We start from the raw sequence: 72089 nt of genomic DNA on the forward strand, positions 1-72089 counted from the left end.
TTCTCTCTTCATTACAGAGTCAAGAGATCCATGTTAGCAAGATACCAAGATATCTCATGACAAAATCTTTTGGCAATCTTGGTTCCTAATGCAGGAGTATGTGTAAACAGAGATATGATTAGAAATCTATCACCCACCATTGGTCAAATAGTTGAGGAAACTGAAAAAAAGCATTGCAGCATAACAGACATCCCTAAATTCCTTAGCCCATATAATATTAGATAACAGAATTGCCTCATATTTTTGTTGTTAAACAAGGAACCATTTATGTTATTGCTCACACTACTTGCTGCACTTATATCAACAGCTCTGGAGAAGTAGAGGCACACACACACACAATTTCCCAAAAGAGTGAAATGGCTACAAGATCAGACATTTTTTTCCCGTTTTGCTTACAAATGATTATCATTGTCATAGTATGTATTGTTATTCTTTTCCTGGCTATGAAGCTACTCAGGACATGTATCACTACTTGCTTTAGGCCTACTGTTTACAGCAGGTGTAACATAGCCAGGTCATTGGAAGCAACCTAAATGCCCATCGACAGACAAATGGATAAAGAAGATGTGGTACATATATACAATGGAATATTACTCAGCCATAGAAAGGAATGAAATTGGGTGATTTTTTGAGACGTGGATGGATCTAGAGACTGTCATACAGAGTGAAGTAAGTCAGAAAGAGAAAAACAAATATCGTATATTAACACACATATGTGGAACTTAGAAAAATGGTACAGATGAACCGGTTTGCAGGGCAGAAATTGAGACACAGACGTAGAGAACAAACGTATGGACACAAGGGGGGAAAGCGGCAGGGGTGGGGGTGTGATGAATTGGGTGATTGGGATTGACATGTATACACTGATGTGTATAACACTGATGACTAATAAGAACCTGCTGTATAAAAATATAAACAAAATAAAATTTTAAGAAAAGCAGGTGTAACAATGTTTATGTGACAATTCAACATAATTGATAAAATGTGTAGCCTATAAAATGTTTCCCCATTAGCATACGTCTGTGCTTGTTCACTATGTCTGATTAGACACCCCCTCCCTCCCACCCCCCAAGTGGATAACTAGGCAAATCTCTTCTTTTTTTTTTTTTCTCATGAATGAAAAAAATGTCAAATTTTGGTCACAGCTCTAAGGCAGACGTTACATTTTTCACAAGGATGGAAATGGAGACACCTAACGCTGGGTGTTAAGGAGGTGGGTTCATACGGCTCTCACAGCACTATGGCCTGGATGATGATCTCTGGGTTCTTGATGTCCTTCCTGCTCTGGACAGTCCTCAGCTACAGCTGGGCTGGGCTGGGCTTCAGTCCTTCCACAGCCTTGGCTTTTGCACACTTGATGGTCTGCTGCAGAACATGGTGCATGGCCGACACAGTATTTTCACAGGCCACCTTGAGACTGTTGGGTTGCTTGTGCATCCATGCCAAGAGCACGGCAGTGAAGAGGTCCCCGGTGCCTATGGAGACTGTGTCCACCTTGCACATCTCCATGAGGATGCTCTGCATCATCACGGTGCCGTCAGGGGTCTGGGTCATCTGGCTCCCTGGCATGATCAGGTAGTTAATGCTCCTTGGGGATGGCAGGTCTAAGCTGGTGATGACCACTGTGTTGAGGCCCATTAAGTGCAGCACAGCCATCACTCACTGCTAAGTCTTCTTCTTGGCTGTGAATCTTTCTGCCGCTCAGCAACTCAGTCTCAAATTGGTTGGGGGTTATGATGTCTGCAACTGGCATGTCCTTCTCTCTGTAAACCAGAAGAAGGTCCTCAGGGAGGTAGATGGAAACTTCTCTGTTCCACTTGTCTCCCATCACGGGGACGCACATGACCAAGAGCCTGGAGTTCTGCTGCTTCAGCTCCTTCCTGGTGTCCACCACCATGGCCAGGAAGAACTTATCTTTCATGTAACCTGTGAGCACATAGTTATATTTGTTCATGTTGTTCAGCTCCAGCCCGTCATACAGCTTGTGGAGCTCATCTGAGTTCAGCACTTGGCCATTCCAGTGTGAGTAGCCTATGTGGTTTAAAAACTGGACAGAGTTCACTACATCAATCTTGAACCCCAAAACATGTAGTGGGAGTGTGACTGCCTGATTTCCCATGTAGCCACAGATGACATGGCTCTGAATGGAGAGCACCTGACAATCTTCCTCCTTGCCAGGTCTGCCTCAGGGGCAGGGCTGGGCAGGGTCATTGTCTCCGCCGCATGCTGGGGCTGTGCTCCACTTGGTTCCAGCTGCACTCAGGCTCTGCTCCGCTGCAGCCCTGCTCAGTGAAGGCACTCTTCTTGAACGATGGGCCACCTCCCTCTTAGGCAAATCTCTTTACATGTATAAACAACAAAAACGGAAGCCTAACACTGAGGGACATGATGGACCCAGGGCAGGCAGCAACTACCCTGGCATTGAGGGACAAATATTTTGATCAGCAGTGCTTTCTATTGAAAGATTTGCAATCAGAAGGGAGAAATAATGGAAGGAAATTTTCACATATTGAGGTATGGGAACGTCTGGTTTCTGGATTATACATGATTTGACTTAAATTTTATGTTAACCTAAACAGCCTTTTTGTGGTCTATCAAACATACATTGTACATCTGCTTTAATCATTAAAGAAAAGAGTACATTGACTAGAAGTAAAGAATGTCCACATTAACAATAAAGATTAAATGCCTCTCTTCCTGTGATGCCAATGCTGGTATTCCTTCAGTGATAAGACTGCCTTCCTAGGTGTCAAGGACATACTGACTTGCTGTGTATGTGCTGATCTGTTTATTTTTGAAACCTTGAAAGGATGGTGTCCCTGACTTGTTTGATGTTCTTTGTTCTGACAAGATGTACAACTGTGCTGAAAACCATGCTTCTCCAGAGCAGCTCCTCAGATTAATCTGAGAGGCTGTCTCCCTGACCATAGTCCTTAATTTGGGTCAAATAAAACTCTTTTATTTTCCTATTATAGATTTTTTATTGATTATTTTTGAAGACATCTGTGTGAGAGCTGAAACAAGAAGGCAGACTACTGCCTTGCTCTACCTCACCTGGGCAAAAGCATGTTAGAGATGACTCAAATTTTTTGTTGTCTACCACAAAAGCACCTTGAGTATTAATTTTGGAGTTACAAATAAATTTTAGCTAGTAGAAAAATTCACAAATATGGACCCATCGAGTAGTGAGGCTTCACTGTATAGAGATATGGACTTGACACCCAGGAGAAAGAGCTAAAAGAATTAGAAATAGTTGTCTCTGGGAACAGGACACTGGATGGCAAGGAGTGAGTTATGGGACTGTTGCTTTTAATCAAGTATAAATTTTAATTTGTTAACAAATTTAAAATGAATAATTTTTCAAAAATATTTTAAACCACTCCTTCTTCCATGACTTCTTCTCCCCTTCGTCCAGGCTGGTGGAAAATGTAATCCATCATTATTGGGTTTCACTTCCCTGACCTCTAGCATCTCAAGAATATCCTGAGATTATTTTAGAAAAGGCAGAGCTTTCTGGAAGGGCTCTCTGGACTCCAGTCTAACTGGTCTCTAAAAATTTGTCTTCTCTAAGTACTTACTTGAAAGAAATGTCTCTCTTTTTCTGAGCCCAGTTTGAGACTGGGTCTTGCCCTGTGGCTTCCAGGGCCACAGTGAATACCTCTCTTGCATTTTTCTGGGAAGAGGATGGTTCTTGGGAAGGGGGCAGGGGCAGATGGCAACCTCAACTTCTCAGTAGGAATTGCAAATGACAGTTGTTTCCAATCCTTGACCACTGGGAAGGGTAAGTTCAAGCTTGCAGTTTCCTGAGTCATGAAGGCAATATTTAGCCTTTTGTTGAGCACTATCTGTGTCCCAGGCACAGTGTCTAGTTCTTTGTATGCATTACGTTACTTAATCCTCACAACCTAAGGGGACATTTTACAGATGAGGAAACTGAAGCTTAGGGAGCTTAAGCAATTTGCTCAAGGTCATCCAGCTACTAAGTGGCAAACTTGGGATTTGAACTTACACCTGGTTAACTCTCAAACCAATGCTCTCAACAGCTCACAATACTATTGGCACACACATGCAGTATTCCTTTTGCAAATTTCAAATTCTACTTAGTTTTGATAGGTTGAATTTCTGGCAGCTTCTGAGAGTTTATTGCCATTTATGAGGACTTTATCTTGGCAGGATGGTTTCCTTAGAGTCCACCAAGGAAGGTGTGCTTTTGTTGCTTCTCACTTTGTTTAGACTGTTCCTTCCATCTGTACTGCCTTCCCTGACCCTTTCTTTGTGTATAATTCCTAGCCATCCTTTAAGAACTAGCACTGTAGGTGGTGAAGCTGTGGGAAGCACAGGTGGAGGAAGGAGAAATTTTAACCTTGAATGAAGATTGACATTTAAATTTTTACTTGGAACTGGACTATCTCTTACCAAAGTGAGATTTTTTTTTTAAAAGGACCACTGATGTTGGGAGCACTTTTCATGATCTAAGAGGGTCCAAGTGTTTTATAAAAGTTGCCCTGATTTTCATCCAAGGAGCGAAATATAAATACCTTTTCTCACGTCAACAGGCAGAATGGGAAACAAATAAAATAGTTTTTAAAAATTATGCTGCATGAGTCTTGCTTAGTTATTGTATTAATTATACATATATTTGTACAATACTTAACGTGATTGCAAGCTTTCTACTGTTTGGATAAACATAATTTATTTTAAACCATTAAATCTACTGTTTCAAATTTTCTCCATTTTCCCCCAATTTAAGACTATGCTGGACATCTTGTTAAATTTTTTTTCATGTATGTAAAAATGTAAAGGGTTTTGGTATGATTGTAAATATTTTTTGCCAGAATATTCTCTCTAGAAATATATCAGAGCTCCTCTAAGATTATTATGCATTGTTACTATCACTGTCCTGTATGAAATATTGTGCTTTACTAGGCCCTTGGGATAGCTGCCTTTGACACTCAACTGAAACAGCAAGGGACATATGGCAACACTATAATAATGACAATGTATGTGTTTATTATTTTACAGTTTCATTTACCTTAATAAATGAACAGTTTCATGTACCTTTCATATTCAATGCTTCTCAAACTATACTGTGCAGATAAATCATTTGGGTATCTTTTTTTTTTTAACATCTTTATTGGGGTATAATTGCTTTATAATGGTGTGTTAGTTTCTGCTTTATAACAAAGTGGATCAGTTATACATATACATATGTTCCCATATCACTTCCTTCTTGCATCTTCCTCCCTCCCACCCGCCCTATCCCACACCTCAAGGTGGTCACAAAGCACCGAGCTGATATCCGTGCTATGCGGCTGCTTCCGACTAGCTATCTACCTTACGTTTTGTAGTGTATATATGTTCATGCCTCTCTCTCGCTTTGTCACAGCTCACCCTTCCCCCTCCCCATATCCTCAAGTCCGTTCTTCAGTAGGTCTGTGTCTTTATTCCTGTCTTACCCCTAGGTTCTTCATGACATTTTTTTTTCTTAAATTCCATATATATGTGTTAGCATACGGTATTTGTCTTTCTCTTTCTGACTTACTTCACTCTGTATGACAGACTCTAGGTCTATCCACCTCATTAAAATAGCTCAATTTCATTCCTTTTTATGGCGAGAAATATTCCATTGTATATATGTGCCACATCTTCTTTATCCATTCATCCAATGATGGGCACTTAGGTTGTTTCCATCTCCGGGCTATTGTAAATAGAGCTGCAAGGAACATTTTGGTACATGACTCTTTTTGAATTATGGTTTTCTCAGGGTATACGCCCAGTAGTGGAACTGCTGGGTCATATGGGAGTTCTATTTGTAGTTTTTAAGGAACCTCCATACTGTTCTCCATAGTGGCTGTACCAATTCACATTCCCACCAGCAGTGCAGAAGTGTTCCCTTTTCTCCATACCCTCTCCAGCATTTATTGTTTCTAGATTTTTTGATGATGGCCATTCTGACTGGTGTGAGATGATATCTCATTGTAGTTTTGATTTGCATTTCCCTAATGATTAATGATGTTGACCATTCTTTCATGTATTTGTTGGCAGTCTGTATATCTTCTTTGGAGAAATGTCTATTTAGGTCTTCTGCCCATTTTTGGATTGGGTTGTTTGTTTTTTTGTTATTGAGCTGCTTGTAAATTTTGGAGATTAACCCTTTGTCAGTTGCTTCATTTGCAAATATTTTCTCCCATTCTGAGGGTTGTCTTTTGGTCTTGTTTATGGTTTCCTTTGCTGTGCAAAAGCTTGAAGTTTCATTAGGTCGCATTTGTTTATTTCTATTTCCATTTCTCTAGGAGGTGGGTAAAAAAGGGTCTTGCTGTGATTTATGTCATAGAGTGTTCTGCCTATGTTTTCCTCTAAGAGTTTGATAGTTTCATTTAGGTCTTTAATCCATTTTGAACTTATTTTTGTGTATGGTGTTAGGGAGTGATCTAATCTCATACTTTTACATGTACGTGTCCAGTTTTCCCAGCACCACTTATTAAAGAGGCTGTCCTTTCTCTACTGTACATTCCTGTGTCCTTTATCAAAGATAAGGTGGCCATATGTGCATGGGTTTATCTCTGGGCTTTCTATCCTGTTCCATTGATCTATCTTTCTTTTTTTCTGCAAGTACCATACTGTCTTGATTACTGTAGCTTTGTAGTATAGTCTGAAGTCAGGGAGCCTGATTCCTCCAGCTCCGTTTTTCGTTCTCAAGATTAATTTGGCTATTCGGGGTCTTTTGTGTTTCCATACAAATTGTGAAAATTTTTGTTCTAGTTCTGTGAAAAATGCCAGTGGTAGTTTGATAGGGATTGCATTGAATCTATAGATTGCTTTGGGTAGTAGAGTCATTTTCACCATGTTGATTCTTCCAATCCAAGAACATGGTATATCTCTCCATCTATTTGTATCATCTTTAATTTCTTTCATCAGTGTCTTATAATTTTCTGCATACAGGTCTTTTGTCTCCTTAGGTAGGTTTATTCCTAGATATTTTATTCTTTTTGTTGCAGTGGTAAATGGGAGTGTTTTCTTGATTTCACTTTCAGATTTTTCATCATTAGTGTATAGGAATGCCAGAGATTTCTGTGCATTAATTTTGTGTCCTGCAACTTTACCAAATTCATTGATTAGCTCTAGTAGTTTTCTGGTAACATCTTTAGTATTCTCTATGTATAGTATCATGTCATCTGCAAACAGTGACAGCTTTACTTCTTCTTTTCCGATTTGGAATCCTTTTATTTCCTTTTCTTCTCTGATTTCTGTGGCTAGTACTTCTAAAACTGTATTGAATAAGAGAAGTGAGAGTGGGCAACCTTGTCTTGTTCCTGATCTTAGTGGAAATGCTTTCAGTTTTTCACCATTGAGGATGATGTTGGCTGTGGGTTTGTCATATATGGCCTTTATTATGTTGAGGAAAGTTCCCTCTATGCCTACTTTCTGCAGGGTTTTTATCATAAATTGGTGTTGAATTTTGTCAAAAGCTTTCTCTGCATCTTTTGAGATGATCATATGGTTTTTCTCTTTCAATTTGTTAATATGGATTATTACATTGATTGATTTGCGTATATTGAAGAATCCTTGCATTTCTGGAATAAACCCCACTTGATCATGGTGTATGATCCTTTTAATGTGCTGTTGGATTCTGTTTGCTAGTATTTTCTTGAGGATTTTTGCATCTATGTTCATCAGTGATATTGGCCTGTAGTTTTCTTTCTTTGTGACATCCTTGTCTAGTTTTGGTATCAAGGTGATGGTGGCCTTGTAGAATGAATTTGGGAGTGTTCCTCCCTCTGCTATATTTTGGAAGAGTTTGAGAAGGATAGGTGTTAGCTATTCTCTAAATGTTTGATAGAATTCGCCTGTGAAGCCATCTGGTCCTGGGCTTTTGTTTGTTGGAAGATTTTTAATCACAGTTTCAATTTCAGTGCTTGTGATTGGTCTGTTCATATTTTCTATTTCTTCTGGATTCAGTGTTGGCACGTTGTGCATTTCTAAGTATTTGTCCATTTCGTCTGGGTTGTCCATTTTATTGGCATAGACTTGCTTGTAGTAATCTCTCATGATCTTTTGTATTTCTGCAGTGTCTCTTGTTACTTCTCCTTTTTCATTTCTAATTCTATTGATTTGAGTCTTCTCCCTTTTTTCTTGATGAGTCTGGCTAATGGTTTGTCTATTTTGTTTATCTTCTCAAAGAACCAGCTTTTAGTTTTATTGATCTTTGCTATTGTTTCCTTCATTTCTTTTTCATTTATTTCTGATCTGATTTTTACGATTTCTTTCCTTTTGCTAACTTTGGGTTTTTTTTGTTCTTCTTTCTCTAATTGCTTTAGGTGCAAGGTGAGGTTGTTTATTTGAGATGTTTCCTGTTTCTTAAGGTGGGCTTGTATTGCTATAAACTTCCCTCTTAGAACTGTTTTTGCTGCATCCCATAGGTTATGGGTCATCGTGTCTCCATTGTCATTTGTTTCTAGGTATTTTTTTATTTCCTCTTTGATTTCTTCTGTGATCACTTCGTTATTAAGTAGTGTATTGTTTAGCCTCCATGTGTTTGTATTTTTTACAGTTCTTTTCCTGTAATTGATATCTAGTCTTATGGCGTTGTTGTCAGAAAAGATAATTGATACAATTTCAATTTTTTAAAATTTTCCAGGGCTTGATTTGTGACCCAAGATATGATCTATCCTGGAGAATGTTCCATGAGCACTTGAGAAAAATATGTATTCTGTTGTTTTAGGATAGAATGTCCTATAGATATCGATTAAGTCCATCTTGTTTAATGTACCATTTAAAGCTTGTGTTTTCTTATTTATTTTCATTTTGGATCATCTGTCCATTGGTGAAAGTGGGGTGTTAAAGTCCCCTACTATGAATGTGTTACTGCTGATTTCCCCTTTTATGGCTGTTAGTATTTGCCTTATGTATTGAGGTGCTCCTATGTTGGGTGCATAAATATTTACAATTGTTATATCTTCTTCTTGGATCGATCCCTTGATCATTATGTACTGTCGTTCTTTGTCTCTTGTAATAGTCTTTATTTTAAAGTCTACTTTGTCTGATATGAGAATTACTACTCCAGCTTTCTTTTGGTTTCCATTTGCATGGAATATCTTTTTCCATCCCCTTACTTTCAGTCTGTATGTGTCTTTAGGTCTGAAGTGGGTCTCTTGTAGACAGCATATATATGGGTCTTGTTTTTGTATCCATTCAGCCAATCTGGGTCTTTTGGTGGGAGCATTTAGTCTATTTACATTTAAGGTAATTATCGATATGTATGTTCCTATTCCCATTTTCTACATTGTTTTGAGTTCGTTATTGTAGATCTTTTCCTTCTCTTGTGTTTCTTGCCTGGAGAAGTTCCTTTAGCATTTGTTGTAAAGGTGGTTTGGTGGTGCTGAACTCTCTCAGCTTTTGCTTGTCTGTAAAGGTTTTAATTTCTCCATCAAATCTGAATGAGATCCTTGCTGGGTAGAGTAATCTTGGTTGCAGGTTTTTCTCCTTCCTCACTTTCAGTATGTCCTGCCAGTTCCTTCTGGCTTGCAGAGTTTCTGCTGAGAGATCAGTTGTTAACCTTATGGGGATTCCCTTGTGTGTTATTTGTTGTTTTTCCCTTGCTGCCTTTAAGATGCTTTCTTTGTATTTAATTTTTGACAGTTTGATTACTATGTGTCTTGGCATATTTCTCCTTGGATTTATCCTGTATGGGACTCTCTGTGCTTCCTGAACTTGATTAACTATTTCTTTTCCCATATTAGGGGAGTTTTCAACTATAATCTCTTCAAATATTTTCTCAGTCCCTTTCTTTTTCTCTTCTTCTTCTGGAACGCTTATAATTCGAATGTTGGTGCATTTAATGTTCCCCCAGAGGTCTCTGAGAGTGTCCTCTGTTCTTTTCATTCTTTTTTCTTTATTCTGCTCTGCAGTAGTTATTTCCACTATTTTATCTTCCAGGTCACTTATCCGTTCTTCTGCCTCAGTTATTCTGCTATTGATCCCATCTAGAGTATTTTTCATTTCATTTATTGTGTTGTTCATCGCTGTTTGTTTCATCTTTAGTTCTTCTAGGTCCTTGTTAAATGTTTCTTGCAATTTGTCTATTCTATTTCCAAGATTTTGGATCCTCTTTACTTTGATTATTCTGAATTCTTTTTCAGGTAGACTGCCTATTTCCTCTTCATTTGTTAGGTCTGGTGTGTTTTTGTCTTGCTCCTTCATCTGCTGTGTGTTTTTCTGTCTTCTCATTTTGCTTATCTTACTGTGTTTGGGGTTTCCTTTTTGCAGGCTGCACGTTCGTAGTTTCCGTTGTTCTTGATATCTGTCCCCAGTGGCTAAGGTTGGTTCAGTGGGTTGTGTAGGCTTCCTGGTGGAGGGGACTAGTGTCTGTGTTCTGGTGGATGAGGCTTGATCTTGTCTTTCTGGTGGGCAGGTCCACGTCTGGGGGTGTGTTTTGAGGTGTCTGTGGACTTATCATGATTTTATGCAGCCTCTCTGCTAATGGGTGGGCTTGTGTTCCTGTCTTGCTAGTTGTTTGGCATAAGGTGTCCAGCACTGTAGCTTGCTGGTCGTTGAGTGAAGCTGGGTGCTGGTGTTGAGATGGAGATATCTGGGAGATTTTCACCTTTTGATATTATGTGGAGCTGGGAGGTCTCTTGTTGACCAGTGTCCTGAAGTTGACTCTCCCACCTCAGAGGCACAGCACTGACTCCTGGCTGCAGCCCCAAGAGACTTTCATCCACATGGCTCAGAATAAAATGGAGAAAAAGTAGAGAGAAAGAATTAGTAGAAGTAGGAAGAAAGAATGAAAGAAAGAAAGAAAGGAGGGAAGGAAGGAAGGAAGGAAGAAAGAAAGAAACAAAGAAGAAAAGAAGGAAAGAAGGAAAGAAGGAAAGAAAGAAAGGAGGGAGGGAGGGAGGGAGGGATGGTGGGAGGAAGGAAGGAAGGAAGGAAGAAGGGAAGGAAGGAAAAAAGAAAGAATTTAAAATAAAATAAATTAAAATATAATAAGGTTATTAAATTAAAAAATAATTATTAAGAAAAAAAATTAAAAAAAACCTGGACAGATAGAACCTTAGGACAAATGGTGGAAGCAAAACTATACAGACAAAATCTCACACAGAAGCATACACATACACACTCAGAAAAAGAGGAAAAGGGGAAAAAATCATAAATCTTGCTCTCAAAGTCCACCTCCTCAATTTGGGATGATTCGTTGTCTAAAGGAGGGAAGGAAGGAAAGAAAGAAAGAAGATAAAGTAAAATAAAATAAAGTTATTAAAATTAACAATTAAGAAAAAAATTTAAAAAAAAAACGGACGGATAGAACCCTAGGACAAATGGTGGAAGCAAAGCTATAAAATCTCACACAGAAGCATACACATACACACTCACAAAAAGAGGAAAAGGGGAAAAAATCATAAATCTTGCTTCCAAAGTCCACCTCCTCAATTTGGGATGATTCATTGTCTATTCATGTCTATTCATGTATCCACAGATGCAGGGTACATCAAGTTGATTGTGGAGATTTAATCCGCTGCTTCTGAGGCTGCTGGGAGAGATTTCCCTTTCTCTTCTTTGTTCTCAGAGCTCCCAGGGGCTCAGCTTTGAATTTGGCCCCGCCTCTGCGTGTAGGTCGCTGGAGGGCGTCTGTTTTTTGCTCAGACATGAAGGGGTTACAGGAGCCGCTGATTTGGGGGCTCTGGCTCACTCAGGCCGGGGGGAGGGAGGGGCGCGGATTGAGGGTCAAGCCTGTGGCGGCAGAGGCCGGCATGACATTGCACCAGCCCGAGGCCCGCCGTGTGTTCTCCCAGGTAAGTTGTCCCTGGATCCCAGGAACCTGGCAGTGGCTGGCTGCACAGGCTCCCGGGAAGAGGGGTGTGGATAGTGACCTGTGCTCGCACACAGGCCTCTTGGTGGCAGCAGCAGCAGCCTTGGCGTCTCCCGCCCGTCTCTGAGGTCCGCGCTTTTTGCCGCGGCTCACGCCCATCTCTGGGGTTCGTGCTTTTAGCCGCGGCTTGCGCCCGTTTCTGGCGTTCCTTTAAGCAGCGCCCTTAATCCCCTCTCCTCGCGCACCAGGAAACAAAGAGGGACGAAAAAGTCTCTTGCCTCTTCGGCAGCTCCAGACCTTTTCCCGGACTCCCTCCCGGCTAGCCGTGGTGCAGTAACCCTTTCAGGCTGTGTTCACGCAGCCAACCCCAGTCCTCTCCCTGCGCTCCGACCAAAGCCCGAGCCTCAGCTCGCAGATCCGCCTGCCCTGGCGGGAGAGCAGACAAGCCTCTCGGGCTGGTGAGTGCCGGTCGGCACCGATCCTCTGTGAGGGAATCTCCCCGCTTTGCCCTTCGCAACCCTGTTGCTGTGCTCTCCTCCGCGGCTCCGAAGTTTCCCCCTCCGCCACCCGCAGTCTCCGCCTGCGAAGGGGCTTCCTAGTGTGTGGAAACTTTTCCTCCTTCACAGCTCCCTCCCACTGGTGCAGGTCCCAGCCCTATTCTTTTGTCTCTGTTTTTTCTTTTGCCCTACCCAGGTATGTGGGGAGTTTCTTGCCTTTTGGTAGGTCTGAGGTCTTCTGCCAGCATTCAGTAGGTGTTCTGTAGGAGTTGTTCCACGTGTAGACGTATTTCTGGTGTATCTGTGGGGAGGAAGGTGATCTCCGCGTCTTACTCTTCCGCCATCTTCAGAACACCCCTCCCCCATTTGGGTATCTTGTTAAGATGCAAATTCTGACCCAGTGGGTCTGAGTTGGGGCCTGAGAACCTGCATTCCAGCAAACTCCCAGATGTTGCTGATGCCATTGGTCTCAAAACTACATTGTGAATAACTAGTCTTTGTTTATCTTAATTCCTGTGATAATCTAACAAATAACAAAAACCTCAAGTTAAGTGATTTGTCTTCAGTCCTGACAATGCAGCTTCTTTCAGTCATTCATTTGTTCACTCACTCACTCCTTCAGGCACTGTGGAGACTGAAGCCAGTGAAACCAAACCCCACCTTTGTGGGACTTGTCTTCTAGTGGAGAAGACCGACTATAGGTGAGTAAATAAATAAATACAAATAAAACAATTTCAGGTAATAAAAGTGTTTACAAAGGAAAATAAAGCAGGGCAAGAGATTGACTATTAACAGGGGTCTTCTGGATCTAAAGTTTACTCTCTATACTCGTCGATTAAAGATATGGCCTTCACTATTGCATAACACTTCGTAGGTCAAGTTTTGCTATCAAATCTCTTCCCCCTACTTAGTTTTCACAATATCCCTGTGATAAGTTTAGGCAAGGATTCCACATAATCCAGCTGGTGAACCATTCAAACTTCTTGAACTAAAATACAGAGGGAGAGAGGCACCCTCCTTAAATAAAAGGTCTTTTGTTTTCATTTGAGTTGACAAAGGAACTTTGGCCTCTTCTTGCCAATCTCACTCATTGAGGTTGAAGGGGAAGGGAGATGGGAGAGATGACTGATTGTGTGTGTGTGTGTGTAGGTGTGTGTGTGTGTACCACACTCAATCCATTTGTCTTGGAAGACTACATCTAGCTGTTAGGATACTTTGGTTGTAGGCAATATAAACCAATTCTGTCTTAAAAGGGTAAACAAATAAAATTGAAAGATATGGTTAGGTACGTATAGTTCACAGAATCAGGAAAAAGCTCCCCATTAGACTTCGGAAAGCACAGAAACCATGGCAGATCATGGATCTAGGGAGTCCCTTTAGGCTTCTCTCTTCAGACGAATGGGCTCCATATAGTTTCAGGCTTTGTGTCTGTTAGGGGTTGAATTGTATCCCGCCAAAATATATGTTGAAGTCCTAGCACCCAATACCTGCAAATGTGATCTTATTGGGAAGTAGGGTCTTTGCAGATGTACTCAAGTTAAGACGAAGTCATACTGGAGTAGTGTGGCCAATCCAATATGTCTGGTCCCCTTATTAGAGGAGAAGTGACAGAGACATGTGGGGAGAAGATGGCCATTGACAATGGAGGTAGAGATTGGAGTGACACATCTAAAACCCAAGGAATGCCAAGGATTGCCAGCAAACACCAGAAGATAGAAGAGGCAAGGATGGATCCTCCCCTACAGATTTCAGAGAGAGCATGGCCCTGTCAACAACTTGATTTCAAAATTCTACCCTCCAGAATTGTGAGACAAAAAATTTCTGTTGTTTTAAGCCATTCAGTTTGTGGTACTTTGTTATGGCAGCCTTAGGAAACAAATACACTGTTTTTCTGCTCCAGGTTCAAACTCCAAGGAGCAAATATCTGAGTAGCCCAGCTTATGTAATGTGCACACTCATGAGATCATATTTGGGGGGGTGGGCGGTTCTTCAATGAGTAAATAGATGCTGTTGCCAGCAGTAGGGAGAATGGGTAAGGGCAGCAAAATAAGGATATGTACCTGGTATGAACCCATGTGTGCTGCTGGAGCCTCATGACCTGGGGTGGGGGTGGAGGAGTGATTTAGGAATGTTCAGGCCACTTCCTTGGGTTGCTCCAAACCCTGGTGGTGTTTCTGTGAGTTCTTCCTGACTGGAGCAAATTCAAACTTCTTTACAAGTTGAACATTATCACAAGGATCTTGATAACTATACTGAAATTTTCCATTTTTAAAATCACCCACCCACATATGCACCAACCAATAAACAATTTATCTGTTTACCCACCCATCCATCCACTCCTTGACCTATGCACCCTTCTCATCACTGTTAACTGATCTATATGTTTATCCACTCATCTACTCTACCACCTGTTCACCTAACTATCCATAAATGAGCACCTACGTTTGTCAGGCAATATTCTTTTTTTTTCTTTTTTTCATTTTTTGGTCACACTGCACACCTTGTGGGAGCTTAGTTCCCTGGCCAGGGAGTGAACCCAGGTCCATGGCAGTGAAGGCACCGAGTCTTAACCACTGGACTGCCAGGGAATTCCCCGTTAGGCAATGTTCTTCAGTTTGTTCATTTATTCAGTCATTCATTCAATAAATCAATCAGTATTTGTTGAGTGCCTCCTCCATTTCAGTTCTAGGTGGTGGAGATAAAGCAATGAATAAGAAGATATGGTCTCTGCCCTCATGGAGTTTGCAATATTGTTGTAAAGGTAGATGTTAAACCAATAACTAAGAAGACAATATGTGAGGCAACTTCTCCTTTTGTCATAATTCCTTTTCCTCTTGTACCTCTCTCTGTTTAGTGTGTATGGAAAACTTTGATTTTGGAAAATTTACAGAGCATATAGCATAGGCAGATGACTGGATTGGAGAAAAGGAACATCACTTCCTGAGGTGAGTGAGATTGAAGTCCACTAGACTCTAAGCTCCTGGAGGGCAAGAAGAGTGTATATTTTAATTCATCACTTTTTCCCAGGACTTGTCACAGAGAAGGCACCAAACAAATATGTGCTAAATGATAAAAAGTTTGACCCTGAGTTTTGACCCTTTGAAATATTTTTTTTTCTGATTCCGGCACTTTCAAGATCATAGTTTATTTATTACTTCAGATAAAAAGATAGTATACATATTAGGGAATCCCTTAAAATTCAACTCTAGCATTATACAGCATCTATAACTTTTGCACTGAATGTTAACCAAAAAAAGCTCTAAACACCTGAAAGCCCCACTAGTAACATGAACTATGGTAATAAAAAATTTGACATTTAATTTGCTCAATATATAGTATTTACATTACGAAACCAATGGTGATATGATAAACAGTGATAAAGAAATAGTAAAACTAAACTTTACAAAGCAGTTTTATATTCTTACAATATGCTAATTATCATAATTGTATATAAAAATTAAAACATAGCAGAGCTTTCTGTTACAGAATTCTTAATTATCTGAGTTGTAGTCATTACTTGCTAACGATTTACATGCAACATTTGCTAGTACTGACATTTGATTTTTTTCCCCCAAGAAAGTGTAAGTAGATATTTATTTAAGAGCAGACATTAATTTACTTGTGGACAGAAAAAGATAAAACTGTACTCAAGATTCGTACTGGTCACAAGCCTCTTCTCTATAGAAATGATAAAAATAGTAAGACTGAAAAAAATTCCTGAAAGGAGATGCATAGGCAAAGAGTACCATGAATGGCACAGCTCAAAAAATCTTGGGACCAATTAGACACACATCTTTTCTCTCTCCTTCAATGATGAGAGGTCTATTTTGCCATCAAATTATAATAACTGCAGCAAGTAAAGGGTACCATCAAATTATAATAACTGTAGCAAGTAAAGGGTACCATCAAATTATAATAACTGTAGCAAGTAAAGGGTACCGGGTATACAACTAATTAAACCTTGCAAAATACTAAGATGGGCAGGGGTGGCCGGAAGAAGGAACAATTTCCATGTAATTCAAACTATATACAGCATAACTAGAATGGGAGCTCATCCCAAACTGGCTATATGAAACAATTGGACTTTTATGATTTAATAGTTAAAATTATAACAAGTGTAATAATACAATAGAGTTACATGGGAAGCAAGAGCCAAGGGGCACTTTATATTATTTACTGTGTATTTCAGTTTAAAAATAATTTTGCTAAGTATACATCTCAACTGAGGTCTATGTATAAAATGTACTAACAGATACAGATATTTACCTTTGGTGACTTAAAGGCCTTTTTGTGACTTCTGTCTGAATTGCAGGCAGAATGCTAGATGTACATGCACATGTGGAAAAACTCAACCTGAGGTAATCCAAAAGATGTGCATGTGAGGAGCCTGGAGGTACTCTGACAGTCAAAGCACACCAGAACCCAAACAGGCAACAGTGAGGATGGCCACAAGGAATGGAATGCCAGTATGGCAGAAAGAGGAAGGCCAGCAGAATCCTGCATACATACACAAAAGAAAAAGCCACCCACCATTTCATAAAACAAAAGCCAGTTATAGTGTGGGAAGTGCAAACTGCAGAAAATCAGAAGTCCACAGAAGAAAAACGACTGGCTCCTGTGAGAGAAAGGAGGACGCTTCGTTCTGAGCAGGGTCACTTGGTGAAGGCTGTCATGGTCACCCAGAGCACCTTGTTGGTGCTGGCCTTCAGACACTCCACCTCAGAGACCCTTTGAAATATTTAAGGACAATACTTAAAAAAAATAAAGACAATACTTAAACAAAAAGAAATTAGGGACGACCTTAAGTAATATTTTTACAGATTTCTGTAGCTGTTCTATCTCCATTGTAGAGATAAAAAAAACCATCCCAGGAAACTGAGAGGAAATATAGACAAAAGAATTCAGAATAGACAATTCAAAGATGATTGCACTTTAAGGACTCCCAAAGAGCAAAAATAAATGCTAGGAAAATCATTCTCAGCATTGTGAAGCTTGGCAGGACTCAGACAAAAAACTTATTTCAGTATATTTTCAACATACGTTATAATGCTTTTTAAAATGCATTTTTCTCAATTCTAAGATGCACATCAGTGGTAGAAGATGTAGAATGGAGAGCCCCACGGGGAACCTCACTCTCTCCTCCTCAAAGGATCACCTGAGTTCTTCCACACTCTTTTTGGGAGAGTTCCTGAATGAAAGCCAAGCTGTTCCTATGTTCCTCTGACAGTCCTTTACTGAGGAGACACCAAAGGGCAATAAGAGGGAATTTTATGGCACCGCTGGTAAGTGGTGCCTTCAGTCCAGCTGCTTGGGACCCAGCTGGGAGAACTTGAGACAGATGGCCACACCAGGGACATTAACAAGTGGAGATTCTGGGTTTGAGAAGGTTCCCTCCATCTATTTGCCATTGAGGTGATCAGGTAGCAGTGGGGAGGATGGAAGTGAGAGAACATAGCACATCACACCTGCCAGCTGCTGAGTCTTTGGAAGTCTCTTTATAATTTCATTTATTTATTTTTACTAAAGTATAGTTGATTTACAATATTATGTTAGTTTCAGGTGTACAGCACAGTGATTCAGTTTTTAGAGGTTACACTCCATTTATAGTTATTATAAAATAATGGCTATATTCTTTGTGATGTATAATACATCCTGGTAGCTTATTTATTTTATACATAGTAGTTTGTACTTAATCCCCTACTCCAATCTTGCTCCTCTCCCCACTGGTAAACACTAGTTTGTTCTCTATATCTGTCAGTCTGTTATATTCATCCATTAAATTTTTTTTAGATTCCACATATTAGTGAAAACATACAGTATATTTGTCTTTCTCTGTCTGACATTTTTCACTTAGCATAATACTGTCCAGGTCCATCCATGTTGCTGCAAATGAATTTTTTTATGGTTGAGTAGTATTCCACTGTGTATTTATACCACATCTTCTTTATGCATCATCTGTTGATGGGCACTTAGGTTGCTTCCATACGTTAGTTATTATAAATAATGCTGCTATGAACATTGGGGTGCATATAACTCTGGAAGTCTATTAGTTAAAATCCCAGAAACACACAAAATGTTATCCATAAGCCACTATCCAGAAATGATAAACTTGTTAATATTTGGATGTAAGTTTCTTTAGTCATTTTTTTCTGTCTCTATATAGAAAAATATACAGAAAAATATTTTTGTTAATAATAAGGTTCATATATATAGTTTTATAAACTGCCTCTACCATCTAAAGGATTAATGTATAATACATTACATATTAATGTATTTTTTCCCATTAAATATTATTAGTCAATGGATATTTGTTTACTACCTGGCCCTACTATGCTACTTGCCGAGGGACTTTTAAAAACAATAAATTTATTTATGTATTTTTGGCTGCATTGTGTCTTTGTTGCTGTTCATGGGCTTTCTCTAGTTGCGGTGAGTGGGGGCTTCTCTTCAGTGCAGTCCACAGGCTTCTCATGGCGGTGGCTTCTCTTGTTGCGGAGCAGAGGCTCTAGGCTCATGGGCTTCAGTAGATCTGGCATGGAGGCTCAGTAGTTGTGGAGCAGGGGCTGAGTTGCTCCACGGCATGTGGGATCTTCTGGGACCAGGGCTCGAACCCATGTCCCCTGCATTGGCAGTAGGATTCTTTTACACACACACACACACACACACACACACACACACACACACACATGTATATATATATATATATACATATATATATATGTATATATATATATATATTTAGGTCCATATTTTTTAATTTATTTTTTTATACAGCAGGTTCTTATTAGTCATCAGTTTTATACACATCAGTGTAAACATGTCAATACCAATGTCCCAATTCATCACACCCCCTCCCCCCTCCCCCATGCCGCTTCCCCCTCTTGGTGTCCATATGTTTGTTCTCTACATCTGTGTCTTCATTTCTGCCCTGAAAACCAGTTCATCTGTAACATTTTTCTAGGTTCCACACATATGCGTTAATATACGATATTTGTTTTTCTCTTTCTGACTTACTTCATTCTGTATGACAACCTCTAGATCCATCTACTTTTCTACAAATGACCCAATTTCATCCCTTTTTTATGGCTGAGTAATACTCCATTGTATATATGTACCACATCTTCTTTATCCATTTGTCTGTCGATGGGCATTTAGGTTGCTTCCATGACCTGGCTGTTATAAACAGTGCTGCAATGAACATTGGGGTGCATGTGTCTTTTTGAATTATGGTTTTGTCTGGGTATATGCCCAGTAGTGGGATTGCTGGGTCATATGGTAATTCTATTTTTAGTTTTTTAAGGAACCTTCATACTGTTCTCCAGAGTGGCTGTATCAATTTACATTCCCACCAACAGTGCAAGAGGCTTCCCTTATCTCTACACCCTCTCCAGCATTTGCTGTTTGTAGATTTTCCGATGATGCCCATTCTAACTGGTGTGAGGTGATACCTCAATTGTAGTTTTGATTTGCATTTCTCTAATAATTAGTGATGTTGATCAGCTTTTCATGTGCCTCTTGGCCATCTGTATGTCTTCCTTGGTGAAATGTCTATTTAGGTCTTCAGCCCAGTTTTGGATTGGGTTGTTTGTTTAATATTGAGCTACATGAAATGTTTATATATTTTGGAGATTAATCCTTTGTCCATTGATTCATTTGCAAATATTTTCTCCCATTCTGAGGGTTGCCTTTTCATCTTTTTTATGGTTTCCTTTGTTTTGTAAAAGCTTTTAAGTTTCATTAGGTGCCATTTGTTTATTTTTGTGTTTTTATTTCCATTACTCTAGCAGGTGGATCAAAAAAGGTCTTGCTGTGATTTATGTCAAAGAGTGTTCTTCCTATGTTTTCCTCTAAGAGTTTTGCAGTGTCTGGTTTTACATTTAGGTCTCTAATCCATTTTGAGTTTATTTTTGTGTATGATGTTAGGGAGTGTTCTAATTTTATCCTTTTACATGTAGCTGTCCAGTTTTCCCAGCACCACTATTGAAGAGATTGTCTTTTCTCCATTGTATATCCGTGCCTCCTTTGTCATAGATTAGTTGACCATAGGTGTGTGGGTTTATCTCTGGGCTTTCTATATGTTCCATCTATCTATGTTTCTGTTTTTGTGCCAGTGCCATATTATCTTGGTTACTATAGCTCTGTAGTATAGTCTGAAGTCAGGGAGTCTAATTCCTCCAGCTCCGTTCTTTTCCCCTCAAGACTGCTTTGGCTATTCAGGGTCTTTTGTGTCTCCATACAAGTTTTAAGATTTTTTGTTCTAGTTCTGTAAAAAATGCCATTGGTAATTTGATAGGGATTGCATTGAATCTGTAGATTGCTTTGGGTAGTATAGTCATTTTCACAATATTGATTCTTCCAATCCAAGAACATGGTATATCTCTCCATTTGTTGGTATAATCTTTAATTTCTTTCATCAGTGTCTTATAGTTTTCTGCATACAGTTGTTTTGTCTCCCTAGGTAGGTTTATTCCTAGGTATTTTATTCTTTTTGTTGCAGTGTAAATGGGAGTGTGTCCTTAATTTCTCTTTCAGATTTTTCATCATTAGTGTATAGGAATGCAAGAGATTTCTGTCCATTAATTTTGTATCCTACTACTTTACCAAATTCATTGATTAGCTCTAGTAGTTTCCTGGTGGCATCTTTAGGATTCTCAATGTATGGTATCATGTCATCTGCAAACAGTGACAGTTTTACTTCTTCTTTTCCAATTTGTATTCCTTTTATTTGTTTTTCTTCTCTGATTTCCGTGGCTAGGACTTCCAAAACTATGTTGAATAATAGTGGTGAGAGTGGACATCCTTGTCTTGTTCCTGATCTTGGAGGAAATGGCTTCAGTTTTTCACTATTGAGAATGATCTTTGCTCTGGGTTTGTAATATATGGCCTTTATTATGTTGAGGTAGGTTCCCTCTATGCCCACTTTCTGGAGAGTCTTTATCATAAATGGGTGTTGAATTTTGTCAAAAGCTATTTCTGCTTCTATTGAGATGATCATATGGTTTTTCTTCTTCAATATGTTAATATGGTGTGTCACATTGATTGATTTGAATATATTGAAGAATCCTTGCATCCCTGGGATAAATCCCACTTGATCATGATTCTTTTAATGTTTTGATTCTTTTAATATGTTGTTGGATTCAGTTTGCTAGTATTTTGTTGAGGATTTTTGTATCTATATTCATCAGTGATATTGGTCTGTAATTTTCTTTTTTTGTGGTATCTTTGTCTGGTTTTGGTATCAGGGTGAATGTGGCCTCATTGAATGAGTTTGGGAGTGTCCCTTCCTCTGCAATTTTTTGGAAGAGTTTGAGAAGGATGGGTGTTAGCTCTTCTCTAAATGTTTGATAGAATTCACCTGTGCATCTATCTGGTCCTGGACTTTTGTTTGTTGGAAGACTTTTAATCACAGTTTCAATTTCAGGGCTTGTGATTGGTCTATTCATATTTTCTATTTCTTCCTTGTTCAGTCTTTGAAGGTTATACCTTTCTAAGAATTTGTCCATTTCTTCCAGGTTGTCCAATTTATTGGCATAGAGTTGCTTGTAGTAGTCTCTTATGATGCTTTGTATTTCTGCGGTGTCTGTTGTAACCTCTCCTTTTTCATTTCTAATTTTATTGATTTGAGTCCTTTCTCTCTTTTTCTTGATGAGTCTGGCTAATGGTTTATCAATTTTGTTTATCTTCTCAAAGAACCAGCTTTTACTTTTATTGATGTTTGCTATTGTTTTCTTTGTTTCTATTTAATTTATTTCTGCTCTGATATTTATGATTCCTTCCTTCTGGTAACTTTGGGTTTTGTTTGTTCTTCTTTCTCTAGTTGTTTTAGATGTAAGGTTAGATTGTTTATTTGAGGTTTTTCTTGTTTCTTGGTAGAGGTAGGCTTGTATAGCTATAAACTTCCCTCTTAGAACTGCTTTTGCTGCATCCCATATGTTTTGGATTGTCATGTTTTCATTGTCATTTGTTTCTAGGTATTTTTTGATTTCCTCTTTGATTTCTTCAATGATCTCTTGGTTGTTTAGTAAGGTATTGTTTAGCCTCCATGTGTTTGTGTTTTTTATGACTTATCCCCTGTAATTGATTTCTAATATCATAGCCTTGTGGTCAGAAGAGATGCTTGATATGATTTCAATTTTCTTAAATTTACTGAGGCTTGATTTGTGACCCAAGATGTGATCTAGCCTGGAGAATGTTCCATGCGCACTTGAAAAGAAGATGCAATCTGCTGTTTTCAGATGGAATGTTCTATATATATATCAATTAAATATCTCTGGTCTATTGTGTTTAAAGCTTGTGTTTCCTTATTAATTTTCTGCTTGGATCATCTGTCCATTGGTATAAGTTGGGTGTTAAAGTCCCCCAGTATTATTGTGTTACTGTCAATTTCCTCTTTTATAGCTGTTAGCAGTTGCCTTATGTATTGAGGTGCTCCTATGTTGGGTGCTTATATATTTATAATTGTTATATCTTCTTCTTGGATTGATCTCTTCATCATTCTGTAGTGTTCTTCCTTGTCTCTTGTAACATTCTTTATTTTAAAGTCTATTTTATCTGATATGAGTATTGCTACTGCAGCTTTCTTTTGATTTCCATTTGCATGGCATATCTTTTTCCATCCCCTCACTTTCAGTCTGTATGTGTCCCTAGATCTGAAGTGGGTCTCTTGTAGACAGCATATATATGGGTCTTGTTTTTGTATCCATTCAGCAAGTCTGCGTCTTTTGGTGGGAGCATTTAATCCATTTAAGTTTAAGGTAATTATCAATATGTATGTTCCTATGACCATTTTCTTAATTGTTATGTTGTTTTTTTTTTTTCCCAGTACACAGGCCTCTCACTGTTGTGGCCTCTCCCATTGTGGAGCACAGGCTCCAGACGCGCAGGCTCAGTGGCCATTGCTCACAGGCCTAGCCGCTCCGTGGCATGTGGGATCTTCCCGGACCGGGGCATGAACCTGTGTCCCCTGCATCGGCAGGCAGACTCTCAACCACTGCACCACCAGGGAAGCCCTATGGGTTTGTTTATGTAGGTCCTTTTCTTCTCTTGTTTTTCCCACTTAGAGAAGTTCCTTTAGCATTTGTTGTAGAGCTGGTTTTGTGGTGCTGAATTCTCTTAGCTTTTGCTTGTCTGTAAAGCTTTTGATTTCCCCATAGAATCTGAATGAGATCCTTGCCGGGTAGAGTGATCTTGGTTGTAGGTTCTTCCCTTTCATCACTTTAAGTATATCATGCCACTCCCTTCTGGCTTGTAGAGTTTCTGCTGAGAAATCAGCTGTTAACCTTATGGGAGTTCCCTTGTATGCTATTTGTCGTTTTTCCCTTGCTGCTTTCAATAATTGTTCTTTGTCTTTAATTTTTGCCAATTTGATTACTATGTGTCTTGGCATGTTTCTCCTTGGGTTTATGCTGTATGGGACTCGCTGTGCTTCCTGGACTTGGGTGGCTATTTCCTTTCCCATATTAGGGAAGTTTTCAAGTATACTCTGTTCAAATATTTTCTCTGGCCCTTTCTCTCTCTCTTCTCCTTCTGGGACCCCTATAATGTGAACGTTGTTGCATTTAATGTTGTCCCAGAGGTCTCTTAGGCTGTCTTCATTTCTTTTCATTCTTTTTTCTTTAGTCTATTCCACAGTAGTAAATTCCACCATTCTGTCTTCCAGGTCACTTATCCATCCTTCTGCCTCAGTTATTCTGCTATTGATTCCTTCTAGTGTAGTTTTCATTTCAGTTATTGTATTGTTCATCTCTGTTTGTTTGTTCTTTAATTCTTCTAGGTCTTTGTTAAACATTTCTTGCATCTTCTCGATCTTTGCCTCCATTCTTTTTCTGAGGCCCTGGATCATCTTCACTATCATTATTCTGAATTCTTTTTTGGAAGGTTGCCTATCTCCACTTCATTTAGTTGTTTTTCCGGGGTTTTATCTTGTTCCTTCATCCAATATATAGCCCTCTGCCTTTTCATCTTGTCTGTCTTTCTGTGAATGTGGTTTCTGTTCCACAGGCTGCAGGATTGTAGTTCTTCTTGCTTCTGGTGTCTGCCCTCTGGTGGATGAGGCTATCTAAGAGGCTTGATGGGAGGGACTGGTGGTGGGTAGAACTGACTGTTGCTCTGGTGGGCAGAGCTCAGTAAAACTTTAATCCACTTGACTGTTGATGAGTGGGACTGGGTTCCTGCCCTGTTGGTTGTTTGGCCTGAGGCAACCCAACACTGGAGCCTACCTGGGCTCTTTGGTGGGGCTAATGACAGACTCTGGGAGGGCTCATGCCAAGGAGTACTTCCCAGAACTTCTGCTTCCAGTGTCCTTGTCCCCACGGTGAACACCTCTGCAGGAGAACCTCCAACACTAGCAGGTAGGTCTGTTTCAGTCTCCCCCGGGGTTACTGCTCCTTCCCTTGGGGCCTGATACGCACACTACTTTGTGTGTGCCCTCCAAGAGTGGAGTCTCTGTCTCCCCCAGTCTTGTCAAAGTCCTTCAATCAAATCCTGCTAGGCTTCAAAGTCTGATTCTCTAGGAATTCCTCCTTCCGTTGCCGGACCCCCAGGTTGGGAAGCCTGACATGGGGCTCAGAACCTTCACTCCAGTAGGTGGACTTCTGTGGTATAAGTGTTCGCCAGTCTGTGAGTCACCCACCTACCAGTTATGGGAGTTGATTTTACTGTGATTGCGCCCCTCCTACCATCTCATTGTGGCTTCTCCTTTGTCTTTGGATGTGGGGTATCTTTTCTGGTGAGTTCCAGTGTCTTCCTGTCGATGATCGTTCAGAAGTTAGTTGTGATTCTGGTGTTCTCACAAGAGGGAGTGAGAGCACATCCTTCTACTCTGCCATCTTGAACCAATCAGCAGGAGTATTCTTAACCACTGCACCACCAGGGACATCCCTTGTTGAGGGATTTTAAAGGTGTATTAATTAGAGTTTCTAGCACCAAGGAGATTACAATTAGGCTAATAAGAAGACATAGAATACGTATAGTAATAAAATAGCTAAATAATATGACAGCATTAGAAGAGTCCACACATTACAGTTTGGGGAAGATTGTTGATGGGGATATAGAATCAGAAGATTTGAAATTATCTCAACAATATTGTTCACTAAATGAATTTGCCACACAATCATTTTCAGTCTCCTCATCTATAAAATGGGAATAAGGATAAAAACAGTACTAACTACTCTGAGAGGTTGTTTTGGGATAAAATAACAACAATAACTTTAGTAATAGTAATAGAAGGCACTTATACAGATATTACCATGTGCTGAGTACTATTCTAAGAATTTAACATACATTAGCCAACCAAACATCATGGCAGCCTTAAGTAAAGAACTGTAATTATCCCCATTTTATAGATGAGGAAATGGAAGCACAAAGAAGCTGAATAACTGGCCCAACATCATACAGTTTAGAAGGGGCAAAGTGGGCTTTGAACCCAGGCAGTTTATCTTTGTGTTGACTATGTATCTGAAAGAGGCTTTGCAACTGGAAAATGCTTTATAAATGGGATTATAAATTTTACTGTAAATAAAAAGTTCTAAATGAGAGGCCCTTGGCTGTTAGAACTGTGGGTTTCTTTTTATTTTTTGACCACACTGCATGGCTTGTGGGATCTCAGTTCCCCGAACTCAGGCTGTGGCAGCGAAAGCCTGGAATCCTAATGACTAGGCTACCAGGGAACTCTCAGAACTGTGGGTTTCAATGCAGGAGGTTTCCCTGGTGGCACAGTGGTTAAGGATCTGCCTGTCAATGCAGGGGACATGGGTTTGAGCCCTGGTCCGGGAAGATCCCACATGCCGCAGAGCAACGAATCCCATGCACCACAATTACTGAGCCTGCGCTCTAGAGTCCGTGAGCCACAACTACTGAAGCCCGTGTGCCACAACTACTGAAACCCATGCACCTAGAGCCTGTGCTCCGCAACAAGAGAAGCCACTGCAATGAGAAGCCCGCGCACTGCAACAGAGTAGCCCCTGCTCTTAACAACTAGAGAAACCCGCATGCAGCAATAAAGACCAACACAGCCAAAAATTTAAAAAATGAATAAATAACTAAATTTTTTTTAAAAAAAGAGGGGTTGGGGAAGGCTTCTGGAAGGCATGGCCTTTGAAATGGGAGCAATGTCTCTGTTTTGAAATCAGCTGCTGTCTGTATCTTTCACTAGTCTCAAGAGTGAAATCAGGAAGTGAAGAGACCATCTGAAACTAGTTCAAGGACAAAAGGAGTATGTTGGTCATAACTGAGATGTTGAGAGGCATGGCTGGACCTGGGATTTCATCAGAGCCCTGTCTGTTTCTCACCTTGTCTTGGCTCTGTTTTCTTCTGCAATGGTGTTATTCTCAGGCTGACTCAACTTGGTGAAAAGGATGACCTTCACTATGCCCATTCCACAGTTGGAAATGCTGAAAAGTTCTGACAATGTCCTGGGAAGGCTTCCCATCAGTCTGGTGGGAGCAGGTGCCCACTCTTGGGAGGGTGGAACCAGCCTCAAGTGAATCACATGGACTGAGGAGGATTCTTATGGAATGGGAGTGGGATGGGTTCTCCAAAATAATGAGATGCTGGGCAGAAAAAAATTATGTCTGCTCTCGACTTGCTACTTTGTGTGGTCCACAGATAAGCAGCATCAGCATCACCTGGGAGTTGCTAGAAATGCAGTTTCTTGCTTCCCACCGCAGAGCCATGGAATCAGAATCTGCATTCTAACAAGATCCCAGGTGATTCCTGTGTCCAGTGAAGTATAAGTGCTGTACCATAGAGTGCTGTTAGAGAGATGTGGTTGATCTCTCTCACTTCTCTTCCATGTGGACTCTGTGAATGTCTAGAGTTGCTACAGTCATGAAAACATCACAATCAGAAAATGCAGGAGAAGGGAGGACAGGTAAGGGCAGTGATACCCTTAACTCTTGGCAAGAACCCTCTCCTGTCCCTCAGCTCTCCTCTGGCCTTGTCCATCCCACTGGCTGAGAAGTCCATGGGGCTTAGAGGAGTGCCCCCTGCAGACCACTTCTAGATCCTTTTAGGGCTTCCACTGGGTACCTGAGACTCAGGAATTCTGTGTACAACTGGTCCCAAGCATGTTTCTGCCTGGGCTTATTCTCAGCCATTGCACTCTGATCACCCAGGTCCCAGTGCCTCTCCAACCTGCCCTGAGCAGTGCCTCGGGCTGCCCTTCTTTGCAGGGTGGATCCACAAGTGCGTGCTCCTCTAGGTCTGAGCAGTGGCTCCGGGACCTCACTTTCTTTCAAATGCTGTCCATCTTACTTCTTCTTCTTCCCTTCTTCTCCTACCTCTGAGGCACTTTGGGTTTGTTGGAGGAAGGCAAGAGGAATGATCCAAGGGGGAGAGAACATGGAAGTAGTTTGTGGGGAATTGAATGACTCCACCCCAGGTCTCCAATATTATAACCTACTTCAGTGCACACGTTTTTCTTTGTTTTCATGGACAAATATCCCTTGCCTGCGTTTGGTCATCTCATATCTGCCTGACTTTTTACTTTGGCACTAAATTTTCAATCAGCCAGTCTGTGAAAGGGAAGAGTAGTTCCTGTATCTGGGACTTGGCTTAAGTGTGTACCCATGAGGCCATTACTGTGTGGGACGGAGCCAGGGGAGGGAAAAGTGCATGAGTGGGCTGTTGGCCTGGGCCTAAGGAGATATTAGTCTATAATAGGTGCTCAATAAATGTTTAATGATTGTGTCTTTCTGTGCTTGTTTCTATCTGCAGCGTTTCTTGGTAGGTAGTCGAAGTGCTTTACCACATAGCTCCCACTAGATGTCACTGTTGTCCTGTTTGCAAATAATATCTACTACTTTTCCTCCTGCCCCGCCCCCATCTTGGTTTGATTTCATTAGATCTAGAGCACAAATATTCCCAGTTTTAAGTTAGAGGGCAGATTTTCCTTTAACAATTATCAGAATCCTTGCTTTACTTACATGTTGTCACTGACTTCCTATTACTTTTGTTGTTTTACTTGCTCACACTGGGCATTTGAAGGTCTCTGTAGGTACTTAAAATTTGAATTGAATTGAAAAGAGGGAGTTTCTAGGGATTTGAGGAGGATAGTGTCCTCCCACTTTAACTTACTACAGTACTATTTGTTTCTAAAAATTAAGTAAATGCCTTGATTCTACCAGAATTTTTTTTTTAAATATTTATTTATTTATTTATTTTGGCTGCACCTGCTCGTAGTTGCAACATACAGGATCTTCATTGCAGTATGTGGAATCTTTAGTTGTGGCATGTGGGATCTTTTAGTTGCGGCATATGGGCTTCTTAGTTGCGGCACGCATGTGGGATCTAGTTCCCTGACCAGAGATCAAACGTGGGCCTGCTGCATTGGGAACACGGAGCCTTACCCACTGGACCACCAAGGAAGTCCTCCTATCAGGGTTTTAAACCAGATCTTAAGCCAAATTCAGTGTGAATTTGAAAAGGAAGAAAAAAAATCACTAACCTCTAACACAAAAGTAGCATTTCCTTTGATTATAAATATAGACAACAAACCACAGTAGTAGTTCCTGGAACTATGCCACAAGTAAAGTTGCAATTTTTTATATCACACTTGTTGCCTCAGGGCCTTTGCATTTGCTGTTCCTCCTGCCTGGAATGCTTTTACCCCAGATATGTAGGTCTAAAATGTCACTCTGTCAGAATGGCATTCTCCAAACATCTTGTATAATGTCATCCCTCCTTCTCATTATTACTTTGATTTATTTTAGCTATAGGACTTACCTGACATATTATGTCATCTGACACATTAGGCATTCACTTGTTTATTGTCTGCATCCACTAGAATGTGAGCTCCCAGGGGCCATGGAGTTTGTGTCTTTTTTTTTAAAGTCTCTAGAGCCAAGAACAGTGTCCAGCACAGAGAAGCTCTCAATAAATATTTATTGCATTAATAAATGAGATAATGAGAACCAGCTTTGCATTCATATCTGTACTAGTTTCTTATTGCTGCTGTAACAAATTACTGACAAAAATTTGTTATCCGAAAGTTATGGAAGTTAGAAGTCTGAAGTGGGTCTCATGGGACTTAAATCAAGGTGTTGGCAGGACTGTGTTCCTACTGGAGGCTCTAAGGAGAATCCACTTCCTCTTTTTTTCCACTTTGTAGGGGTTGCCCACATTCCTTGTCTTGTGACCTCTTATTATTTCTATCATTATGTCTCCTTCTGTGACTTGAACCCACTAGCCTCCCTTCCATTCGGACCCTTGTAATTACATTAAGCCCACCCAGATAATCCAGGATAATCTCTCCATTTCAAGGTCCTTAACTAATCACATTTGCAAAGTCCCATTTGCAGTTTAAGATAAAGTATTCACATGTCTTGGGGATTAGGATGTGGACATCTTTGGGAGCCATTATTCTGCCTACCACATTATCTGTGTTATTTAAAAAATGAACTGGTTTGGATGATTTTTTTCTTTAGAAGGTCTACGTGGTGGTATAATGATGGGAGGCATGGGGCTAGATTATGAAGCAAACCCTATGTGTGTTGATTCTTTTTTTTTTTTTTTTTTTTTTTTTTTTTTTTTTGCGGTACGCGGGCCTCTCACTGTTGTGGCCTCTCCCGTTGCGGATCACAGGCTCCAGACGCGCAGGCTCAGTAGCCATGGCTCACGGGCCCAGCCGCTCCGCGGCATGTGGGATCTTCCCGGACCGGGGCACGAACCCATGTCCCCTGCATCGGCAGGCGGACTCTCAACCACTGCGCCACCAGGGAAACCCTGATTCTTTTTTTTGTGTGTGGGGCATGACAGTATTCACTGCCTTGTCCCCTTCTCCACTCCTTCCCCACCCACTCTGTTAGGGATCTATCTGAGCCCAGTCCCAGTACCACCTTTGGCCACCTGTGATAATTTCTCCTCCTCTCCTAAACTGACCTGAGGAAAGTCAACAGAGAAAGTGGATTTGATGAGGGAAGGAACAGTAGTAAGGATCCAATAAAAACTGGAACTGTGCCACTGTAGAAAACAAGAAAGACTCTGTCTTCATTTCTCCTCCCTTGAGTTGAGATCCCATCCATAGTAGACTTACATACTCACAACTTTACCCACCACCTACACTGTCCTCACCTCTCCAGCCTTCACTGGCTGCTAAGAAGCCAAATACCCTGATCACCTACCGGAGCTTATCTCCTGCTACCCTCCCACAAGTTTGCTCTGATCCAGCCAACCTGGCGTCCTTGCTTTTCCTTGAGCACACCAACTTTGCCCTTGATTGTGGGTCTTGCCTTGGCTGTTCCCTCCGCCCGGAATGCTCTTCCCTAGTCTCAGTCTGACTGCCCCTATGGACGTTTTTTATCTTTACCTGTAAAAGACCTGCCAGATCTCAAAAGGTTTTTCCAGTTCCTAGGATTTTGGACATCTAGCTGGTCATGGAACTTCTAGGGCACAAATGGTAAAAGAGGGGTCTTATCTTATTGTTGTGATTGTATTTCACAAATTTAATTACTAAGAAATACATTGGTAAGTAGCTTTTTATATGTGTTTTCAGCTCTTGAGTATTATAGTCAGGGTTTCTTAGCTAAATGGTTTCATTTACCATTTGGTTGGGAAATGTGAGTGCTGGTTTAATCACTTGGAGTTTTATTGAACATACTTATCTCAGCTCCACCAACTACATACTGTGTGGCCTTGGAAAATTAATTTAACCTCAATTCTGAAAAAATTAAGAGGTTATTTAGAGTTTTTCATTTTTTTTAACCTGGACCATAATGGAGCATTAGGTGGGAATATCATAATAGCTAAAATTGTAAATTGTAGCTAAAATATTGTACATTTTATATACATCTGTTTTTTCTGAGAGAATATCCATAGCTTTCATTGATTTCTCTAAGCAATCCATGACTCCCCAAAAGCTAAGAGTCACTAGGTTAGATGATTTCCAAGGACATTTCTCATTTTAGATGAGTGTTTATTGCCTTTTACCTGCTAGGCACTGTAGAATGGTGATTGAAGAAAAAAAGCAAAGTTCTGGTCCTTATGGATGTCCATGTCTGGAAGGGGAAGCATATATAGAGCAACAAATAACTATGGAATAACATGCTGAAGAAGGTGCTCTGAAGATATCCCTCTGAAGATATTTGATAGGATAATGGGAATATCACTTAGGAGACCATCAAACAAGTGATGGTGGAGGCCTAGACCACCGGGATGGCAGTGGAGTTAAGGATGGAGATGAAGTGAATGAATGCAAGGTGTCTTTTGGAGATAGCCTTGGCCAGACTCCATTATGGAATGGATGTTAGTAAGAGAAAGAGACAGAAAGAATCAGTTAAAAGGAATCTTCAGCTTTCTAGCTTGAAGAACAAGTGGTGCCATTTCCTGAGATGGGGAAGTGCTGATGGCATTTCAGAGAGGCAGTCAAAGTTCACATTTGGACAAATCATATGGGAAGATTCTAATTCGTAGAAAAAATTCTTAAAGAACTAGTAAAGTCTATAGTGGCTTCTCTGATGTGTTATCGCTGGAAATCTCCATTAACTGGCATGATTTTAGATGTTCCTTTCAGTGACCTTCATTCAACAGTCAATGTTCGGCGATCCTCTGTTTCATGCCTCCCATGTACTAGGTGTTGGAGGAGGTCATGGAGAGGACGTGACCGCTGGTTGACCTGTGAGCTGGACCCAGGCAATTGGAGGCTCGTCACCCCTCCCCTGTCCTAGGAATGTACATTCTGCCCACTGTTCCCACACTGGGAGCTGGTTTCAAGGACGTGGCCTTGAGAGATCATGTGTTGTTGGGATCAACTGAAACAAATTAAGGCCTCTGTATAAACTTTAAGATTCTTACAGTGGGTGTGGAGATCTACTCCTCTTGAGGCTGCCCAAGACAAGCCTTGCATGTAAGTACCCTTGCTTTTTTTTTTTTTTTTTTTTTTTTTTTTTTACTTATTGTATTCTTCAGCTCCAGAGTTTCTGTTTGGTTCCTTTTAATGATTTCTATCTCTTTGTTAAACTTCTCATTTTGTTTGTATATTGTATTCCTGATTTTTAAAAATTGTCTTTTTTTTTATACTGATTATTAGATATAATTATATATATATATTCCAATATAAAACACTTTTGCATTTTTATTTTTTTATTTTTTTATTTTTTATTTTTTTAAACATCTTTATTGGAGCATAATTGCTTTACAATGGTATGTTAGTTTCAGCTTCACAACAAAATGAATCAGTTATATATATACATATGTTCCCATATCTCTTCCTGCTTGCGTCACCCTCCCTCCCATCCTCCCTATCCCACCCCTCCAGGCGGTCACAGAGCACCGAGCTGATCTCCCTGTGCTATGCGGCTGCTTCCCACTAGCTATCTACCTTACGTTTGGTAGTGTATACATGTCCATGCCTCTTTATTGCTTTGTCACCGTTTACCCTTCCCCCTCCCCATAGCCTCAAGTCCATTCTCTAGTAAGTCTGTGTCTTTATTCCTGTTTCACCCCTAGGTTTTTCATGACATTTTTTTTTTCTTAAATTCCATATATATGTGTTAGCATACGGTATTTGTCTCTCTCTTTCTGACTTACTTCACTCTGTATGACAGACTCTAGGTCTATCCACCTCATTACAAATAGCTCAATTTCGTCTCTTTTTATGGCTGAGTAATATTCCATTGTATATATGTGCCACATCTTCTTTATCCATTCATCCGATGATGGACACTTAGGTTGTTTCCATCTCTGGGCTATTGTAAATAGAGCTGCAATGAACATTTTGGTACATGACTCTTTTTGAATTATGGTTTTCTCAGGGTATATGCCCAGTAGTGGGATTGCTGGGTCATATGGTAGTTCTATTTGTAGCTTTTTAAGGAACCTCCATACTGTTCTCCACAGTGGCTGTATCAATTTACATTCCCACCAACAGTGTAAGAGGGTTCCCTTTTCTCCACACCCTCTCCAGCATTTATTGTTTCTAGATTTTTTGATGATGGCCATTCTGACTGGTGTGAGATGATATCTCATTGTAGTTTTGATTTGCATTTCTCTAATGATTAGTGATGTTGAGCATTCTTTCATGTGTTTGTTGGCACTCTGTATATCTTCTTTGGAGAAATGTCTATTTAGGTCTTCTGCCCATTTTTGGATTGGGTTGTTTGTTCTTTTGTTATTAAGCTGCATGAGCTGCTTATAAATTTTGGAGATTAATCCTTTGTCAGTTGCTTCATTTGCAAATATTTTCTCCCATTCTGAGGGTTGTCTTTTGGTCTTCTTTATGGTTTCCTTTGCTGCGCAAAAGCTTTTAAGTTTCATTAGGTCCCATTTGTTTACTTTTGTTTTTATTTCCATTTCTCTAGGAGGTGGGTCAAAAAGGATCTTGCTGTGATTTATGTCATAGAGTGTTCTGCCTATGTTTTCCTATAAGAGTTTGATAGTTTCTGGCCTTACATTTAGGTCTTTAATCCATTTTGAGCTTATTTTTGTGTATGGTGTTAGGGAGTGATCTAATCTCATACTTTTACATGTAGCTGTCCAGTTTTCCCAGCACCACTTATTGAATAGGCTGTCCTTTCTCCACTGTACATTTCTGCCTCCTTTGTCAAAGATAAGGTGACCATATGTGCGTGGGTTTATCTCTGGGCTTTCTATCCTGTTCCATTGATCTATATTTCTGTTTTTGTGCCAGTACCATACTGTCTTGATTACTGTAGCTTTGTAGTATAGTCTGAAGTCAGGAAGCCTGATTCCTCCAGCTCCATTTTTCGTTCTCAAGATTGCTTTGGCTATTCGGGGTCTTTTGTGTTTCCATACAAATTGTGAGATTTTTTGTTCTAGTTCTGTGAAAAATGCCAGTGGTAGTTTCATAGGGATTGCATTGAATCTGTAGATTGCTTTGGGTAGTAGAGTCATTTTCACAATGTTGATTCTTCCAATCCAAGAACATGGTATATCTCTCCATCTATTTGTAAGTACCCTTGCTTTTTAAACCTGGCATATACTCTGGCTCTCTCTTTGGTCTCTCCTCGCCCTTCATGTACAGGGATCAGTTTCAGATTTCACCCAGTTTCAAATTTCACCCAAGGAACTCCCAAGGTTGTGAACTAACAATTAATGAGCCAGACAGGAAACCCAAGAAATGGGCCTTGGGAAGAGGCATCTGGGGGAAATCATGACCTCTATGTGGGGAGGGATGGCTCATATATTAGATGCTTGTAGACTATGTGAGTACAGGGATGCCCCTAAAACACTGGCTGGTCTGATGCATTTGTTTGAGGAACCATGCTGAATGCACTGCAGTGAAGAAAAGAGATGAATGTCTGTCTCTGCTGTGGGTAGGTTGGTGGTCTCCAATGTCCAACAAGAGGCTAAGGCTTGATTAGAAAGTTGAAAGAAGAGCTGAGGTTAGAGAAGGATGTGCCATATCCACTGCTCTGCTAGCTTCAGGGCTGGCAGACCAGATGGGAGAGCAGGGTGAGAAATTGAAGAACTTGGCATGTCATTTTGCAAAGCTAGTGGGACAGGGAGGGGGCAGGGTACAACCTTTAAAAGAATGGCATCGCTGTTGCGGAAACGACCTAAACTGGTTAGAACCAACTAGGCCCAAGTTGGTGGAAAGTTCGATTTCCAGTGGAACTTGAGCCTCATTATATGCTCATTGTAATACATTAAAATCTAAGTGACACACCCACAAGCACGATGACAGTTCAGAGGCCAGCCATAAAAGGCCAAAAAGTGGGTGGTTACCCAGTTCCTGGAAATCCCTGCCCCTTCCTCGAAATAGTTGGAATAATCCTCTCACTCGTTAGCCTATGAAATTGCCCTCCCCATAAAAACTAATCACCCATATTTCAGGGCCTTTTGTCTTCTGAGATGGCCCACACTGTGTCTGTGGAGTGTGTGTCTCCCAGGGCCACTCTCACTCTCTGAGACAGACCGCATTCTGTCTGTGGAGTGTGTATCTCTCTCAGTAAGCCTGCTTTCACTTTCCTACAGCTTGCTCTTGAATTCTTTCCTGTGCTAAGCCAAAGACCGGCATTTGGCAGCCCATCCCAGGGACTCACTCAAGTCCTGGGATGTGACCCTCCTCTTGCACCCACTTTTTCCTGCAACCTTAGGAGGGTGCAAGCTGCCACAGATTAAGGTCCAAACGCTTTGGCAAAGCCTGATTGGGACTCTAGGAGGCGGAATCCCTGGGAAAGTGAGGAAGCGAAGAGGAGGACATTGCAGTGATTGACAGTGAAATCACCCGATGGTGTTGACCCCCAATACAAAGGAAGACAAAAGCACAGCAACAAAAACCCCAGCCAGCAGGGCAGCCCCCAGTTCATGATGAGACAATATACTCCTTTTGAGCTTATTGTTATAGCTGCCATGTTTCAGCAAAAGGCCAGGTAAAGTATCCAGGCATGGTTAGTGCAGCTATGGGATACAGGAGGCGATGACATTTATCTGAGCAGCAGAAGGCAGAGGAAATGAGCAACATCACCACACACCCTGCCCTCCAGCAGCTCCTGCATTGTGCTTGGAACGTTCAAAGTACTCACTCGCTTGTTGATTAGATTATTCTAGCCTGCAGGGAGGATTGGCCCAATGAAGCACATGGAATCCTGGAAATAGAGGAGATATGACAAATTCTTAGGGAGTTGGGAATGAGATGAGTCACCTATGCCCCTGTCTTTGAAGATCACATTCACTACAGGGATGAGGGCCAAGATAGTCCAGCCTGCTCCCAGCACCTGGTATAGGACACTCATACCCATGCTGAGCCCAGTAGTGGGACAAGACATTTATGACTTTGGGCAATGCATTGCTGATATGGGGGAAACTGACAAATCCTGGGGACAGGTATGGGCTGTGGGAAAGATCCAAGACAGAGAGGGAGCTCTAAAAGCCAAAAGGCTCTCCCAACTGGCTCTAAAGTGTCCCGTAAAATTAACTTGGAGGCAAATGTGGTTTGATCTCCTTGCTGCGAGGACCCCACCTGAGAAGATAGACCGCCAACCCAAATCTGGGTTGGTAGGCCTGTGCAAAGCCTTAAAACCTGAAGGACAGCTCAGAACTGTCCCACCTGCCCTTTTCTTCCCTGATGCCCTGCCTGTTCCTGCAGAGGCTTCAGGGACACAGTCCTGTTTGGAGTGGGTGTCTCCCATGCCCCAGGTATAGGATGCAGACCAAGATCGCCTCCAGATGAGAGCAGTTGGAGACAATCAGAGGTCTCATGTGGTGTTCACTATTCACTGGTCCCCTAGAAATAAACAAAAGGTGATGGCTCTAGTTGATAGTGGAGCCTAATGTGCTCTAATACATGTTCAACTGCAGAGGTTTCCTCATCCCCTCGGCACCGTCAACCCAGTGGGTATTGTATGCCCTGCCCACGACACTTTCAACAGCTGGTATGGTCAGTAAAAATGTCAGATGGCTCATGGTGACTGGCCATGGGCCACCGAGAATTGAACAAGGTGGGGCCCCATCTGTGCAGCTGTGCCCAACTGACCTCATCTTAGAAACCTTGGCATGGCCCTAGGAAGGTACCATGCTGTGTTGCCTTTTTTAGTTCACCTTGGGCCACTAAGTCACAAGATCATTTTGCCTTCACATGGGAGGGACAAAAATGCACCTTTCAAGTGCTTCCCCAAGGCTGCCGCATGTCATGGGATGGGAACCCTAGACCTGTCCCTGTTCTCCTTCTCCACATCAGGAAAATGGGTCCACTACATCAATGATACTATGTTAAGCTGTGAAGACTTGCCTCTGCTGCAGGACACTCTGCAGACTTTACTGGAACAGCTGTGAAGGAAAGGATGGGCGATGAACCCACAGAAAATTCAAGGCCCAGGCACCGCCATAAAGTTTTTGGGAGTCATGTGGTTGGGTAAGCTTCACATTGTCCCAGAAGCTGTGATTGATAAAGTACAAGCCTCTCCAACCCCTAAGAACACAAAAGAGGTGCAAGCCTCTGTAGGGATTTGGGGTTTGGAGGATGTTTATTCCCCACCAGGCACAGTGCTCCATCCCTTATGCCACTTGGTAAAGAAAGGGCATTTGTGGGACTGGGGATCAGAGCAGCAAGCCGCCTTTGAGAAGGAAGAATACTAGTGAAGCAGATGAAAGCTCTGGGCGTCTCCCAAGTAGGGCTGCCCTTTGAGTTTGGTGTTTATGTGGCTCTGCAAGGTATGGGCTGGGCACTGTGGCAACAGGAGAGAGTCCTCCTAGGATTTTGGTCTCAGCTCTGGAAGGGGGCAGAAACCCCATGTACCCAATAGAGTAACAGCTCCTGGCAGTGTACACAGCACTCCCACAGGCAGAGCCTCTCATGAAGGCGAGAACATCCCTTCCTATCAAGGGGTAGGTTGAGAACATTTTCCATCGACCCACCTCTGCCATGGCTCAACCTCCCACTCTAAGTGGCAGCCTTTTTACATCAGAGGAGCACCCTTCTGCCAGCCCACTGTCTCTAGATATGTGGGTGCTACTAGGCCTTGAAGGGTATGTGGATCCTCCAGATGCCCTCTCCCCTATTTCTGTGGCAGCCCCTGCAGCCTGTAGAAAGGGAATGGGGGAAATTTCCTCGCATGCCTGGTATACAGATGAAACTAGTCAGGGCAATCAGCCCATGTGGACTGCAGTCACTGTTCAGCCCAACACTGACACCATCTGGATGGAAAGAGGAATGAACCACAGCAGCCAGTGGGCTGAACTCAGAGCACTTTGGCTGGTGATCACTCATGAGCGCCGGCTGTTAACTCTTTACATTGACAGCTGGGATGTTCTAAAGGGATTAATCCTATAGCTTGAACAAGAGGAAGCTGAGGGGTGAATGACCATGAATAAGCCATGTGGAGTCAGGATATATGGAAGGACATCTGGGTTCATCTGCAAGAGCCTGAGGCAGCCCTGTCTTCCAAAGTCCCACCTCGTAAAGCACTGACATTCCCTGGCAGTTAGGAAGCTTGGGTACAAGCTCTAGCAACTGACCCTTAGTAGATACAGCAGACTGGGTGCATAGAAAGAGCAGTCACTGCAGCGCCTGGGTGGCATATTGCCAAGTGTGCTGGATTGCCCTCAAAATATAATGACTTGTTTAATACAGTAACAGCATGTCCTGTGTGTTCTAAACAACTCCCAAGACAACAAACTGCAAAAGGAGTCTGTGGCCATTCACCAGAGTTCCCAACCAGTGAGGGATTGCAAATTGATTATATTGGCCACTCCCTCCAAGTGAGGGTTTTAAACATGCCTTGGTTTGTGTGGTCACTGCATCTGGCCTTTCTTCTGTTGCCACTCAAACCAGGCTGCCACCATTAGGGGATTAGAGAAGCTGAGTACCACGGACAGATACCCTCATTGACTAGACAGTGAGTGGACATCACATTTCAAAGGTCATGATGTACAAGAATGGGCAAAGGAACATGACATTGAGTGGAAGTTCCATCTCCCCTAGATCCCACAAGCAGCAGCATTGGTAAAAAGGAAGAATGAAATATTAAAGCAACAGATTAAATTACTAACAAGTAAAGGACCTTTGCTGGGTAGACTAAAGTACTGTCCTAGGCTTTAATACACTTGAAGGATCAGCCAGTAGGGCCTGTTGCCCCATGTGTCAGACTGGGGACCCCTCCTGCGATAGCCAATGCCTTAAAGGTATGGAAGTCTCGGGAGATGGCCATTGCCCTGACTCATTGTGGATCAACGTGCTGCTGAGAACACCAAGCCCCATCACATCTCGGAAAGGCGTATCTACTGGAATTTGCAATGGGGCATACCCACAGGGATGGGAGAGTTACTTCACACTCCTGGGTGAAGGGGAACTAGTCAGCCTCCACTGGGATCCTGTCGTCCTGCTGTAAGCTGGACCTTTAGAAACACACTATACCTGGAATGGAACACACACCATTGAAAGAGAGGAGAGGATAGGGGTCCTCTTCTGCCTTATCCTGCCCCCCGGTCCACCTCCTCACATCTGACAGCACTGATTCCTCCCGTCAACATGTATGGTTTGCACAACCATGTCAAGTTCCTAAAGCTGCAAATACATTAACATCCAAGGGTCAGGCCACAAGTGTAGTTCTTATAGAAAGGGAAGACATTCCCATACAGGTTTCTACTAAATGTCTGTCTTTTTGACCTTAGACTTCTTATGTTCCTGTGGTGTCTGGATAGGCACCTGATGGAAATGCCTTTCTGTGGTGGGCTCACTTGTATGCCCAGCAAAGTAATCAATCCAACTGTTAGGTATGTAGGCAGCTGCCCCTCTCTAGCTCTTCAGGATTGCCATGGAGGGTGTCATCACCCCAGGGAGGGGACTGGAAGGCCCTAACACAGTACATTAAGGAAGAACAAGCTAGGACTAGTACTTTTAATTCATCTGTTATCAGCCATACTGATCCAGAACCCTGGCCTGTGGCACACATGATCAATAACTCTGGGCATGTGTACTCTTTTTCTGTCAATCAAACTATACAGAGAGTCCACCAAACTGCTGATTGGAAGGGTCCTAAAAATACCACCATCAAAGCCAGGGTTGCTACACTCAGATTTGGGATGGGTTCATGTAGTTCACCCCAGGTTATGGACACTTGAGCACCCAGGCACCCCTAAGCTGGGAACAGAAAAAATTACTCCAAACAGAACCAACCCAATTGTACAAGGAATATGGGATGAATATCACTGGAACTGTGCAGTCATTCTGTCATGACTGGTTTGGCACTGACTGATCATGCTGTCCAGGTCTAAAATAATAATTTATTACTAGCCCTGAATGGGACTGAATGGTTGTATGACACAAATATTTGGCTGTGACTTTAACTTGGGTGGTTGGGCTACTTAACTCTGGGTTTTCCCTGGGTGCAGGGGAGAACGTGCCCCACAGTACCAAACTTGCAAACTTCCCTCTCCCTAAGGCCAGATGGGCACATTCTATTTTCCACTGGCACGATCATTTGGCCACTGCCTTTGCCCCTTCTGTTGGCTTGGAGAACATTATAGCACATGTAGAAGCCTTTACTAAATTCACCCAACAAGCCTTAAATGATAGCTGGCAAAGCCTGTCTTTACTGAACACTAAACTGTCTCTAATGAGAAAAGCTGTCCTCCAAAATAGAATATACTTGGACATTTTTATTGCCTCGCCAGGAGGCACCTTGCCATTATCCAGAAAGAATGTTATGAGTCTGCTAATGTATCATCTTTACTAAATCACACGAGGACACAAGTGAATGACCTGAGTGATCTGACCCTTGGCCTAAGGGACTTACAAATCAGTGATTTGGATCATGGGGCTTTATGTGGGAAAATTGTTACTTATTTTGGGATTCATCTTAATCTATGTTTTCTCTTGCATGTGCTTATATTGTTGCTGTGGTACCCACCTCCAGTGCAGTCAGATAGCTGCCAAACAAGCCACCTCCATGCTATTGAAACACCTTGCTATGCTCTCAGGGCACATTGTGGAAGAGGCGGGGGCATGTAAGACGGTTAGGGCTAGTCATGAGGGTTGGAGTGTTGGAGGAGGTAACCAAGAGGATGTGACCACTGAACTGGACCCAGACAATTGGAAACTCCTCATCCTCTCTCTGTCCCTGGAATGTACTTTCTGCCCACCGTTCCCACAGTGGGAGGTGTTTCAAAGGCAGTCTTGAGAAAGCATGTGTTGTTGGGACCATCTGGACAGGATACGTGACTGAACCCCATTAAGGGGTTTGTGTTCTTCAATATTGCATTTCTTTTCCTTAAAAGGTAATAACCTGTTTATTATATAGTAGAACTTAGCTTAACCCAGATAATTTAGACATAGCCATGGCATTATAATTTTATTTTGGTCACTGAGGTTGGGGAAAAAAACAATCTAAAGACTTAAGTAGTCTCTGAAGGCCTATAAATTTTTCAACCTTCCCTTTCTCCCAATTTTGAAGGACTGTATGACTTTGATGAAAAGTAAGACTGCCTTCAGTCTTCTATGTCTGTCAGGCATTATTGTTGGTGAGGTTCTAAAAACCCAAAAAGAAAGCCAACAAAAACAAAGGAAAAGCCTTGAAAGACCTGAACATGAATCAATTAAATTATCAATTTAAAAATCAATTAAAGGCAATCAATTAAAAAATCTCCAGAACACCTGGAATTTGGCAGTATTCACATCACTTTTGGGCATTGTGAAATCAAGCAAAACATTCTATTTGGTCTTCTAAATCATTGCTATTCAAAGGGTGATTCCGGGACCAGCAGCATCCGCATCACTTGGAAATGCCTTAGAGATGCAGAATCTGAGGCCTCATACTAGATCTCCTGAATCATCATCTGTATGTAAACAAGATGCTTAGAAGATTCATGGGCATGTTAAGTTTTCAAGGAATTGGTCCCTTTAATCTAAGTTATCAAATTTGTGAGCGTAGAGTTCTTTGTAGTATTCCTTATTTGCTTTTTAAGGACTGTGGGGTCTATAAAGATGCCCCTTCTTTCATTTCTGATACTGGTAACTAGCTTTTAATTTTGTTGAATTTCTCTTTTGTTTTTCTGTTTTTATTTTGTTGATTTTTGCTCTAATTTTAAAATTATTTCCTTGCTTTTGCTTGCTTTTGTTTTAATTTACTCTTCTTTCTCTAGTTCGCTAAGGTGAAAGCTGAGGTTATTGGTATTAGAACTTTTCACTTTTCTAAAATATACATTTAATGCTACAAAACTCCTTCTAAGTTTTGCTTTAGCTGCATCCTACAAATTTTGATAAGTAGGTTAATTTTCATTTAATTAATAATATTTTAAAATTTTCTCTTGAGATGACTTTTTTGACTCATGATTTACTTAGAAGTGTGTTGTTTAATTTCTGGCTATCTTTCTGTGTTAATTTCTAGTTTAATTCCATTGTGGTATGAGGACATATTTTGTATGACTTCTATTATTTTGAATTTGTTAATTGCCCAGAATGTTCCATGTGAGCTTGAAAAGAATGTGTATTTTGCTGTTGTTTCATGGAATATTCTATAAATGTCAATCAGTTCAAGTTGATTGATAATGCTATTCAGGTCATCTGTAGTCTTACTGATTTTCAGCCTGCTTGAAATATCAATTATTAACAAAAATATGTTGAAGTGTCCAACTATATTATTGGATTTGTCTATTTCTCCTTGCAGTATCAGTTTTTGTCTCATATATTTTAATGCTCTACTGTTAGCTGCATACACATTTAGGATTGTTATGTCTTCTGGAGAATCGATCTCTTTTACTTTAATTAATTTTTTTATTGGAGTATAGTTGATTTACAATGTTGTGTTAGTTTCTGCTGTACAGCAAAGTGATTCAGTTATATATACACATATATCCACTCTTTTTTAGATTCTATTCCTATATAGGTCATTACAGAGTATTGAATAGGGTCCCCAGTAGGTTCTTACTAGTCATCTAATATGGTGACTGTTATCATATTAGTTATCTAATATGATAGCCATCTGTATGTCAGAGAAATTTCTATTTAGATCTTCAATTGGGTTGTTTGTTTTTTTGATATTGAGCTGCATGAGCTGTTTGTATGTTTTAGAGATTAATGTCTTGTCAGTTGCTTAGTTTGCAAATATTTTCTCCCATTCTGTGGGTTTTCTTTTCATCTTGTTCATGGTTTCCTTTGCTGTGCAAAAGCTTTCAAGTTTAATTAGGTCCCATTTGTTTATTTTTATTTTCATTACTCTCGGAGGTGGATCAGAAAAGATCTTGCTGCGATTTACGTCGGAGAATGTTCTGCCTATGTTTTCCTCTAAGAGTTTTATAGTATCCAGTCTTACATTTAAGTCTTTAATCCATTTTGACTTTATTTTTGTGTATAGTGTTAGAGAATGTTCTAATTTAATTCTTCTACATGTAGCTGTTCAGTTTCCCAGCACCACTTATTGAAGATAGTCTTTTCTCCAGTGTATTTTCTTGCCTCCTTTGTCATAGAATAGGTGACCATATGTGCATGGGTTTATCTCTGGATTTTCTATCCTGTTCCATTTATCTATATTTCTGCTTTTGTGCCAGTACCATACTTTTTTTTTTTTTTTTTTGCGGTACGTGGGCCTCTCACTGTTGTGGCCTCTCCCGTTGTGGAGCACAGGCTCCGGACGTGCAGGCTCAGCGGCCACGGCTCACGGGCCCAGCCTCTCCGCGGCATGTGGGATCTTCCTGGACCGGGGCACGAACCCGCGTCCCCTGCATCGGCAGGCGGACTCTCAACCACTGTGCCACCAGGGAAGCCCCAGTACCATACTTTTTTGATTAATGTAGCCCTGTAGTATAGTCTGAAGTCAGAGAGGCTGATTCCTCCAGCTGTGTTTCTTTCTCAAGATTGCCTTGGCTATTCAGGGTCTTCTGTGTTTCCATACAAATCATAAAAAGTTTTGTTCTGATTCTGTGAAAAATGTTATTGGTAATTTGATAGGGATTGCATTGAATCTGCAGATTACTTTGGGTAGTATTGTCATTTTGACAATATTGATTCTTCCAATCCAAGAACATGGTATATCTCTCCATCTGCTTGTGTCGTCTTTGATTTCTTTCATCAGTATCTTATAGTTTTCTGAGTACAGGTCTTTTGCCTCCTCAGGTCGGTTTATTCCTAGGTATTTTATCTTTTTGGTGTGATGGTAAATGGAATTGTTTCCTTAATTTCACTTTCTGATCTTTCATGTTTAGTGCATAGGAATGCAAGAGATTTCTGTGCATTAATTTTGTATCCTCAAATTTACCAAATTCATTGATGCACTTCAGTAGTTTTCTAGTAGCATCTTTAGAATTCCCTGTGTACAGTAAGTCCCCTACATACGAATGAGTTCTGTTCCAAGAGTGCATTCATAAGTCCAATTTGTTCATAAGTCCAATAAAGTTAGCCTAGGTACCGAACTAACACAATCGGCTATATAGTACTGTACTGTAGTAAGTTTATAATACTTTTTCACACAAATAATACATAAAAACAAACACAAAAAATAAAGAAAAAAAATTTTAATCTTACATGACAGTACCTTGAAAAGTACAGTAGTACAGTACAACAGCTGGCATATGGAGCCGGCATCAAGTGAACAGGAAAGAAGGGTTACTACCTGGAGGAGGGAGAGGAGGTGGGAGATGGTAGAGCTGAAGGATTGTCAGCAATAGGAGATGGAGGGCAAGCTGCAATTTCACTTATGCCTGACGTTGATGGCACAGGTTCTGGTTCCTTGCTGGATTCAATTCTATCTACCCTCTGAAAAAACGATCCAGTGGTGTCTCGGTAGTAGCTCTTTTTATCTCACCATAGATGGTGCCAGACACGTGCACTAATTTATGTGATTGGACATGCAAACACACATTTACATCTTTGAAAGTTCACAACTTAAAGGTTCCTATGTAGGGGACTTACTGTATAGTATCATGTCATCTGCAAACAGTGACAGTTTTACTTCTTTTCCAATTTGGATTCCTTTTATTTATTTTTCTTCTCTGATTGCCATGGCTATGACTTCCAAAATTATGTTGAATAAAAGTAGAAAGAGTGGACATCCTTGTCTTGTTCCCAATCTCAGGGGAAATCCTTTCAGTTTTTCACCATTGAGAATGATGTTTTCTGTGGGTTTGTCATATATGGCCTTTATTGTGTTGAGGTATGTTCCCTCTATGCTCACTTTTGGAGAGTTTTTATAGTAAACCCTAAATGTGTGTTGAATTTTGTCAAAAGCTTTTCCTGCATCTATTGAGATGATCATATAGTTTTTATTGTTTAATTTGTTAATGTGGTGTATCACACTTATTGATTTGTGTATATTCAAGAATCCTTGCATCCCTGGGATAAGTCCCACTTCATCATGGTGTATGATCTTTTCAATGTGTTGTTGGATTCTATTTTCTAGTATTTTGTTAAGGATTTTTGCATCTATGTTCATCAGTCATATTGGTCTGTAATTTTCTTTTTTTGTGATATCTTTGTCTGGTTTTGGTATTAGGGTGATGGTGGTCTCATAGAATGATCTTGAGAGTGTTCCTTCCTCTGCAATTTTTTGGAAGAGTTTGAGAAGGATGGGTGTTAACTCTTCTCTAAATGTTTGAGAGAATTCACCTGTGAAGTCTTCTGGTCCTGGACTTTTGTTTGTTGGAAGTTTTAAGATCACAGTTTCAATTTCATTACCTGTGATTGGTCTGTTCATGTCTTCTATTTATTCCTGTTTCAGTCCTGGAAGTTTGTACCTTTCTAAGAATTTGTCCATTTCTTTGAGGTTGTCCATTTTACCAGCATATAGTTGGTTGCAGTAGTCTCTTATGATCCTTCATATTTCTGTGGTGTCAGATGTAACTTCTTTTTCATTTCTGATTTTATTGATTTGAATTCTCTCCTTTTTTTTCTTAATGAGTCTGGCTAAAGTTTTATCAATTTTGTTAATCTCCTCAAAGAACCAGCTTTTAGTTTCATTGATCTTTGCTATTGTTTCCTTCATCTCTATTTCATTTATTTCTGCTCTGATCTTTATGATATCTTTCTTTCTACTAACTTTAGGTTTTGATTGTTCTTCTTTCTCCAGTTGATTTAGGTGTAAGGTTAGGTTGTTTACTTGAGATTTTTCTTGTTTTCTGAGTTCCCTCTTAGAACTGCTTTTGCTGCATCTCATAAGTTTTGGATTGTCGTGTTTTTGTTGTCATTTTTTTCTAGGTTTTTTTTTCTTTTCTTTTTTTTTTTTTGCGGCATGCGGGCCTCTCACTGTTGTGGCCTCTCCCGTTGCGGAGCACAGGCTCTGGATGTGCAGGCTCAGTGGCCATGGCTCACAGGCCCAGCCGCTCCGCGGCATGTGGGATCTTCCTGGACCGGGGCACGAACCTGTGTCCCCTGCATCGGCAGGCGGACTCTCAACCACTGCACCACCAGGGAAGCCCTCTAGGTATTTTTTGATTTCTTCAGTGATCCATTGGTTGTTTAGTAACATATTATTTAGTCTCCATGTGTTTGTGATTTTTACATTTTTTTTCCTGTAATTGATTTCTAATCTCATAGCGTTGTGGTCAGAAAAGATGCTTGATATGATTCCAATTTTCTTAAATTTACCAAGACATGATTTGTGGCCCAAGATGTGATCTATCCTGGGGAATGTTCCAGGTGCACTTGAGAAGAAAGTATTCCACTGCTTTTAGATATCAGTTAAGTCTATCTGGTCTCATGTGCCATTTGAGGCTTGTGTTTCCTTATTAATTTTCTATCTGGATGTTCTGTCCATTGGTGTAAGTGGGCTGTTAAAGTCCCCCGCTCTTATTGTGTTACTGTGGATTTCCCCTTTTATGGCTGTTAGCATTTACCTTATATACTCAGGTGCTCCTATGTTGGGGGCATGTATATAATATATATATATAAAATATATATATTTAATTTATATATATATTATATATAATATATATAATATATAATAATAATATATAATATATAATATAAATATATAATAATATATATTATATATATAATACATATATTTAATTTTCTTAATAGATCTTTACTGGAGTATATATATATAATATTATATATAATATTATATATATTATATATAATATATATATTATATATATTAATATATATATTTAATTTTTTTAATAGATCTTTACTGGAGTATAATTGCTTCACAATGCTGTATTAGTTTCTGTTGTACACAATGTGAATCAGCCATATGCATACATATGTCCCCATAACCCCTCCTTCTTGAGCCTCCCTCGCATCCTCTCTATTCCACCCATCTAGGTCATTGCAAATCACTGAGCTGATCTCCTGCTTCCAACTAGCTAACTATTTTACATTTGGTAGTGTATATATGTCGATGTTACTCTCACTTCATCCCAGCTTCCCCCTCCCACCCCATGTCCTCAAGTCCATTCTCTAGGTCTACGTCTTTACTCCTGCCCTGCAACTAGGTTCATCAGTACCTTTTTTTTTTTTTTTTAGATTCCATATATATGCATTACAATACGGTATTTGTTTTTCTTTTTCTGACTTACTTCACTCTGTATGACTGATTCTAGGTCCATCTACCTCACTACAATTAACTCAATTTCATTTCTTTTCCTTCTTTTAAAACATTTCTTTTATTTATTAATTTTGGCTGCATTGGTTCTTCATTGCTGCATGCGGGCTTTCTCTAGTTGTGGCTAGTGGGGGCTACTCTTCATTGCAGTACGTGAGCTTCTCATTGCGGTGGTTTCTCTGTTGTGGAACACTGGGTCTAAGCATGCAGGCTTCAGTAGTTGTGGCAGGTGGGCTCAGTCATTGTGGCTCATGGACTCCAGAGCACAGGCTCAGTTGTTGTGAAGCATGGGCTTAGTTGCTCCATGGCATGTGGGATCTTCCCAGACCAGGGCTCAAACCCACGTCCCCTGCATTGTCAGGTGGATTCTTAACCACTGCTCCATCAGGGAGCCCTTGTTTCTTTTTATAGCTGAGTAATATTCTATTGTATATATGAGCCACATCTTCTTTATCCATTCATCTGTAGATGGACATTTAGGTTGGTTCCATGTCCTGACTACTGTAAATAGTGCTGCAATGAACATTGTGGTACATATCTGTTTCTGAATTATGGTTTTCTCAGTGTATATGCCCAGTAGTGGGCTTGCTGGGTCATATGGGAGTTCTATTTTTAGTTTTTTAAGGAACCTCCATACTGTTTTCCATAGTGGTTCTATCAATTTACATTCCCACAAACAGTGCAGGAGGGTTCCCTTTTCACTGCACCCTTTCCAGCATTTATTGTTTTTAGATTCTTTGATAATGGCCATTCTGACCAGCGTGAGGTGATACCTCATTGTAGTTTTGATTTGCATTTCTCTAATAATTAGTGATGTTGAGCAGCTTTTCATGTGCCTCTTGGCCATCTGTATGTCTTCCTTGGTGAAATGTCTATTTAGGTCTTCAGCCCATTTTTTAATTGGATTGTTTGTTTTTTGATATTGAGTTCCATGAGCTGTTTGTATATTTTGGAGATTAATCCTTTGTCCATTGTTTCATTTGCAAATATTTTCTCCCATTCTGAGGGTTATCTTTTTGTCTTGTTTATGGTTTCCTTTGCTGTGCAAAAGCTTTTAAGTTTCATTAGGCTCCATTTATTTTTGTTTTTTATTTCCATTACTCTAGAAGGTGGGTCAAAAAAGATCTTGCTGTGGTTTATGTCAAAGAGTGTTTTCTTATGTTTTCCTCTAAGAGTTTTACAGTGTCTCGTATTACTTTTAGGTCTTTAATCCATTTTGAGTTTATTTTTGTGTATGGTGTTCAGTAGTGTTCTAATTTCATTCTTTTACATGTAGCTGTCCAGTTTTCGCAGCACCACTTATTGAAGAGCCTGTCCTTTCTCCATTATATTCTTGCCTCTCTTGTCATAAATTAGGTGACCATATGTGTGTGGGTTTATCTCGGGGCATTCTATCCTGTACCATTGATCTATATTTCTGTTTTTGTGCCAGTACCATACTGTCTTGATTACTGTAGCTTTCTGGTATAGTTTGAAGTCAGGGAGGCTGATTCCTTCACTCTGTTTTTCTTTCTCAAGATTGCCTTGGCGGTTTGGGGTCTTTTGTGTTTCCATATGCATTGTAAAATTTTTTGTTCTAATTCTGTGAAGAATTTATTTGAAGGTTGTAGATTGCATTGGGTAGTACAGTCATTTTGACAATATTGATTCTTCCAGTCCAAGAACATGGTATATTTCTCCATCTGTTTATGTCATCTTTGATTTCTTTCATCAGTGTTTTATAGTTTTCTGAATAAAAGTCTTTCGCCTCCTTAGGCAGGTTTATTCCTAGGTATTTTATTTTTTCTGTTGTGATGGTAAATGTGATTGTTTCCTTAATTTCTCTTTCTGATTTTTCATTGTTGGTGTGTAGGAATGCCAGAAATTTCTGTGCATTAATTTTGTATCCAGCAACCTTACCAAATTCATTGATTAGTTCTAGTAGTTTTCTGGTGGCATCTTTAGGATTTTCTATGTATAGTATCATGTCATCCATAAACAGTGACAGTTTTACTTCCTCTTTTCCAATTTGTATCATTTTATTTCTTTTTCTTCTCTGATTGCCATGGCTAGGACTTCCAAAACTATTTTGAATAAGAGTGGTGAGAGTGGACATCCTTGTCTTGTTCCTGATCTTAGAGGAAATGCTTTCAGTTTTTCACTATTGAGTGTGATGCTTGCTGTGGGTTTGTCATATATGGCCTTTATTATGTTGAGGTAGGTTCCCTCTATGTCCATATTCTGGAGAGTTCTTTTATAATAAATCAGTGTTCAATTTTCTCAGAAGCTCTTTCTGAATCAATTGAGATGACCACATGGTTTTTATTCCTTAATTTGTTAATGTGGTTGTAATCCATTGATTGATTTGCATATATTGAAGAATCCTTGCATACCTGGTATAAATCCCACTTGATCACGGTGGATGATCCTTTTCATGTGTTGTTGGGTTCTGTTTGCTACTTTTTTGTTCAGGATTTTTGCATCAATGTTCATCAATGATATTGGTCTACAATTTTCTTTTTTTTGTGATATCTTTTTCTGGAAGGGTATCAGGGTGATGGTTGCTTTGTGGAATGAATTTGGGAGTGTTCCTTCCTCTACAATGTTTTGGAACAGTTTGAGAAGGATCAGTTTTAGCTCTTTTCTAAATGTTTGATAGAATTTGCCTGTGTAGCCACCTGGTCCTGGACTTTGATTTTTTGGAAGAATTTTAATTACAGTTTCAATTTCATTACTTGTGATAGGTCTGTTAATATTTTCTAATTCTTCCTGTTTCAGTCTTGGAAAATTGTACCTTTCCAAGAATTTGTCCATTTCTTTGTGGCTGTCCATTTTGTTGGCATATAGTTGTTTGTAGTAGTCTCTTATGATCCTTTGTATTTCTCCGGTGTCAGTTGTGATTTGTCCTTTTTCATTTCTAATTTTATTGACTTGTGTTCTCTCCCTTTTATTCTTGGTGAGTTTGACTAAGGGTTTATCAATTTTGTTTATCTTCTCAAAGAACCAGCTATTAGTTTTATTGATCTTTGCTGTTGTTTTCTTTGATTCTATTTCCTTTATTTCTCCTTTGACCTTTATGATTTCCTTCCCTCTACTGACTTTGGGTTTTCTTTGTTGTTCTTTCTCCAGTTGTTTTAAGTGTAGGGTTAGATTTTTTATTTGAGATTTTTCTTGTTTCTTGAGGTGAGATTGAATTGCTATAACCTTTCCTCTTAGAACTGCTTTTGCTGAATCCCATAGGTTTTGGATCATCATGTTTTCATTGTCATTTTTTTCTATGTATTTTTAAATTTCTTCTTTGGTTTCTTCAGTGATCTCTTGATTATTTAGTGGTGCACTGTTTAGTCTCCATGTATTTGTGTTTTTTACAGTTTTTTTCCTGTAATTGATTTCCAATCTCATAGTGTTGTGGTCAGAAAAGATGCTTGATACAATTTCAATTTTCTTAAATTTTTTGAGGCTTGATTTGTGACTCAAGATGTGATGTATCCTGGAGAATGTTTCATGTACAATTGAGAGAAAGTGTATTCTGCCACTATCAGGTGGAATGGTCTGTAAATATCAATTGAATCTATCTGGTCTATTGTGTCATTTAAAGATTGTGTTTCCTTCTTTATTTTCTGTTTCTATGATCTGTCCATTTGTGTAAATGGTGTGTTAAAGTCCCCTACAATTATCGTGTTACTGTCAATTTCTATTTTGATGGTTGTTAGCATTTGCCTTATGTATTGAAGTGCTCTTATCTTGGGTGCATAAATATTTATATTTGTTATATCTTCTTCTTGGATTGATCCTTTGATAATTATGTAGTGTCCTTCTTTGTCTCTTGTAATAGTCTTTATTTTAAAGTTTATTTTATCGGATACGAGTACTGCTACTCCAGCTTCCTTTTGATTTTCATTTGCATGGAATATCTTTTTCTATCTCTTCTCCTTCAGTCTGTATGTGTCCCTAGGTTGAAGTGGGTCTCTTCTAGACAGCATATCTATGGGTCTTATTTTTTTATCCATTCAGCCAGTCTGTGTCTTTTGGTTGTGGCATTTAATCCATTTAAATTCAAGGTTATATGAATATATGTATGTTCTTATTGCCATTTTCTTAATTGTTTGGGGATTGGTTTTGTGGGTCTTTTTCTTCTCTTGTGTTTCCCACCTAGAGAATTTTCTTTAGCTTTTGTTGTAAAGCTGCTTTGGTGTTGCTGAATTCTCTTAGCTTTTGCTTTTCTGAAAAGCTTTTGATTTATCCATTGAATCTGAATGAGATCCTTGCTAGGTAGAGTAATCTTGGTTGTAGGTTTTTCTCTTTCATCACCTTAAATACATCCTGCCACTCCCTTCTGGCCTCCAGAGTTTCTGCTGAAAAATCAGCTGATAACCTTTGGGGATTCCTTTATATGTTATTTTTTTCCCCTTGCTGCTTTTTTCTTTGAATTTAATTTTTGTTAGTTTTATTAATGTATGTCTTGGTGTGTTTCTGTCTAGAGTGTATGGGACTCTCTGTTCTTCCTTGACTTTGGTGACTATTTCCTTTCCCATGTTAGGGAAGTTTTCGACTCTGATCTCTTCAAATGTTTTCTCAGACCCTTTCTTTTTCTTTTATTCTTCTGAGACCCCTATAATTCGAATGTTGGTGCATTTAGTGTTATACCAGAGGTCTCTTAGTTTGTCTTCAATCTTTTAAGTCTTTTTTCTTTATCTCCTCCTTGGCAGTTATTTCCACCCTTTTGTCTTCCAGCTCGTTTATTCATTCTGCCTCAGTTATTCTGTTACTGATTCATTCTAGTGTATTTTTCATTTCAGTTATTGTGTTGTTCATCTCTGTTTCCTTGTTCTTTAGTTATTCTAGATCTTTGTTAAACATTTCTTGTATTTTCTCAATCCATGACTCTATTCTATTTCTGAGATTCTGGATCATCTTTACTATCATTACTCTGAATTCTTTTACAGGTAGATTGCCTATTTCCTCTTCATTTATTTGGTCTTGTAGGTTTTTACCTTGTTCCTTCATCTGTGAGATATTTTTTTGCCATCTCTCTCTCTCTCTCTTTTTTTTTTTTTTTTTTATGAATGGGATTGTGTTCCTGTCTTACTGGTTGTTTGGCCTGAGGCTTCCAACACTGGAGTTTGTAGGCTGTTGGGTAGAGCTGGGTCTTGGTATCGAGATGAGGACCTCTGTGAGACCTCATCTCACTCTGATGAATATTCCCTGGGGTCTGAGTTTCTCTTGTAGTACAGTGGTTCCAACATGGAACTCCCACCTCAGGATCCTCAGCCTGACCCCCGGCTTGTGAACCAAGATCCCACAAGCTGCATGGGGTGGCAAAAAAATAAAAATAAAAAGAGAAAAATAATAAAGTAAACCAGCTTTACTATTATTACTCTAAATTTTTTCAGGTAGATTGCCTATCTCTTCTTCATTTAATTGTTTTTGTGGGGTTTTGTCTTGTTCTTTCGTCTACAATACATTTCTTTGTCTCCTCATTTTGTCTAACCTTCTGTGTTTGTGGTCTCCTTTCCACAGGCTGCAGGATCATAGTTCCTCTTGTTTCTGGTTTCTGCTCCCTGGTGGGTGAGGTTGGTCCAGGGGCTTGTGTAGGCTTCCTGGTGGGAGGACAGGTGCCTGCCCTCTCATGGGTGGAGCTGGGTCTTATCCCTCTGATAGGCAGGGCCATATCAAGGGGTGTGTTTTGAGGTGGCTGTGAACTCAGTATAACTTTAGGCAGCCTGTCTCCTGATGGGTAGAGCTGGGTTCCTATCTTGGTGGTTGTTTGGCCTGAGGCTTTCCAGCTCTGGAGCCTGTGGGTTGTTGGCGGGGGGGAGTGGGTCTCAGTGCTGAAATGTGGACTTCTGGGTGATCCCACTCTGATCAATATTCCCTGGGGCTTCCGCTACCAGTGTCCTTTCCCTCACAGTGAGCTATAGTTCACCTTTGCCTCCCCAGGAAACCCTCTAAGACCCCTAGGTAAGAGTAGCCCAGGTTGTTATGGACGTACTGCTTTGTGCTTGGTCCCAGTGCATGTGAGACCTTGTATGCACCCTCCAAGGGTGGAGTCTCTGTTCCCCCCAGCCCTGTGGAACTCCTACACTCAAGCTCTTCTGGCCTTCAAGGCTAAATTCTCTGGGGGTGCTTCTGCCTATTGCCAGACCCCCAGACAGTCTTGGAGGCCTATTTTATGTGGGAACGTCCTTGTGTAGCCTCTGTGGGTTTAGTATTTTTTGGTGCAACTGTTGTTTTTAGTATAGATGTCTGCCACCTCTTTCCTCAGTGTATGCTAGCCATTATCCCCTTGATAGGAGGTGTGACTGATGTTGTGGTGATCAGAGCCTGCACTGGATATTGAGCAGGGCCTCCCCTTTGCTCTGTGGTTGCTACTTCCATGTCAGAGGTGGGGTCTTCTCCCTAGTTTTTGGAGTAGAGGCCCTCAGCTCTGTTTCTTAGCTGTGTTTCTGATCTGAATTGTGAGGTAGGTGGGATTAGAGCACTCCCACTGGGAAGGAAGTCACTGGGTATTCTTTCTCCAGAGGCGTTTACCTGTGGGTGTGCTCTGTTGTGTCACCTTCCACCCATTGTGTGAGCTCTCAGATTATGCTGTTGTTGGCACTGCTTTTGGCCCCCTCTTAACTGTAGGTATGCCAGCAATTGGCCCTGGTGCCTCTCAGACATTGTTTTCACCAGACCAACCACCAGTGTAGATCCACTGAAGTTAGGTCCCAGCAGAGCAGTGATCATGGATCTGGACCCGTTGTGGGTGATATGGGGGCATCTCTGACTCTAGCATGGCTCAACCCCTTCGTGTATGTGCCCACAAAGTCTACAGCTGCTAAAGCCAGGCCCGTCTTGGTTGCAGGAGCATTCATTGTCCATTCAGATATTCTGTTGGTGCTAAGTTTACAAGGCCATTGCAGAGGTGTCAGTTCGTGGTTTGCACAGCTGCGAGGAGAGATTTCAGCTTTTCTTCCTTATGTTGCATGTCCCCTGGAGCTCAGCTGTGGTTTCAGCTCCACTTCTATGTGTGGGCCACCCACAAGGGTCTGCTCCTGAGGCTGCGCTGGAGCACATGTGTCCACCCTGACGATGAGGGAGTGTGGAGGCAGTGCAGTGACCAGGGTCGTGGGATCCCCAGTGATGTTGGGTGTGTGGGGGAGCCAGTGGTTGCAGGCACAAGAGAGCCAGCCCCAGTGGGGGCCCCTCCCAGTGCCCAGAGAGGCAGGGGCTGACACGTGGGGAGAGAGGCTGCAATGGTAGCTCCTCCCCTTATGTGTCACTTAACAATGGTGCTTTGCTTCTATGGCAGTTTGAATTTCCTCCACAAGCATTCCCCATTGCAGGTTTCCTCAATCCCGCTCCCTCAGCCTGTCTCCTCACAGCCAAGAGCAGTTGGCATCCACTCCCTGGGTTTGCTCTCTGAACCTCATATTCCAGCACCTAGACCCTGTCCACACTGAGGACACATGTCTCAGGCTAGGGTGTTCAGGGCTGTGGCATGGACCATTTGTGTAGGTCTCACTCTGTCCTGCCTGCCAAAGACCAGTTGCTTCACTCTCTTGCAATAGTCCCCAAAGCTCCCCTTTTGTCCCAACTGATCTCCCTGCTGGGGAGGGGACTTTCTCAGATGTGGGAACCTCTGCTCTCCTTCAGCTCCCCCCCAGGGGTGCTGTTCCTGCCCCGCTTCCTCTCCTCTTCTTTTGCCCTTCTGATTTCTTTCATCCTACCTTGTTATGTGGGGATATTTCTCATCCTTTTAGGTGTCCAAGGTCCTCTGCTAGTGTTCAGAGGGTGCTCTGTGAGAATGTTCCATTTGTAGATATATTCTTGATGCTTTGTTGGGAGAGATGAACTCCACATCCCCTTAGTCCTCTGCCATCTTGACTCCAGAGAATTGATCTGTTTATCATTGTGTAATAGCCCTTTTTGCTTTGATAATCTTCCTTGTTCCAAAGCCTGCACTGTCTAAAATTAATAAAGTGACTCCAGCTTTCTTTAGATTAGTGATAGTATAGTAGATTTCTCCATCCCTTACTTTTAAACTATCTGACTTTATATTTAAAGTGGGTTTATTGGAGATAAAAGCATAGTTAAGCTATGCTTTTGTAATGATCTGACAATCTCTGTTTTATAATTGGTATAATTAGACCATTCATAGTTAATGTGATTATTGATATAGTTGGATTAATATCTATAATCTTTATAATTGCTTTTTATTAATTGTACTTGTATCACCCCCCCCCCTTTCTGCCCTCTCTGGTTTTAATTGAGCATTTTGTATGATTCCATTTTGTCTCTTCTCTCAGCATATCATTTATATGTCTTAAAAAAAATTTAAGTAGTCACCTTAGAGTTTAAAATATACAGTTTTAAATGATTTAAGTACATTTTCAAATAACACTATACTGCTTCACATGTATTGCAGTTACCTTATAATGGACTCTCCCCTGTTCCATTCTCATCCCTGTGACACTGCTGCCCTTTGTTGCATTTATCCTTATGCAGTAATCACCAAATACATTGTTATTAAAGCACTATTAGTGCTGTAAATACTTATACTTCAAATCAATTAAGAATAAGAAAAATAAAATATTTTTAAAATTTCATTTATTCCCTCTCTAATACTCTTCCTTCCTTTATGCAGATATAAGTTTCAGAGTTATATAATTTTTCCTTTTCCTGAAGAATTTCTTTTAACATTTCTTTAAATTTTTTTTAAATTTTTTAACATCTTTATTGAAGTATAATTGTTTTACAATGGTGTGTTAGATTCTGCTTTATAACAAAGTGAATCAGCTATACATATACATATATCCCTATATCTCCTCCCTCTTGTGTCTCCCTCCCACCTTCCCTATCCCACCATTCTAGGTGGTCACAAAGCACCGAGCTGACCTACCTGTGCTATGCAGCTGCTTCCCACTAGCTATCTGTTTTACATTTGGTAGTATAAATAAGTCCATGGCACTCTCACTTCGTCCCAGCTTACCCTTCCCCCTCCCTGTGTCCTCAAGTCCATTCTCTATGCCTGCATCTTTATTCCTGTCCTGCCCCTAGGTTTTTCACAACTTTTTTTTTTTTTTTTTTAGGTTCGTATATATGTGTTAGCATACGGTATTTATTTTTCTCTTTCGGACTTACTTCACCCAGTATGACAGTCTCTAGGTCCATCTACCTCACGACAAATAACTCATTTTCTTTTCCTTTCATGGCTGAGTAATATTCCATTGTATATATGTGCCATCTCGTCTTTATCCATTCATCTGTCGATGAACATGTAGGTTGCTTCCATGTCCTGGTCATTGTAAATAGAGCTACAATGAACATTGTGGTACATGACTCTTTTTTTTTTTTTTTTTGGTACGCAGGCCTCTCACTGTTGTGGCCTCTCCCATTGCGGAGCACAGGCTCCAGATGCACAAGCTCAGTGGCCATGGCTCATGGGCCTAGTCTCTTCGCGGCATGTGGGATTTTCCTGGACTGGGGCATGAACATGTGTCCCCTGCATCGGCAGGCGGACTCTCAACCACTGCACCTGCCCTATTTTTCATTTTTTAAGGAACCTCCATACTGTTCCCCATAGTGGATGTATCAATTTACATTCCCACCAGGAGGGCAAGAGGGTTCCCTTTCCGCCACACCATCTCCAGCATTTATTGTTTGTAGACTTTTGTTTTTAACAACTTTATTGGAGCGTAATTCCTTTACAATGTTGTGTTAGTTTCTGTTTTAACAAAGTGAATCAGCTACACATATACATATATCCCCATATCTCTTCCCTCTTGTGTTTCTCACCCTCCCACACTCCCTATCCCACCCCTCTAGGTGGCCACAAAGCACCGAGCTGATCTCCCTGGGCTATCTGGCTCCTTCCCACTAGCTATTGGTTTTGCATTTAGTAGTGTATATATGTCCATGGCACTCTCTCACTTCATCCCAGCTTACACTTCCCCCCCCCCCACCGTGTCCTCAAGTCCATTCTCTAGTAGATCTGCATCTTTATTTCCTTTCTGCCCCTAGGTTCTTCATGACCTTTTTTTTTTTTTTTTTTTTTTTTTTTTTTGTATGCGGACCTCTCACTGTTGTGGCATCTCCCGTTGCGGAGCACAGGCTCTGGACACGTAAGCTCAGCGGCCATGGCTCATGGGCCCAGCTGCTCCGTGGCACACGGGATCTTCCCGGACTGGGGCATGAACCCGTGTCCCCTGCATCGGCAGGCGGACTCTCAACCACTGCACCACCAGGGAAGCCCTTATTTTATTTTTTAATTCCATATATATGTGTTATCATAAGGTATTTGTTTTCCTCTTTCTGACTTACTTCACTCTGTATGACAGACTCTAGGTCCATCCACCTCACTACAAATAACTCAATTTCATTTCCTTTTTTAGCTGAGTAATATTCCATTGTATATATGTGCCACATCTTCTTTATCCATTCATCTGTCAATGGACACCTAGGTTGCTTCCATGTCCTGGCTATTGTACATAGAGCTGCAATAAACATTGTGGTACATGACTCTTTTTGAATTATGGTTTTCTCAGGGTATATGCCCAGTAGTGGGATTGCTGGGTAGTATGGTAGGTCTATTTTTAGTTTTTTAAGGAAACTCCATACTGTTCTCCATAGGGGCTGTAGCAATTTACATTCCCACCAACAGTGCAGGGGGTTCCCTTTTATCCACACCTTCTCCAGCATTTATTGTTGGTAGATTTTTTGATGATGGCCATTCAGACTGGTGTGAGGTGATACCTCATTGTAGTTTTGATTTACATTTCTCTAATGATTAGTGATGCTCAGCATCTTTCCATGTGTTTGTCGGCAATCTGTATATCTTCTTTGGAGAAATGTTTATTTAGGTCTTCTGGCCATTTGTGGGTTGGGTTGTTTGTTTGTTTTTTGATATTGAGCTTCATGAGCTGCTTTTAAATTTTGGAGATTAATCCTTTGTCAGTTGCTTCATTTAAAAATATTTTCTCCCATTCTGAGGGTTGTCTTTTGGTCTTGCTTATGGTTTCCTTTGCTGTGCGAAAGCTTTTAACTTTCATTAGCTCCCATTTGTTTATTTTTGTTTTAATTTCCATTTCCCTAGGAGGTGGGTCAAAAAGAATCTTGCTGTGATTTGTTATAGAGTGTTCTGCCTATATTTTCCTCTAAGAGTTTTATAGTGTCTGGCCTTACATTTAGGTCTTTAATCCACTTTGAGTTTATTTTTGTGTATGGTGTTAGGGAGTGTTCTAATTTCATTCTTTAGATGTGGCTGTCCAGTTTTCCCAGCACCACTTATTGAAGAGGCTCTCTTTTCTCCACTGTATATTCTTGCCTCCTTTATCAAAAATAGGGTGACCATATGTGCGTGGGTTTATCTCTGAGTTTTCTATCCTGTTCCATTGATCTATATTCTGTTTCTGTGCCAGTACCATACTGTCTTGATTACTGTAGCATTGTAGTATAGTCTGAAGTCTGGGAGCCTGATTCTTCCAGCTCCATTTTTCTTTCTGAAGACTGCTTTTGGCTATTCAGGGTATTTTGTGTTTCCATACAAATTGTGCAATTTTTTCTTGTAGTTCTGTGAAAAATGCCATTGGTAATTTGATAGGGATTGCATTGAATCTGTAGATTGCTTTGAGTAGTATAGTCATTTTCACAATGTTGATTCTTCCAGTCCAAGAACATGGTATATCTTTCCATCTGTTTGTGTCATCTTTAATTTCTTTCATCAGTATCTTGTAGTTTTCTGCATACAGGACCAGATTTTGTTTGTTGGAAAATTTTTAATCACAGTCTTAATTTCAGTGCTTGTGACTGGTCTGTTTATATTTTCTATCTCTTCCTTGTTCAGTCTCGGATGTTGTGCATTTCTAAGAATTCGTCCATTTCTTCCAGGTTGTCCATTTTATTGGCATACAGTTACTTGTAGTAATCTCTCATGATCCCTTGTATTTCTGCAGTATCAGTTGTTACTTCTCCTTTTTCATTTCTAATTCGGTTGATTTGAGTCTTCTCCCTTCTTTTCTTGATGAGTCTGCCTAATGATTTATCAATTTTGTTTATCTTCTCAGAGAACCAGCTTTTAATTTTGTTCATCTTTGCCATCATTTCCTTCATTTCTTTTTCATTTATTTCTGATCTGATCTTTATGTTTTCTTTCCTTCTGCTGACTTTGGGATTTTTTGTTCTTCTCTCTCTAATTGCTTCAGGTATAAAGTTAGGTTGTTTATTTGAGATGATTCTTGTTTCTTGAGGTAGGGTTGTATTGCTATAAACTTCCCTCTTAGAACTGCTTTTGCTGCATCCCATATATTTTGGGTCATCGTGTTTCCATTTTCATTTGTTTCTAGGTATTTATTGATTTCTTCAGTGATCTCTTGGTTATTATGGAATGTATTGTTTAACCTCCATGTGATTGTATTTTTTACATATTTTTTTCCTGTAATTGATATCTAGTCTCATAGCATTGTGGTAGGAAAAGATACTTGATATGATTTCAATTTTCTAAAATTAGCAAGGCTTGATTTGTGACCCTAGATATGATCTATCCTGGAGAATGTTCCATGAGCACTTGAGAAGATGGTGTATTCTCTTGTTTTTGGATGGAATGTCCTATAAATATCAATTAAGTCCATCTTGTTTCATGTATCATTTAAAGCTTGTGTTTCATTATTTATTTTCATTTTGATCTGTCCATTGGTGAAAGTATGGTGTTAACGTCTTCTACCATGATTGTGTTGCTGTTGATTTCCCCTTCTATGGCTGTTAGCATTTACCTTATGTATTGAGGTGCTCCTATGTTGGGTGCATAAATATTTACAATTCTTATATCTTCTTCTTGGATTGATCCCTTGATCATTCTGTAGTGTCCTTCTTTGTCCCTTGTAATTGTCTTTATTTTATAGTCTATTTTGTCTGATATCAGAATTGCTACTCCATCTTTCTTTTGATGTTCCATTTGCATGGAATATCTTTTTCCATCCCCTCAATTTCCATCTGTATGTGTCCCTAGGTCTGAAATGGGTCTTTTGTAGACAGCATATATATGGGTCTTGTTTTTGTATCCATTCATCCAGTCTATGTTTTGTGGGAGCATTTAATCCATTTGCATTTAAGGTAAATATCGATATTTATGTTTCTATTCCCATTTTCTTAATTGTTTTTGGTTTGGTATTGTAGGTCTTTTCCTTCTCTTTTGTTTTATGCCTAGAGAAGTTCCTTTAGCATTTGTTGTAAAGCTGGTTCGTTGGTGCTGAACTCTCTTAGCTTTCATTTGTCTGTAAATGTTTTAATTTCTTTGTCAAATCTGAATGAGATCCTTGCTGGGCAGAGTAATCTTAGTTGTAGGTTTTTCCCTTTCATCATTTTACATATGCCCTACCACTCCCTTCTGGGTTGCAGAGTTTCCGCTGAAAGATCAGCTGTTAACCTTATGGGGATTCCCTTGTATGTTATTTGTTGTTTTTCCCTTGCTGCTTTTAATATTTTTTCTTTTTATTTAGTTTTTGATAGCTTGATTCATATGTATATTGCCATGTTTCTCCTTTGATTTATCCTGTATGGGACTGTCTGTGCTTCCTGGTGTTGACTGACTATTTCCTTTTCCATATTAGGGAAGTTTTCAACTATAATCTCTTCAAATATTTTCTCAGTCCCTTTCTTTTTCTCTTCTTCTTCTGGGACCCCTATAATTCAAATGTTGGTGTGATTAATGTTGTCCCGGAAGTCTCTAAGACTGTCCTCAATTCTTTTCATCTTTTTTCATTATTCTGTTCTGCAGTAGTTATTTCCACTATTTTATCTTCCAGGTCACTTATCTATTCCTCTGTCTCAGTTATTCTGCTATTGATTCCTTCTACAGAATTTTTAATATCATTTATTGTGTTGTTCATCAGCATTTGCTCGTTAGTTTTTCTAGGTCCTTGTTAAATGTTTCTTGTATTTTGTCCATTCTATTTCCAAGATTTTGGATCATCTTTACTATCATTACTCTGAATTGTTTTTCAGGTAGACTGCATATTTCCTCTTCATTTGTTTGGTTTGGTGGGCTTTTACCTTGCTTCTTCATCTGCTGTATGTTCCTCTGTCTTCTTATTTTGCTTAACTTATTGTGTTTGGGCTCTCCTTTTTGCAGGCTGCATGTTCGTAGTTCCTATTGTTTTTGGTATCTGCCCCCAGTGGCTAAGGTTGGTTCACTGGGTTGTGTAGGCTTCCTGGTGGAGGGGACTAGTGCCTGTGTTCTGGTAGATGAGGCTGGATCTTTTCTTTCTAGTGGGCAGGTCTGCATCCAGTGGTGTGTTTTGGGGTGCCTGTGACCTTATTATGATTTTAGGCAGCATCTCTTCTAATGAATGGCATTGTGTTCCTGTTTTGCTAGCTGTTTGGCATAGGGTGTCCAGCACTGTAGCTTGCTTGTTGTTGAGTGGATCTGAGTCTTAGAGTTGAGATGAGGATCTCTGGGAGAGATTTCACCATTTGATATTACATGGAGCTGGGAGGTCTCTGGTGGACCAATGTCCTGAACTTGGCTCTCCCACCTCAGAGGCACAGGCCTGACACCCGGCCAGAGCACCAAGACCCTGTCAGCCACACAGCTGTTTCCTTAAATGACTAGTGTCAAACGGAAGCTCTGCAGCTAGAGAGCCCAGACCACACTCGCAGGGCTGCACTCTGAGGGTCCAATTGGTTTACTTTTAATATTGTATCTCAGGAACTAGGGAGGCAAACTGGAGAACAATTATACCACAGAAGACCATATACTGGAGTGAATGTTCTGAGCCCCACATCAGGTTGGGGATCTGGCAATGGGAAGAGGAATTACCAGATAATCAGACTTTGAAGCCTAGTGGGATTTGATTGCAGGACTTTGACAGGACTGCTAGTGTTGGAGGGTCTCCTGCATAGGTGGGGGGCAGCTGTGGCTCACCACGGGGACAAGGACACTGGCAGCAGAAGTTCTGGGAAGTACTCCTAGGTGTGAGCCCTCCTGGAGTCTGCCATTAGCCCCACCAAAGAGGCTGCAGGCTCCAGTGCTCTCTTTTAACATTTCTTGCAGGGAAGTTCTGCTGACAATAAATTACTTATGTTTTTGTTTTTGTTTGTCTGACAAAGTCTCTATTTTTCCTTACTTTGGAAGGAGAATTTCATTGGATATAGAATTTTCGATTGGTGATGCCCCCGCACCCCCCCACACCTGAAATTTAAAGATTTCACTCTTTTCTTGATTGTATGATTTCTGGTGAGAAGACCATTGTAATTCTTATTCATATTTTTCTATAGGTTAGGTTTTATTTTTCCTCCTCTGTCTTCCTTCAAGATATTCTCTTTGTCTTTTTTTTTTGGCAGCTTGAATATAATATAAAATAAATTTGTGTTATTTATTCTATGTAGTGTTCTATGAGTTTCCTAGATCTGTGGTTTAATGTCTATCATTAATTTTGGAAAGTTCTTAGCCATTATTAATTTTTCCTGCTTCATTCTTTTTATTCTCCTTTTTGTATTCCAATTATGTGAATGTTATACCTTTCAAAATTGTCCCATAGTCCTTGGGTGTTTTGTTATTTATAAAAAATTTTTTTCTCTTTGCATTTCAGTTTAAGTTTCTATTGACCTATCTTCAAGTTCACTAATTCTTTCCTTGGTCCTGTTGAGTCTACTGATGGTACTGTTAAAGACATTCTTTATTTCTTTTACTGTTTTTTTTCATTTTTTATTTTTAACATCTCCTTTTGACTTGTACTTAAAAGTTTCTATCTCTCTGCTTACATTACCCATCTAGCATGTTGTCTGCATTTCCCATTAGAGCCCTTAATATATTAATCATAGTTATTTAAAATTCCCTGTCTGACAATTCCAACATCTGAGTTTGGTTCTTATGATTGCTTTATCTCTTCAGACTGTGTTTTTTCTTGTCTTTTACATGCATTGTAATTTTTTTCAAAAGCTGGACATGTATTGAATAACAAGAAGTGAAATAGATAGGCCTTTAGCATGAGGTTTTATGTTATTCAGGCTAGGATTTGGACTGTTTTCAATGTTTGTTGTGGCTATAGGTACTAGAGGCTTCAAATTCTTCTGGTGTCTTTGTTTCTCTTCTTTATGCCTTTGGAGCCTCTCTGTGTTCATTCAGAAAGAGTCTGTGCCTTGTAACTCTTTCAGCCACAATCCATTGTTTTTATGCTGGAGTTTTATAGTGGATGGTTGTGTTGACAGGGGAGTTTTCCATAATCTTGTGATGAAGTCTCCATCTTTTATTGGGCCTGTTTTTTTGGGTTGTGACCTTCACAAGTGCCTCTGTTCCTCCTCCAGTGGTACAGCTCCCTCACTTATTCTACCCCCTGCTCCCTTACATGGCTACACAGTTCCAATCTGTTTACTTGAAGCCCTGTCTCCTGTTGACTATGTTTCCTCCCACTTAGATAAGACAGGAGCTGGAGGGGCTGGGGTAGGAAGAAATGCTGTTCCCTTAGCTGGGATAATGCTCTGGCAAAGTCTTTCCCCCTGGAGAGTTGGATCTTGTTATAGAGAAGGCTCTGAGTTCATTTCTCTATCATTACTCTTCTCCTCTCCATGCCAAAGCCACGAGGAGATCCTTCTCAACATGAGAACCTGGTGGGGTTCCTGGAGGGAAACCTCATGAAAGTGTGGGGGCCTCCCATGACTGCAGCCCCAGGATTTTCTTACTCTCATGCTAGTCCACACTCAGTCTCCAGCAATTAGTCAAAATTGCCATTTAAATATTCCTACCAATTTCTGCCTCCAGTGGCTTCTGCTTCAGGAAAGCAGATCTCAGTTACAGTATTCCCTCGGATGTGCCTGTCTCTTCATATTTTGAGTGGTGGTCTGCCTTGTGACCTCAGTTTTCTGATGAGTCCAAGGACATGATGACTTTGCAATTTGACCAGCGTCATCTTCTAAGAACAGGAGTGATGCCTTCTGTCACAACATTAAGGTTTGAGAAGTCAATCAAGTTAGACATTTAGGTTCTAGGGTGAGGGTGGTCTAATGGATCACATTGGCATGATGCCAGAAGATTTGGGTCTGCGTCAGGGACATAATTTCCTTATTTGTTAAATGGGAGCAATTCTACCTGACCCTGTGAGGGAACAAATGTGACAGATGAGAAGGTCTTTCTGTCATTGTTAAGATGGCCACTACCTTCTTTCCTGGAGCCAGTGGCTCTAGTATGGCAGAAGGAAGACTTCACGTTTTTATGCCATTTGTTTTTTCTCATGTCCTTCTACATCTTTCCTGACTTGCCCTATTGTCAAGTAATCAGCCCCACATTTATAAAACATCAGCCTGGGACCTGGTTTCTCTCAGGCTACACACACACACACACACACACACACACGCACACACACACACGCATCCTGCCCCAGTATTGGTTGGCCTCCAGACTTCAGAAACATGCCTTCTGTCAGTTTAAAGGGGAGTTGACAGGAATCATTGGGAAAACCCATTCATTCTGGCATCTGGGCTCATGGAATCTGCTCCTGCTGGACATTCTCTGCACCTAGAACGATGCCAACATCAGGCAATGCCCTGGGCCTCCTTTCCTTTTTACCTGAGCTTTGCTTACCCTATGCCTGTGGGCCCTGGCGAGTGGCTGCAGAAGACTGGTTGACCTCCCAAGGCAGCTCCCGAGAGCCGGCTGCCAGGGATTTCTCTCAAATGGGACCTTCCAAGGGATGGATACCTTTCCTGGTCCTAAAGCAGAGAAATTAAAAACAGAAAGAGACATGGAAAGATGTTCTGCTGAAAATAAACCCCTTCTCTCTCCCCCAGCAGTTGAATAAAAGTTCTCTTTCATTTGGGTATATTTTATTTTTAAAACTTCAATTTAACAGTTTTTAAAAACAAAGTGGAATAGGTCAGAGGTTTGTTTAAAAAAAACCACTGGAATTTTCTCTTTTTCTACAAGCCCTTCCTGATGAGGCTGCTTGAAACCCTTCCTGGTGAGGCTGCTTCTCATAACTCTGCTTGAATACTTTTCCAAAAGCAATGGCCTTTTAGGCCCCTGGGTGACCCAATCAACCCCATGTCCTTCAATCTCTGCATTTGTGTCACTTTCCCACTTCAGCCACCTCAAGGCAGAGAACGCCCCAGCTCATGCCATTTAGGTGAGCAGCAGACTCCCTCTGGGTCCCAGAGAGAACATGAGACAGCTTCTCCATGTGCTTTGGGAATAGATGTGGCCTCTTTAAGACTTTCCACTTTGGGGGGACTCTTGACCAACTTCCTGGGAGGAGTTGGGATAAGAACATATCCTGTGACTGCTGTTAGGATCCATCTACAATTATGGGTCTCATTTATGGGTTTCCCAGAGAAAGCACATGGAAGGAAATATGGATCCCTTGACTCTCTGCTTTATGCACATATTCTGAAAATTCTCATTGGCATCCTCCTCCTTTTCACTCACTTTGCCTGTCATGGAGACGAGTTGTCTTTATATATTTCTTTGTGTGATTATTTGTTTAAAGTCCATCTCTCTCTTGTTCTCGTCTCCAGTGAGGGCTTTGATCACTCATCATCTCTGAATTCTTAGGACCTTGCACTGTGCCTGGTACAGAGTAAACTTGCAAATGTTTGGTGGCATTATTTTAATTTAATCCTCACAACAGCCTTATGGATAAACCATATTATTATATCCATTTTACAGATGAAGGAACTGAGACTTTAAACAACTCACTCACAGCCCCAAATGGAAATCCAGATCTGAATTATTGATTTTTAAGCCCATGCTTTCAACTGACACACTATAAATCCTCCTGGTAGGGGAGGGAGAATGAAAGAAAATGAACACACTGTACAATCTTATGAGAATATAACAAGAAGAAAAAGAAGAAACATGCTTGAGGGACCTGTAAAAAGGAGGGTTTAAAAAGTATGTTTCAGGCAAGAACTCTCTGGAAGGCAATTTCTAATGACAAGCACTGGCTCTGGAGTGCTTTTGGTGACACCAGTCACATTAATATTTATTTTGGCAAATCAGGGTTAGAAACTTTCTCTTTTGGCAGTCATTGGAATTTTGAAAAAAAAATCTATAAATGGATTAGATTTGATTGTGTATTTCAATTGAATGATTATTTTTTGGTTTAAAATATGAGTTAACAGTCTATTTCAAATTTATTTGACATTGTAATTGTTTAAATGATAATTCACCAGCTAGAATTTAATATTTTACCTGGAGGAAGGGTGGACACTCTCATTTGTTGAGCAAGCTTATATGCTAGGTCCTTCACATTGAATCTAAGATAGCATCTTTGAAGACAGGTTGTCTTTTCCCTGGCTTTACTATCTCCCATAGTGCCCAATAAATGGCTGGGGTTGGGAGGTCCAGAGTCTGCTCTGGGTTCTGCCTTTATGAGTCCCAGGCAAATCCTGGGATCTTCCAAGGGCACCATTTTCTCCTAAGTGAAGGGGGAAGGGTTAGATGGTCATTAACGATTTTTCTGGGTTAAAAGTTCAATGAGTCCATGACTCCTGATGGCTGTTCTGGCCTCTTTTTTACAGCCCTCTTTCTTTAGGAATAGGGGAAGGGCTGGGGAGGTGAAGCCACTGTTCAGCCAACACCTGCACAGCCTATCTGACAGGTGGGCCCTGAGAATACACAGTCTCTATGTGTGTTGGCCAAACGCTGAGCCTGCAGCCTGCAGCTGGCCTCCTGGGCTTCTGTCGACCCCTTGGATGCCATGTCAGCTTTGGAATGTCCGAGTCTCCAGCAACCGTTCAATCGTTTGCTTTTTCTCCTCCTAAGAGACAGTCAAGGGCATTGGGGGGCTTGTTACTTTGGGAAGTCTTCCACATTTACGAATGCCTTGTAACCCCTAACGAGTGACAGATTTATTTGACAATTTTTGATAAGTGGGTTGTTTCTGACTCACTGACGGAAGGAATTATTTGTAATTCCAACTTGAAAGGTTGACCATCTGAGGGCGATGACTAAGTGAGTGTCCGTAGGAAAATGTCATTCGTCGTTGCTTAACATCCTGTCATATATCATCTTCTGATCTTTCTGTTTTTATTGTTTTGATCTCAAAAAAATAATCTTTTAAAATGTGAGAGCTGGAAATTGGGAAATGACAGAACTATTTATGGTCCCCGTAAGCAGCTGACCCATTTCAGTGACACACGTTATAAACATGTTGTGTTAAAATCCCAACCCTTTGCTTTTGATTTTAATTACTTGGAATTCGTTGAACTTGAGGGACCAGATTCTGTTTCCTGCTGAGATTTGGTAATGGTGACATTCTGACTTGGCAGAGTGAGCGTCACTCTGCTGAGTCACGGTTCTCTTAACTTCGTCCAGGTCCCCGCAAACCTAAGAACTAGAATTTGGTCACTTTGCAGGTGTCTGGTACTGTTCCCAGTACCTATTGCTAAATATAGAGAACGACTATAAACTTTTTTCTTTAAAGACATGCGAAGCCCTTTCTTCTTTCCTGACAGGGCCCCACTTCTGCTAACTTAGTTGTAATGTCCAGAACTATCTATTAAAGACTGGTTCTGCGGTTAGTTCATGAGTTGGGTGATCTGTCATGTTCTATGCATTTTACGTGAACTTTTCTCATTTAACCCTCGCAACACCCTTTAGAGGTTACTGCTGTTACTATTTTCAGGTGTGGACTGGTTAGCTAACTTAGCTGAAATCATTTAGCAAGTAAGTGACAGAGCCAAGATGTGAGTCCAGGGAGGTCTGATGCCAGGGCTGTGCTGTTACTATCCGTGATTCATTGTAAGTTAACTGACTCTAGTTCTGCCGACTGGGAGATATGTAAAACTGGTCATGGGAGGAATGGAGGGGAAGGAGTAGCAGGGACCAATCAGATCCAAGAAGGGAGTTACCCTGAGCAAATTCTTCCAAGGTATTGGGAAAGAAACCAACCAACTTAAAAAATCAGGGACAAGAACCCACCAATTCATATCATAACTTTTGCAAACAAAACATAATACCTTGGGGTTTATAGATCCCCAGATAATATGAATATCTTTTTCCTAGGAAAAAATGGACAAAGGGAAAGGAGGAGATTTCAAAGGTGGAGGCCAGGACATGGACAAAGATCAAAACCACGGAGAGTTCATTGGTATCAATGGCTGATTCTTTTCTGAAAGATACAAACATCTACTGAAATACATTTTAAAAGGCTTAAGGCAAACAGAGGCTGAGAAAGAAACAATGGAATGATAATGATAAAAAGTAAATTAACACATCAATTCATGGGTTTACCAAAGGGAGCTAAAGGAATAATATCTTTTGTGTATACTTGCTTAAATGTGCTATATATATATATATATATATAGTGTGTGTGTGTTACGCGGGCCTCTCACTGTTGTGGCCTCCCCCGTTGCCGGAGCACAGGCTCCGGACGCGCAGGCTCAGTGGCCATGGCTCACGGGCCCAGCTGCTCCGCGGCATGTGGGATCTTCCCAGACCGGGGCACGAACCCGCATCCCCTGCATCGGCAGGCGGACTCTCAACCACTGCACCACCAGGGAAGCCCAATGTGCAATATTTAAAAGCAGGAAAATAATGACAAAAATTTTATCAGAATTCTTATATGTGTAGAGATAAGGAATAATGCTTTTCATAATTAAAGCTGAGTCTTTTGTGGTCACAGAAAGAAAGAAAAGAGTTCTGCAGTTTATTATTTTTTCACTGTGTAATATGTCTTGAACATCTATCCTTTTTTTTCTGTTATTGGATAATCTGTTTATTTAATGGCAAGTGACATGTATATGATTTTTTTTTTTACTGAAGTGTAGTTGATTTACAATGTTGTGTTAATTTCTGCTGTACAGCAAAGTGATTCAGTTATGAACACCTATTCTTGTCAGTACATAACAATCTATCTAATCTGGTTCCTTTTAACTAGTTTCATTTTCTGCAGTGTGGATATTTAGTTATTTTGTTAACTCTCAAACAATGGACCACTGAGGCTGTTTGCATTTTTTGCTGGTACAAAAGATGTCTCAAAGAACATTCTTTGTGTGTGCCTCCTGTGTGGCTTGTCCCTCCTCCACAGAGTGATAGCAGGGAGCAGAGCTGATTGACCCTTCCAGCTGCCAGAGCTCTGCATCCATCACTGCCAGACCACACTGCCACTGGGCTGTTCCCAGGCGTGGACTGAGTATGGCAGGGGTGCCATACTTGCCTGAGGTGTGATTCGAGGGCAACTGTGGCTGAGAGTCTCCCCAGTGATCTGGCTTAAGTTTTCTCCAAACTGAGTTGTGGTCTGAGGATCATCCTCCCCAATCCTTCCTTCCTTCCCTCCTTTCACAGATGGCAGATCTTGGTCATAGTCTGAATTTTTCCCCTGCCTTCCCCTGGCCTTTTCCCCTCTATTTTTCACAGACTTTTCCCCCAGTAGATCTCCTGCACATCCACTCTTGTTTTGGCATCTACTTCTCAGGAGACCCAAACTGACCCACCCCTTTAACACAGCTGTAAGCTTTTCTCTAGGAAAAATTCAGAGATATAAAAGTTGGGGGCCATGAAGTATGTATGTATTTGTATATCTGTCTGTGTATAATTTTAACTTTTTATTGGTATAAAATAAATGAGAAAGAAGTGCTCATATCATAACTAAGCAACTCAAGAAATTTCACAAACTGAGCACACCCATGAAGCCAGCACCCAGGTTAGGAAACAGAACATTATCCACCCCTCAGCAGCCCCCTCCTGCCCCTTCCAGTCATCTCCCACCTCCTCCGGGTTAAGCACTCTCTGCTTTCTAACACATAGATTTGTTTAGACTGTTCTTGAGCTTTATATAAATGAAATCATACAATGTGTTCCTTAATGTTTGGCTCCTTCTCTCACTATTACGTCTGTGAGATCAATCGTGTTCATTTATTATCACTGCTGTATAAATTCCATTATGTGACTAAGCCACCATTTATTTGATCATTTTATTATTACCATACTTTACAGTTTTTGGCTACTAAAAGCAGTGCTGAAATGAACAGTCTTGTACAAGTTTTTTGTTGTTTTTTGTACAGGTCTTTTGATGGACATATGTCTACATTCTATTGGGCTTAGATCTAGAAGTGGAAGTGCTAGAACACAGGGTAAGTGTATGTTCTGCTTTAGTAACTGGTTGCGTAAATTTATACTCCCTCCAGCAAAGTAAGGGAGTTGCTCCTCTTACTTTCCAACTCTTAGTTTTATCGATCTTCTTTTCTTGAGCCATTCTTGTGAGTATGCCTTGGTATTACACTATGGTTTCAGTGTGCTTTGATCTGATGGCTAATAAATTTGAACATCTTTTAATACATTTATTTGTAATTTGAATATCATTTTCTGTAAAGTGCTTGTTCAGGTCTTTTTCCCAGTTTCCTTTAGAATATCTGATGGTTTTGTATTGATTTTTAGGAGTTCTTTATATTTTCCAGATATGAGGGTATGTGCATTTTAATTTTAATAGATATGACTAAAATACCTTTCAGCATGAATGAAACAATTTAAGTGCCAAAGGGACACTTTCCATTGTTCTGGAAGAAGACCATGTACCAAGTTACATTAAATTACTGTAGTTTTTAAAGGAAATTCTCACTTGCGTAAGCCCTACCATAGATTCTTTCTTCCCCAGTGAAGCTAGTTCTTACACCCTTCCTTCTATATAGTGAGCTTAGGTTAAAAGGAGTTTTTGCTAAATTGTTATCTCTGGGATTCAGAAACCAACAATCTTAAGCAGCTTACCCATACATACCCTCATAACATCTGAATAGGTATATCTGGTTCACAGATGGAGCAATGCCATGGTGATTTATACTCTGAGTTATCTTGCTCAGTGAGCTAACGTCAGAAACTTAGGAGCCTTCCTTTTCCTAGTGTTTGCTCAATTATATTTCAATACCACTTTTAAGGCTCCAAACACGTTATCAATAATAATCTAGAAGGTGACTGGAGTGAAATGAATTGAGCTTGCAGTTATGATGTTATTCTTCCCCATGTAAGAGGTTTCTGGAGCAGAGAGTGGCCTGAGCTGGCAGGCTTAGAAGTGCACCAGGGCAAGATGGACTGCTTCCTACAGAGACATGCTGTAAGATGGAGACTTTCCTGTCCAGTCTTTAGTGTTAAACATTTGAAAACAAAACAAAACAAAACAGTTTGTACCAGTCAGGGTCCAACCAGGAGACAGAAAGCACATAGTATTTGAACATGGAAAGTTTAATATGGAGAATTATTAACTATAATAGGGGACTGAGAGGTAATGAGGGGTTGATGAGTAAGAAGTAAGGACTGTAAAGAACACAAGCATAGCAGGTGTGAGGAGCAGCCAGCACTACCAGGGCTGAGACAGTGCACCCTAGAAAGAGCCCTTCCTCATTATTGGGAGGACAAGGCTGTGGCTCCCTTGATGGTGGGTAAGTTGGCTGAGGTACTGTACCCATGGCATTTGCTGGAGATCTGCCCTCTGGGGTGCTGAGGGAGTTGTTCACAGAGAGGTGCCTCAGCAGTGTTGGGGAAGCTGCTGGTTGCTGCATGATGGTGAAGTCATCCGTGTTGGAAACCAGACACTGGAGCATCCACAGGCTGCAGGAGTTGGGAGAGAGGAGCACACCAGACCTGGAAGAGAAAAATCTCTTCCTCTTGCAGTGGCCCCCTGGTGCCCTCTACCGGTAAAGCTTAATATCATGCCAGCTGGCAAAAGGAAAAATATTTACAGGGTCCAGCTCCATTTTTGTAGAGCAGGTAAAAAATGATGAATTTGGATCTGAGAGCCCCCAAACTAATGATGACATGCTATTATCTGTGATCAAGAGACATACAATAGAAATGTTATTTCCCATTTCTGTTAAACCAAATGTTGTCCATTGTCAGTAAAGACACTGTAGTATGTTTTAAGAAATAGCCTCCTAATCCTCTGGAAGTATCAACATTATTGTATGTGG

The 72089-nt window shown here is 40.5% G+C and overlaps 1 pseudogene; it reads right to left on the reverse strand.

Moving 5' to 3' along the window:
- Positions 1-1144: 1144 nt before the first annotated feature.
- LOC101279231 (pyridoxal kinase-like) lies at positions 1145-26680 on the reverse strand (annotated as a pseudogene).
- Between the last annotated feature and the right edge of the window lie 45409 nt (positions 26681-72089).

Source organism: Orcinus orca, chromosome 16 (genome assembly GCF_937001465.1).
Source record: "Orcinus orca chromosome 16, mOrcOrc1.1, whole genome shotgun sequence".
Taxonomy (NCBI): Eukaryota; Metazoa; Chordata; class Mammalia; order Artiodactyla; family Delphinidae; genus Orcinus; species Orcinus orca.